This window comes from Urocitellus parryii, chromosome 1, assembly GCF_045843805.1.
Source record: "Urocitellus parryii isolate mUroPar1 chromosome 1, mUroPar1.hap1, whole genome shotgun sequence".
Lineage (NCBI taxonomy): Eukaryota > Metazoa > Chordata > Mammalia > Rodentia > Sciuridae > Urocitellus > Urocitellus parryii.
The window spans coordinates 134073469-134135339 of record NC_135531.1 but is presented as its reverse complement, the minus strand read 5'-3'; the positions used below and the strand labels follow the sequence as shown (position 1 = coordinate 134135339).

The following is a 61871-nucleotide window of genomic DNA, read 5'->3' as shown; positions in this document are numbered from 1 at the left end:
ATTTTGAGACAGGGTCTCACTAAGCTGTTGAACTTGGGATCCTCCTGCCTCAGCCTCCCAAGCTCCCCAACATCACAGATCACCGGTATGTGCCACTGCACCCAGCAAAAATATGTTTTTAAGTAATAAAAATTTGAGAGAAAGGCTTGTGAAAATGGGTTCTGTGAGAGAAATCAATTCAATTTCATTTTTTTTCTCTAAAAATGTACACAAAGTGGTGTAAGAGACACAGCAGCTGCCATTTGTCTATTTTATTTAGGTAACTTTCAAGAGGAGTTAGGTAGTAGAAATTTTATCATTCACTGTCATTTCACAAGGGAGAAATGGATACTCAGTAATGTTAGATCAAAGCTAGAAGATGCTGAAGGCAGGATTTACAGCCTGTGGTCTCTGAAACTAAAAGTTGCTCCAAGATGGTAAATGATCCCCTGAGAACAAAGAATATATGACAGTGTGGAGAGAAAAGGATGGCAGATGCTGTGGTTTGAACATGTTCTCCAAAGTTCATGTGTTGAGAACTTAATTCTTAGTGCAACCATGTTGAGAGATGAGACCTTTAAGAGAAGACTAGGTCATGCAGAGAGCGGCCCTCACTAATGAGTTAATGTTGTTATCATTGCAGTGAGTTCATTATTTAGAGAGTAGCTTTATTATAAAGGTGAATTCAGCCATCTCTTCCTCTTTCTTGTGTGTTTTATTGCTATGTGATTCCTTCAGCCATGCTCTGACATGGCAAGAAGGCCATCTCTGCATGTGGTCCCCATACTTCCTAGTCCCTAGAACTGTCAGAAATACATTTCTTTGTGAACCGTGTAGTCTGTGGTATTCTGTTAAAGCCACATCAAATGAACTAAAACAGTGATCTTAAGTCACCTGGGAAGCTGAACCCCCTCTCTGATTCTTGGCTTCTCTCCATTAGTATCTGGGTCCCTTAAGCTTTACCATCAGAACAGAGAGATGCTGTTCATCTCATTTGATTCTTTTTCATTGTATTTGGTTTGGGAAAGGAAAGGGGTCACGCTGTGCTTAGTACATTAGGTAAATCATTAGGGACTGTGAAGCTCTTATGTTTTGAATAAAATGTGTCTCCCAAAAGCTCTTGTATTAAGGCAGGAATAGTTAGAGGTGAAATGATTAGACTGTGAGAGCTGTAACCTAACCAGTCATTCCTCATTGGAATGGACTAACTGGGTGGGGACTGTAGGCAGATGGGGCCTGGCTAGAGGAGGTGGGTCACTGGGGGTATACCCTGGAAGGCTTCATCTTCGCTGCTTGGCTTTTGCCCTTCTCATTCTGCTTCCTGTCCACCATGAGGTGAGCAACTTTTTTCACTGCTGCCCTTCTGCCATGTTGTTCCACCTCATCTTGGGCTTGAAGTCATGGAGTTGGCTGCCCGTGGACTGAACCTATGAAACTGGGAGCCCCAAACATACTTTTCCTCCTCTAAGTTGGTTTGTCAGTATTTTGGTTACACAAGGAAAATTTGACTAACCCAGAAGCCAATTGATGTGGTGAGAAGGGAATGGGAGACTGCTGCTGCCTGTTTGCCAGCACTGGGAAATTCTGCCTGACTTGAGACATTTGCTTTTGGAGAGATTTACTGTTAGAGAGAATCTCTGGGTATAGACCAGGAATTTTTAATACAACTTTCCACGTGAGGGAAGTGCCTTTTCTATCTGCTTTACTCAAAATGGTAGCCACCGGATATTGAAATTTGAACTGTTACTAGTGCAGGTAAAAAACTGAATTTTTAATTTAAAATTGCAAATATAAAAACCAAAAATGAAAAATGGCTACTATTATAGATAAGTGCATGTCTAGATGATGTTCCTTTTGAGAGTTCTGCCTGCATGATGCCAAGACATTTTCTTTTTTTTTTAACTGAAAGAGAATTTTCAAATAAGAAACAAAATAGTTATCACCTTTATTATTATTACTTCTATATGTTGAATACCTACTAATTACTGTGCCCTTTTATTATCACTATTTTAGTAAAGTACAGGTGACATAAATTCACCATTTTAGTAACTTTAAGTTTACAATTCAATGTCATTTAACACATTTACAATGTGGAAAAACCATTACCACTGTCTAGCTCTAAAACATTTTCATTATCTCAAAAGAAAATCTTGCACCCTTATGTAATCTCTCCCTGTTCCTCTGTTCCCACAAACCCTCATCTACCTATTCAGAAGATGGTACATAAATTGAATCAGATAACACGTGGCCTTTTGTGTCTGGTTTCTCTCACTTGACAAAATCTTTACAAGGTTCTGAGTCATAACATGTGTTAGCATTTTATTCCTTTTGATTGTTGAATAATATTCAATTGTATATAGCTATTCCACACTTTGTTTATCCATTCATCAAGTGATGGACATGTGGGTAGTTTACATCTTTTGTGAATAGTGCTGCTGTGGACATTTGTGTACAGGTTTTGTGTGGGCATGTGTTTTCACATGGGTATAGACCTAGGAGCAGAATTGTTGGGTGATTTGATAATTTTATATTAAAATTATTGAGGAACAACCATAATGTATGTGACAGAGACTGCTCCATTTTGTTTCCATTAGCAGGTATAAGAATTCTAATTTCTCCATATCTTCACCAACATCTGTTATTTTCTGATTTTTTTTTTAAATAATGGACAACCTATAATGGGTATGATGTGGTATCTCATTGTGGCTTTTATTTGCATTTCTTTTATGACTAATAATGTTGTAAATCTGTTCATATGGTTATTGGTTCTTAGTATATCTTCTTTGGAGAAATGTCCATTGAAGCTCTTTGCTTATTTTTAAATAAACTGTGTTTTTGTTGTATATTTCTTATATATTTCAGATGGCAGGCACTTAGAAGATATAAAACTTGCAAATATTTGCCATATTCTTTGGGTTGTCTTTTATTCTCAGTGTCTTTTAATACACAAAATATTTCAATTTTGATGAAGTCTGATTTATGATATACCTAGGAAATTCATCTAATTCTAGGTCATGCAAATCTCCAGCTATGTTTCCTTCTAAGATTTTTTAGTGTTAGCACTTACATTCAAGTTTTTTTTTCACTCAAAGTTAATTTTGATGCAGTAGGGATCCAGATTCATTCTTTAGTGTATTCAGTTGTTTCAGTAAATTAATTGAAGAGATTAAAACAATTGACTCTATATGTGTAGGTTTATTTCAGGGCTCTCAATAAATCTATATATTTAGCTTTATGCTCATACCACATTGCTTTGATTGCTATTTTTTAGAAAGTTTTAACTTGGAAAGTATGAATTCTCTAACTCTGTTCTTCTTTAGGATTGTTTTAGCTATTTGGGACCCCTTAAATTCCCTCTAAATTTTAGAGTTTGCTTTTTTATTTTTGCAAAAAGATCATTGGGATCTTGATAGTGATTAATTTGGTGTTGCCATCTTAACAATATTGAATCTTACATTTCATGAATATTGAATGTATTTCTTTAGTTCTTTAATGTCTTTCAGCAATGTTTTGTAGTTTTCAGAGAATAAGTCTTGAACCTCACTGATTAAACTTATTCCTAAGTATTTTGTTCTTTTTGATGCTATTGTATATGAAATTGCATTAATTTCCTATTCAGTTTGATTATTACTAGTATATAGAAATAAATTTTTTTTTGCATGTTGATCTTGTATCCTACAATATTGCTAAACTCACTTATGAGCTCTATTTGATTCTTATGGAATACTTAGGACTTTCTATATATAAAGTCATATCATCTACAAATATAGTTTTATTTCTTTTTTTTCCTAGTTTGGATGGCTTTTCAAATTTCTTTTTCTTGATTAACTGCTCTGGGTAGAACTTCTAGTACAATGTTGAGTAGAAGTGGCAAAAAATGAACACTTGTCATATTCAGGATCTTTGGGGAGAAGTTTGGAGTATGATGTTAGTTGTGTATTTTACATAAGAGTCCTCAACCATGTTAAGGAAGTTCCCTTCTGTTCCTAGTTGTTTCAGTTCCTTTATCATGGAAGTCTGTTGGAGTTTGTGAAATGCTTTTTCTTCATTGAGATAAACATGTTTTTCTCCATTTGCTCTGTTACATTGTATAGATTTTCATATGTGGAAAATCAATCAATGATTTGGATTTCTGGGGTAAATTCCCTCGATCACAGTTTATAATCCTTCTAATATGCTGCTAGCTCCATGTTAACTAGGGTGAGAATTGGCTAGCCATAGGTGCAAGAGGCTTCAAATTCCTCTGGCATTTTGTTTTTGACTTCACTATAACTTCCTTAAATACTTTTCCACAAGGAGGGTCTGTGTCTTGTGGCTCTTTCTATGTAATCTAGTGTTATATGGACTATTTGTATGGGTGCAAGTTGTGGAGTGCATTCTACACCTTCCAATTAAGTCTGAGTGTCAGTGTGCCTATGTGTAGTGGCTGGGACTTGCTCAGGTGTCCCTCTGGTGGTACAGATTTTTGCCTCCTTGCCTTTCTTTCTTGGTTGCAACATCCCCAAATCTGACCTTGGAGCCCAACTTCTGTTGACTGTTTTCTTTCAGGTAATACAGGAAGGTTAGAGGGAGCAAAATGGAAGAAATGTCCTTCCCCCAGTTAGCCTAAGAATCTGGCAAACTCTCCCCCTGCTGGACTTTAGGTCTCTTCCCCACCCCCCTGCCCTATGGTGAAGACTGGGTGTATTTCACAATAGTTACTCACCCCCTGTAGATCTGATATTTCCATGTGAATCTAGTTGGGTTCCTGGAACCAACTGGAATTCAATCTAGTTTGCAATGGAAGTATGGTGGAATCCCATAAGACTGTGGGCCCCAGCAGGTTCTCACACTTTCAATCTGTTACATACTCAACATCTGGCAATTCATCAAAATTACCATTTAAGTTTTCCCACCAGTTTAAGGCTCCAGTAGTTTCTGCTCCAAACAAATGGATTTCAGCTATTTCTGGGTATGCCTGTATCACCAGATTACCGTGTTGTGACCTCAGTTCTCAGAAACATAGAAGTGACTGGGGACACACGGATGCCAGTGATGGGAACATGAGGATAAGGGAATAATTCTATAAAATGGGCCCACTGTGCTGACCCCCACATGCTTTCTTTACCAAGAAGCAGTTTACCTGAAGCTCTACCTGGCTTAAGTGGACAGGATATGTCACATTCCTCAGCAAACTATCTGTTATCTGCAGGAGAAATGCAGGCCTGAAATAATGTCACAATTTACCTGCAGCCCTTCCTGGCTTTAAGAATTTATGGTTAAATATCCAAGTTAGAACTGTCAGCATGGGCCAAGGTGACCTAGAGTTGTCATGGCAGTGGGGACTTGAAAGTCTGATGTCAATCTGTTGTCAGTCAAAAGTCAAGAGGTGGACTTTGGCGGGACTCTCTGGAAACTTCTGTGGAATCACAAATAAAACTGAAGTACAGGAGAGGCACACAGTCCCCCTTTCCCTTGAGGATGTCCCCTTTCCTAGTCCTAATAAACTCATTGCCTGTTACTCTGAGCAACATGTCTAAAATCTTTCTGATTTGATCACAAGAGTCAGTGCTTCAAAGGGGGAATGTCTTCATGTGGCTTCAGTTTTTTAGAAGGTCCCATTCCTGTAACAGAAAGAAACTGTCATTGATTTTCAGTTTGACCAATTTTTTCTGTTATAAGGAGGAGCAATGACTTCCAAGATGTTTACATATCAGGGCTGAAACTCTAAGTCCCAATAAGTTTGGAATCAAGGAATTCTGAATGGCAACATAATAACAAAAATCCTTTTAACTGCTCAGTTTAAATGCTGAAGTAAGGAAACAATTCCAGATGATTAGTCCAGTGTTAATAGGAGGCTAACAGGTGTCTGTGTAGCATTATGCAGAAATGCAGAATACAGGAAGGACAGCCAACACCTTTCACAGAATCTTTTATACTTTGCTTTAATTTTGAATAAAAATTGTTTGCACTTTTATGCATCTACCTAAATTTGTCCTCAACCAAAGTGGTACAATTTTACTTCACTCAACTCAATTAAATGAGTTTTGAAAAAAATTTTGTATTGTTTCTGAGGTCTCATCTGGAAGGAATAAAATAGCCTCCCAAGCAAGATTTTTCAGGAGTAAAGCATCACTCAGAGGGATTTTTCCCCTTATGGGACTATTTGTAAAAAAGATGAGGCATTTTAAATCCTTAATAATCTCAATAATAGTAAGAAGAGCTATTACATTTTATTATTGCAGATTTTTTTTTCCTGGCACTTGAAAATTTGTTTGCAGTTTCAAAATCAGAGAATACCTTTGTTATGTTCAGCTGGTCATTTGTCCTGGAAAGATTGAGGAGATGAAATATAGTGTGAAAGGTCATTTCAACTTCTGCTGTGATTATTTTATTTTCATCTAAATTTTTTAAATCAGGAAATTTGTTACATTATCCATTTCTAAGGACAAATTGAGGAAATCATATACCTCTTAGCTTAGCTATTAGTGTATGCTGGAGTATACATCTGACTAGTCATTGTTTTTGATTCTAAATAACCAACTGCATATTGAAGAGATTCAAAGGATTTTCCCTTCATTTAACAGAAACCCAATGTTTTTAAAATTAATAAAAAATTTGCACTTGAATTTGGGATCCAAATATATACAAATAAAAATAGATAATAGGGTAGATGTCAAGTTAAGTGTTCTTACCAAAAAATATAAAATAGATTATAGCAATCATTGCAAGAATTTTAAATACTGAATTTAATAGTCTCATTCATGAGGCTAACAGTAAATTAACAGTAAGTAGAACTGTTGAAATGGTTGAGACTTGCAAACACAACCATAAATTAAACTTGATATGCAGAAAAGGGGAACTTCACGTGTTCCTGCAAGGGAGAGTTGCACTTGCAAGAACAGTCTCCCTGAAGAAAGCCAAAGCTGATCTTATCCAAGGTTCCTGAAGTTCAGTGTCCAGGATTGGTGGATTTTTAGAAGCAGGAGCGTTTATGAATAGATAGATTTTTTCAACTGTGTTAATGTGGTCACTAGAATAGGCTATTGACTAGTGTCCTTTCACGAACATGGTTTCTGAAGTGAGGTCCTTGCTGATTGTTGACCAGAAGCATGAAACTGATGATGGTCTTTCAGAAGCTAGAGGTTGGCATTAACTTCCTTACTTTCAGAAGGAGGTCCACTGGAATGAGGCTGGCCCTGGTTTTGGAGCGTGTGTGCTGTTTGGACATCTAATTATAAATAATTATTTGTTTACAACTTGGAACTTTGGCCAAAACTTATCCTTTCTTTAAGATGGAAAACAAGTACTTTCAATTCTCAGTTCTCTTTCACCATCGAGGATTGCTCAGATCACTTTGTAGAGGTGATTTTGGCTTGTGTTGCTACTTGGGTGATTTAAATGACAATCACAGAGGCAGAAAAATAGCTCTAACTGCTGATTTTTTACTAATGGGAAGACAATTTTTGAATACATTGCGGGTGTCCTGACAGTACAGGATTCAAGACGTAATCATTAAATATAGGACATCTGTCTGGCAGCCTTATCTGTGGGCCAGATTAGCTTTCTTGTCACTCAACACCCTCTCCTATTTGCCTGGGAAAACCCTGTTTATTCTAATAAATGATTATTTGTCTCCTATTCTTCATCCTTGCAGCACTTCCTTGAATTTGTATTCTCATTCATTTATCACTTGAATCACAATAGTCTAAATTTCTAGGCATCAGTCTATCTAGCTTTCTTTAACTTCCTCCTAAATTGATCCTCTCTACATTGTTACTGAACAAATTCCCTTGCTTGATATTAATATAATTTTATTTATTTATTTTAGGTACCAGGATTGAACCCAGAGGGGCTTTACCACTGAGCCACATCTTCATCTCTTTTTAAAAATTTGAGACATGGTCTTGCTAAGTTGCTTAGAGCCTTTCTAAATTATTGAGGCTGGCTTTGAACTTGTGATCCTCCTGTCTCAGCCTCCAGAGTCACTGGGATTCCAGGCATGCCCCACACATTTGGCTGAATATTAATTATAGGATAAAACACAAGTTCCTTACCATGACAAATGAGGCCTTTTGTTATGTGGCCTCTGCCTTCTCCTCAGGCTTTAACATCTTTTATTCTTCTGCTCACTAGCTCTACACGCAAGTTTCCTAATGTGCCATATTACTCACCTGTACTCTTGCACATGTAGTTTACTTATTTGAAATGCTTATCTCACTTTCGCAAGAGTTTTTTATCATTCCAAAATTTGGCTCAGGCCTTTATTGCCTCTACAAAGCTTTCTTTGATATCTCCAGGCCCCCTACATCTCTTTTTTCATCTGGTGCAAAATTTTACAACATTCTTGCACTGCAACATATTGTCATATTAAACTGTTTTGTCTGTTAAAACAAGCAGTTATATACTGAGAGATATTTCCATATTCCTTTGATAGTCCCTCACCTCCTTTCTCTTCCCCTACTCCATGGCTTCTTGAAAGAAGGTCTGTGTCTTTCTTTTTAAAATTTGCAATGTGTAGTATAGTACACATCTCGAAGCAGGGATAAAAAAACAATACTGGGTTGCGGGATAGAGCTCAGTAGTATATAACGCTTGCCTAGCATGCAGGAGGCCCTAGGTTTAATCACTAGCATTTGGAGGGAAAAACACCAAGTTTATAAAGTAATTAATGTCAGTCTATTTGGGCTGCTATAACAAAATATCCAACACTGGGTAACTTTGAACAATAGAAACTTCTCACAGTTGAGGCTGGGAATTCCAGGATTAAGGTGCTAGTGGGTTGTCTGGTGAGGGTCATCTGGTTCAAAGATGGCATCCTCTGATTAAAGGGCTGAGCAAGTTACACCAGGGTTGTATTTTTTTGGTACTGTTGATTGAACCCAGGAGTACTTAACCACTAAGCTATGTACTCAACCTTTTTTCAAAAAACTTTGTTTTGAGACAGGTCTTTCTAAGTTGCTTAGGGCCTGGCTAAGTTGCTGAAGCTGGCTTTGAAGTGGTGATCCTCCGGCCTTCAGCCTCCCAAACTGCTGAGATTTCAGATGAGGGCCACCTCACCAGGTCTGGGACTATCTTATTAGGGCACAAATCCCATTCACAAGGACTCCACTATCATGATTTAATCACTTCCCCAAAGGCCCTACTTCTTAATATAACCTCAGAGGTTAGAATTTCAACATAAGAATATTTTGAGAAACAGCATTCACACCACAGAAACATTTTTCAAGATTTTGAGTTGCTTAGAGCCTTGCTAAATTACTGAGGCTGACTAAATTTTATTTTTTTTTAGTGAAAAAAACCTCATAGTAGCTTTAAAATTGAAATAGTTTCCTATTTTGTATTTAATACCCCTAGGTGACAGCTCACAAGATATTAATGGTATACTTTCATAATAAATGATTTCAAAACAATAATTTTTCTTCTTAAAACAAAAATTAGGTGGAAATTTTCAATTCACAGTAATTACTAAATTACAGACCAGATTTTTCTTTCTCTTCTTTAATAAAATCTTTAAAAAAAATTTTTTTTAGTTATACATGGACACAGTATCTTTATTTTGTTTATTTATTTTTATATGGTGCTGAGGATCAAACCAGGGTCTCTCATGTGCGAGGCGAGTGCTCTACCACTATGCCACAATCCCAGCCCCTGAAATCCTTTTTTATTTTAAATGAAATCCACGCGCAAATTTTGACATTAAGACAAGAAAAGGATAAACCCCAGAGACTGAGAGGTAGTTTACAGTTTATTTTAATCTTTTATTTTGGTCCTTTTCATTAAAAACGTATAATTTCTTTGATTCATTCACTCATATGCTACTAAAATGTTATAAAAAATATCACCAGTGTAGAGTTTGGTGCTTTTATGAGAAAACCAGAGAAATCCCTACCCACTTGATGTTTATGATGATCACATGTGATAGCTAGACTACACTGCTGTAGGAAAGAGGAAAATCAAACACCTTTTATTTTACAAATGCCCAAAGTTAGTGTCTCCACTTATGAATTCTCAGGTTATTTTAAAAAGTGACAGGCATGAATGCTTTCCTTTTAGCTATTACATAATCAAGATTTGTCCATGGGATTTGATAGCTAATGGGCACTAAATGATTATAGGCTTTTTCAATATTTATTACATCACTCTTGAAGTATGTGTTCTCTGATGAGCTTTGGTTTAAGGCTTTTCACATGCAAATGTACTTTCTAGGGTTCTTCTTCCATATGGATTTTATAGTGATTAGTAAGGGATGACCTGTGGTTGAAAAGTTTCCCACATGTGTTGCACTCATAGGGTTTCTCCCCTGTATGAATTCTCTGGTGTGCAATACGTGAGGAGCTTTGTCTAAAAGTTTTCCCACATGTGTTACATTTAAAGGGTTTCTCTCCTGTATGAATCCTTCGATGTTGAATAAGGGCTGAACTTTGGCCAAATGACATCCCACATTCCCCACATCGATAGGGTTTCTCTCCAGTATGGATTCTCTGATGATTACTAAGGGATGAGTTACACCTGAATGTTTTCCCACACTCATTGCATTTGTAGGGTCTTTCTCCAGTGTGCATTCTCTGATGCTGAATGAGAGCTGAACTTTGCCTGAAGGCTTTCCCACACACTTTACATTTACATGGTTTCTCTCCAGTGTGAATTCTCTCATGAATGATAAGAGTTGAATGGGAACTTAAGGCCTTGCCACATTCATTACAATTATAAAACTTCTCACCAGTATGAATTATTCGATGTCTATTGAGTCGTGAAATAGAAGTGAAGCCTTTTCCACATTCATTACATCGATAGGGCTTTTCACCAGTGTGAATTCGTTCATGTTGAATAAGTGATGCACTCTGACTAAAGGCTCTCCCACATTCACCACATTTGAAAGGTTTCTCTCCGGTGTGAATTCTCTGATGATAACGAAGGGATGAACTAGATTTAAAGGTGTTGCCACATTCGTTACACAAATAGGACTTCTTTCTGGGATGAACTCTTTGACCAGGAAGGGATGTGTTGCAACCAGATGCTTTCCTACCTGGATTATATTTATAAGGGTTTTCTCCAGCATGGATTTTCTGATGTATAAAAAGCCCTGACCTTCGGCTGAAGGACTTACCACATTCCTTACATCTATAGGATTTCTCCACAGTGTGGGTTCTTAGATGCTTATACAGGGATGTACTGAGAGTGAAGGCTTTCCCACATTCTTTACATATGTAAGGTTTCTCTCCAGAATGAGTTATTTGATGTTGAATAAGAGCTGAACTTTGGCTAAAGGCTTTGGAACATTCTTTACATTTAAATAATTTCTCTCCACTATGATTTTTCTCATGTTTACGAAGGGATGAAGTATTAATGAAGGTTTTCTCACACATACTACATTGATAGCGTTTATCTGCTGTCATTTTTGGCTGATTAGGTAAATTTGAATTATGTTTCAAAGTGTTTCCTTTTTTTTCACATTTTGGTGGTGGTTTCTCTCTGGGAACTATCTGTTGCCTAACAACTACTGACATTGGGTTGAAGTTCTGGCTAAATTCAACATTTTTATGGCTTCTTTCTACAATTAAGGTTTTTTTGTGGGTGACTGAAACTATCTGAAAAATTTCCTTTTTATCCTGTTTTTTCTCTAATTTGCCTTCATATATGCATGATTTTTCTGATTTCAAGTCCAAGGGTCCAAGTCCATTCCTTCTGGATCGGTTCATTATCAATCTCTGAAATGAAGAGTCCTGTGTTTGAGTTGACTTTGTGGTCTTATGATGGCTCTTCCACGCTGGAGGGGGGAAAAAAAAAGAAATTGAAGGTGACTCATGTAATATCACAGAAGTTAGCTCTTTGGATCAAATGTGGAACCAATATATATTGATGTTATTAAAGAAGGTCCTGGTATCTGGCAAAAAAAATATAGGAAGAGAAAAAAATAGGAGAGTTAGGCAGTATAGGAAAAAAAATCAATGGAGTAGAAGTACAAGGTGTGAAAGAAATGAATAAAATGAACCCATTTAAAGAGAGTGAGACAGAAGATATCAAAAGGGGAACATGAGTTAGGAAGTGCAGTCTAGGATCAGAATCCAAAGCGCATGAAGAACTCCTAAAGTATCATCTCAACATTCCTTTTCTTTGTGTAAGTATTCCTGATCTGTAAAGTTTTCTTTCTTTTGTTTTATGCCCAAATTCCTTTGTATCCTTCAGATTGAGTTCAAAAGCTAACTATATGAGTCCTTGCTTGACTCTGAACTTTCATATTCTGTTCCCCTTATCCTAGCACTTACCAGAGTGCTTATACACATACATACCCACATATATATATATATATACATATATACACACACACAAATACATACACATACACTATATACACATGGTATGTATATACATACATATTGTATTTTGTATCTTTCTATATTTCTCTCCTTATAGATCACTTTACTTTTCTAAGTGTTCTTCATAAGCAGATCAGCACATCCTATCTTCCTATAGATCCTCTTGATAGCAACCCAATTCTACACAAAACTTGTTTTATTAATCTTTCTTAATTATTTACATATTCCTAGTTTCTAGAATGTTAGATATTTGTACATGCTAATTTATCATATTATACATTCACATACACATATTTTAAGCCCCTTGTAGAAACTTCTTTTCAGGACAGCACATGGGTGGTCAGGGAGGTTTTAGGGCCAGTTCGCACAGCATTACTGAGTTAATTTACAGAGGGGCCACAAGGTAGGCGTGAAGCCAAGGGTTGTGAGCTGGAAAGGCAGCTTGTGCATCAAGCCAGAAAAGCTATGCAGGGAGGGTTGAAAAGAGTCCAAGATCAACAGCAGGCAAGAATATAAAAATGTAAAGCAGGGATAACATGAAAAATGGCAAAGACCAGAATTTAATAAATATTTCAATTGGCAAGAATACAATTCAGTAAATATTAAATTTTGTCAGAAAAATGGTTGTGCTTGTAGTTTGTCATTTTTCCCTGGGCTAGACATTGTTTGAAGGGATTCTTGCTGCTTCTTCTCTTTTTTTGGAAGTGGAGGTACCAGGGATTGAACTCAGGGGCACTTGACCACTGAGCCCCAGCCCCATTTTTTGTATTTATTTAGAGAAAGGGTCTCACTGAGTTGCTCAGCACCTTGCTTTTGCTGAGGCTGGCTTTGAACTTGTGATCCTCCTGCCTCAGCCTCCCAAGCCGCTGGGATTACAGGCATGTGCTACCATACCTGGCTGATTCTTGCTTCTTACTATGTTTGAGATTCCTATTTGACATTTGCTTTCTCACATTCACACATTTTTTTTCTGCTTAGTGAACATTATATATTTTACTTTTCTCTTTCTCAGTTTTCTTCATGAATAACTCTTCTTTTCTTCCCTCTTTAAAATAGTATTCCTAAAGGTATTGAATTCTTCTCATATAGCACATCCCCCTTGACTGGTTTTATATTCACCCACACCCATACTTTTGGTGCTTATTATAAGGGAAAGAGAATTTTTAAATTCTCTGCTTAATGTTTTCCTAGTTCCTATCGACCTAAGATATACTAAATTAAACAATCAGATTTTAATTCCTTATCTGGGCCTAAAGTATTGGGAACACTTTCCCGTGTGTTTATTGGCATCGTTTATAGGTTTGTACATGTGCTGGGAAGAAAGCAGTAAGATTTTGCACTCTAGATTCTAGCTCATAAGGTAACAGCAAAAACTCTGCCTTATGACTTAGTAGGCACTGAAGGGAGACAATGAAATAGTCAGTTGTATAGATTATTCTGGAGAGGTGGGAAAAGGTCAGAGCTGAAGATCTGAAGATATGCATGCAGGAGATATCAGCATACAGATTTTATTTAAAGACAAAGAATGGAGAGAATTTACTTGATTATTGCAACATTCAGGAGTTAAGAAAAAAATCAGGACAGTATGATGTTCCAGAAGCCAAAGAGAATAAAAAGTACTCCAGGAAGGAGTGAATGATCAATTGCGGCAAATTCCTTCAGGACTAAAAACCCTGATTGTGGGCAAGATGGAGGTCGTGTAGAGCTTAGTACAGTGCTTTTAAGAAATAGTAAGGAACAAGGTCCTACTGGAGTATACAGAGGAAACAATGGCAAGTGAGAAAGCAAAAACATCAAATGGAAATTTTTTTTTTTTACCATAAGATTTATTTTTATTTTTTTAGTCATACATGACAGCAGAATGTACATACATGGAATGTACATACATCAATCATATTGTCTATTCTATTCTGCTGCCCTTCCTATCCTCCCTACTCCTCCCCTTCTCTTCCATCCTTTTTTTCTATCCAATCTAAAGTGACACACTTTTTTTCCTTTTTCTCATCACAACATCATATATATATTCTGTATAACAATGAGGTTCTCCTTCCATCTTCTGTGCAACTCCCCTTCTCCCTCTTTTTCCCTCCCACCTCTCTTCCCTATTTAGTGGTAGTCTTCTTCTCATGCTCTTCTTCCCTATCCCATTTTGAGTCACCCCCCCCTTATATCAGAGAAGACATTCGGCATTTGTTTTTTAGGGATTGGATAACTTCACTTAGCATAATCTGCTCTAATGCCACCCATTTGCCTACAAATGCCATTCTCTTTTAATTTTTTAGTGCTGAGTAATATTCCATTGTGTATAAATGCCAATTTTTTAAAATCCATTAATCTATTGAAGGGCATCTAGGTTGGTTCCACATTCTAGCTATTGTGTATTGTGCTTCTATAAACATTGATGTGGCTGTGTCCCTGTAGTTTGCTCTTTTTAGGTCTTTTGGGTATAGTCCGAGAAGGGGAATAGCTGGGTCAAATATTGGTTCCATCCCCAGCTTGGAAAATGTTTTTGAAAGTTTGGTTTAGAGGAGAAAAAGGAAAATGAGACATGGACATTTTTATTTGTAATGAAAGTAATTATTGCTACAAGGGTCCATATCAATTGTGGTAAACTCATCCTAGCACTAAAGTGCCAATGCCTTAGTCTCATATTTTCCACTGAAACAGATATGAGTCTTCGTTGAGGACATCCTAACTTCCTCATGATCCGCTCAGAATTTGCTACAGCTCTACAAGTATGTCTCCTAAGGTGCAGTTCAACTTCTGTTCCAAGAATCAAGCACAGGCCTGAGCTACCTCATGAATAAGGTTAAAACTTAGGCCAGAAGTTTTGAGCTCAGAATGATCTTGCTAATGACCACCGCCATGATGAGTTCCTGTCACTAGGTCTAGATTATCCTCCCAGGGCTCTTCCTATACTGAGAGTGTCTCTTCAATCTTCTCTCCATCCCCACACCTCCTATGTGAAGGACAACCCTGAATTTTCTCTTTCTAGCCTGCCACTGACACTGAACTGTTTCTTAAATGTAGTTAAACATGTTAATAGTTTTGAGAAAGTTCAGGTAAATTTCAGGTAGCCACAGGATATTTTTGCTTAGTATATACTCCCTTTCCTCAGGGTATGGGCATCTTTCTGCCTTGCTGCCACCCAAAGCACACTTCTGTCTGTAAGTCCCTAATAAATTGCACTTGGTGCAATCCTGTGTCAGTCTGGCTTGTTTTTTCATCTTTCAGCACCTTCCATCTTGGCAGCTGGTTCTTGAACATTGGGTTTTACCAAAACAATTCCTTTTCAAAGCTTTTTTTCCCTACGTTTCCCCGTTCAAAATGACATCATAACCGTTTCAATGATTTTTTTCTATAAATTTTGGTTTCATCTTCTTTCCCCTGCATTTCAAGTCTAGGCAATCACCAAGTTCTATGAAATCCATTAGGTGAAAGGCCTCCAACAGCCATCACTGATCCACCCAAGATCAGAATTTCCTTACTCTACAATGACTATTGCTTCTGACCTTCAGTTTGTTCCTTTGACCCCAGTATCTCACCCTTCTAGTATTATTTCCCACTGGATTTACCTTCTTAATACAGAAAGCTCCTCTTGCTATTTCAAAGAGTATTCATTGCTCCTTACTTTATTCATTTATCAAATAGTTAAAAGATACCTAGTATGTGTTAGGCTATAACGTAGGTACTGGTAATCTACAGTATACTACAGATCCTGTAGTGAAAAGAAACCGTTCATTTCTTCAAAGAGTATGTAGTTTGGCATAGAAATGAAAAAATGAATAGACAATTACAACACAATGTGATCATTTCTACAACAAACACACAAGGTAGAAATGGATGCAAACATGAGCTTAGACCACCATCAAAACTATCCTTAGATGGTGGTGGGTGCAGGTAGGCAAGGGATGCAGATACTGTTTAGAGTTTTCTGATATCTAAGATGAGACTTTAAAGGACCATTCATAGGATAGATGGGGGGGGGTGAAGTCATCATTAGTCTTTGAACTGAAGTCAACCTTCCAGATTTATTTCCTGAAGTGTCCTTCCCCACCTTATTCTTCAGCTAGATTCATAAAATGATCCAAGTCATTTCTATAAAAATGTTGCTTGTATTTGCAGTCTCACAAAGTTTTTAGAGTTAGAGAATGAGGGAGCTATATGCAGGGAATTATATATATGACCATGATAGAGGGTAGAGTGGCACATTTGTAAACATCCTCCAGATGTTTATGTTTCTGGAAAAGAGAAACATTCTAGAAATTGTACGGTTGGTAACTAATTTAAAAAATTTTTAATTGTGGAAATTTTGCAGCAATATAAAAGAGGAAATTGTACAATGAATCTTCAAACAAGTTTCAACCACCACTAATACTGTTCCATCTATATATTATAATGGGTTGATTTGTCACATCCCCCAAATATGTTACAGTCCTAATTTCTAGTACTTGAGAAGGTAACCTTGTTTGGAAATAGGGTCTCTACAGATTTGATCAAATTAAGATGAGGACATTATAGTGGTCCTGAATCCAATATGACTACTGTCCTTGGAAACTGGCAAAATCTGGCCATTTTCCAGAAATTCATGGCAGAAAAAGGAGGATGCAATGTGAAGGTAGAGGAGTTAGGACTGATGCAGTCAGGAGCCAAGGATTATCAAGGACTGCTGGCAACACTATGAGCTACGAAGAGGCAAGGAGGGAAAAACCCAGTTTCAGAAGGAGTAGAGTTCTGCCAGTACCTTGACTTTGGGCCTCTAGAACTGTGAGACAATACATTTCTGTTGTTTTAAGCCAGTTGGTCTGTGGTAATTTCTACAGCCATAGCACAATAATATAAACCCTTATCTCTCTTCCAATAAATTATGCTACAGGAGATCTCAGACATCAACTGTTTCATGCATAAGTGTGTCAAAGTTACACTTATCGCTGTCACTGAAATGCACACTATTGTTTGTAATTATTTTTGTCCTTAGGATATAAACTACAAATAAATGAAATTGCTGTGATATAAAGGAATTTGAAATAATTATCTATGTTGCTAAACTAACCAACCTGAAACACAATTAGGGTCATTTGTTTCATTTTGCTCTCAACATCTGGGGGACACTGTTTCATTTTTAAATTTTACTTTATAATTTTTTAAAATGTCTTTGTATTTCCAAAGTCAAATTAAGAAAAGATATCTTAAAAACAATTCTAGATTCTATTCCTGCTCCCTTCATCCTCTTATTTCCTTTACCTTATAAAACCATTTTTATTGATCTGCTTTTATCCTTTTTTTCCTGTTTCTATCTTTTTAAAAAAATTGTAAGTACATATATAACATACCTACTTTTTAAATTTTTTTGTACTTCCTTGGCCCCTTCTTAGATGACAGTGGAATTTACAGAGATCATCTTTATTTCTTTATACAGCTGCAGAGAATTTCACTATGCGTACACACCAAAGTTTATTCAACTGCATTACTTTGATGAACCTTTGGGCTAACTCTAATTTTAATACATCAAAACTTTACATTGGCACTTGATAAAGGTATAGCTTTAAATAATTTCCCACATTGCTAATAACATTTATAAAATCCTAATCTCAAATGGACCTGCTGGCTATCATTACCCAAAACTGCATGTAATCAAGTCCAGATGTTTTCCCAGTGGAGAAGAGAGCTGGCGTAGAGCCAGCCCAGAATGGCTCTCTGTGTATCGAACAAGAAAGAGTTTTAATATGCACCAAGTGAAAGGGGCAGAATAAGGTGTATTATATACTATTTTTATCTAAATATATTCCTATATGTAGTGTATTCTACATTTATCCATTGCTTCCTCTCACTCACCCTTCATCATATCCACTCTGGCTTTCTGCTCCTACCACCTAATACCACTAAGACATCCATGTGGCTAGGACAAGACACTTTCTTCAATTCTCACCTAACTTACTTCCAGCAATACCTGACAACAATCCCTTGCTTTCCTTGGGACACTCTCCTCCTAAGCTATGGTGACCCCATACTTTGCTTCATGTTGTGGCTCATTTTTCTTGAGCTACAATCTTCTTTGTACCATCAGTTTTCTCTACCTGCTCTTTTAATTCATAGAGTTCCTTAGGGCTTACTTCCTGGCCACCAAACTTTTCTGATTTTTTTCCACTGGCTAGCTTCAATTACAAACTTATAATCTAGGCAAGAAGTCTCTACTCGCCACACACACTTCCAGATTATCTACTCAAAACAACAACTCAGATGCCTTAATGACACCTCAAAGTTAATATGCCTAGAACCAGATTCATGATCACTTCATCCAACCTGTTTAATCCTGATTCTATAAATGGCACTATTCTCAATCAAATCCTCAAGAGGCAGCCTCTTGTTCTCATCATCTCATCAACTACCAAGACTTTTTTATTCTACCATATAATATATTCCAAATCCATCCACTTCTTATTTCTACTGCTACCATTCTATTATGCATCTTGCCTTTGATGGTACCAAACTCTCCAATTTACTCCTTCAGTACATCTATACTTGACCTCACTATGGATTCATTCTTCTCTACCTGACTACTTGAAATGCTTCTGCCCCTACGACCTAACAACACTAAGACTTCAATGTGGCTCACCATAGCCTCTTTCTTCCTCTTACTGAGCCTTCTCCCTAGGCTATCTTAACCTCACTCAATGTTTTAATTATCCTCTATGGACCAGGTTCTTGCAAATTTACATTTCATACTCAGTCCTGACATCTCCAGTTGGATAACTGGGCCAACTAAAGACAATTCAATTTAATTAATTCCAAACCAAATTCATACCATCTCCCATACTCGATCTCCTTCCAGTGAATGATATTTTGTTCTTTCCAGAACGAGCCACCAACTAAGCAAGTATCTCTAACAATTCCATCTCCTTTATTTTCCTTATCAATTCCATCTCTAAGTCCTATTTTTACTTTCCAGATATCTTTGGAATTGGCTTGCTTCTTTCTATGTCCATCAGAACTAACCTAGCCTTAGTCATTTCTGCATTTACTATAAAGCTGGAAGTCTACTCTGGCCAGCCACTATTTTAGACAATAGTGAAGTGGGAATGAATGAAAGAGGCAATTCTTCATAAGGGAGCTAACAATGCAAAGAAAGAGACAGATATAAATATGTACTATTATGCAGTGATAAGCATGCTGAGGGGAAGAAACCTGTGGAATATGAGGAAATGAGTCATGCATGCATGCGGTCATCAGGAAAAAGAATGGGTATTAATCAGGAAAAGCAAGTGCAAAAAAAGAGATGAGAGCCAGGGTGATTAGAGTCCTTGCATAAAGGGCAGAGAAGAAGTAGATGAAAGTCAAGAGGCTAGACCATTATAGGTCTCTAAAGGCCACAATGAAGATTCTTGATTGTATTCCATGGGATGGAATCCTCTAAAGGCTTTGAGCATGCAGCAATATGACATAATTTACTTTTTAAAAAGATCCCTTTGATAGCTACAAAGGAAAGAGAAGTTGATGGCAGCAGGGGGAGGTAGAGGGCCCATGTATGGGTCTTTGTTGGAGGGCAGGGGGACAGCAACAGCACTAATTCATACATATTAAACAGGGCTGCAGAGTATTGTGACTTCACTGATACTGTATAAGAAGTCACTTTTTAAAACCATTGCATGCCACTTTGGTAGGGCTGCTGCTAATCTGTATAGCAGCTTGGGCAAATCAGGAAAAGATGCCTTTCCTTCAGGCAGATGCTGCCCAGGCAAACCTCACTAGAGCATAGCAGGTAACACTCAAGGTGACCACCCTGCATTTCAGTCCATCTTAGATGGCTTCTTGCTTTGAGAGGACAAAAGAATTGGAAACAATGGGAAGAAAATATTATCCTTCACTGCATAGAATCTGATATTTTTACATTTGGGTGGGAATCAAACTTATGAGCTGTACAAACAAGTTTAACTCCATTATTCTTAGTACAACTATTCTAGAAAAGCACAACCTCAAATGATTATGCTTTTGGTTCATATTCTAAGCAAGAGACCCAAATCAGAAATGCAGACCCTTTGAGCCATATCTTTTAACTTAGAAAGCCAGGGATGACACAGGTTGTTTTTCTCATAAGTTTTTTTTTTTTTGAGGGGGGGGCTTTGTTCCTATTTATTAACAGTTCCGAATTGAAAAATAACTTTGTAAAAGTGCATTCTGAGGCTATTGGAGGTTCTAGGGAATCCTGCTCTCAGAGCATGAGCTTTTATGTAACTAGCTTTTCAAGGGTTAGGATTTTGGTTCTGGCTGAAAGTTAATTATAATAGTAGGTACTTCCAAGAACATCCAGGTCCTTCAATTGTGTTCTTGGGGAGTGAGCTTCTTTTGGGAAGGGCTGTTTAGAGGACACCATAATCCAGGGACATGGGTGCCTCACCAGAGTTGTAACACATTCACACCACACATCAGCTCCCCTAGGACTACCACCTCATGTCTACCTTTCACCAAAAAGAGGAAGTCCACCCCATGGGGTAGAGGGTAACAGCACAGAAAATAGTTTTGATGTCCTTCATTGTACTTAGTGATCACTCACAGCTTTCCTTCAAGGCTGTCTTCTGAAGCCGAGAAGGGGTGAGTTGAGAGGCGAGTGCCTCTCTGAACAGCCCTGAATCTTGGTACTCAGTCTAATCCCACTCACACTTACCTCTCTCATGAAGGAGACTCACTCCTCCTTCAGAAGCTCCCAAGGCAGGTGATTTTTCCTAATCACAGGTTATGATTCTTTCTCCTCTTTCTCTGATCTTTCCCATCAGAGTCAGGCCTCATATAATAGCCAGATTGATGCCTCCTAACTCCAGAGTTTCCCTGCTATCTGAGCTCTCTGTTTATGTTGGGGTGGTTTCTGGCAGTTTCCAAAGAATTCATTTATTTCTCCAAAATGAGGGTTAAAAGATAGACAACTAGGGTTTCCATTTCAAAAATTGTCACCTTAATTGAGAAGTCCCCAGCATGGGCACTGTTGTACCAAGGTAGTCTGTCCTGTGCTCTTTCTTCCCTGGGCTGGGACATGGGAGGCTGTCTCTGACCGTTTGACTTGACGTAGCCTCCTAAGTGTCTCCTCTCTATGTTCTCAGGCTCCCTAAGTCAGTTGGAAGCTGCTTCTGTGGAGGGTGAACCTGTGCAACTCCAGGAAACTCACAACTCTTCAGCCCTTCCCAGGCTCTCCAATTCTCAGACCAAATCCTGTTACAGGGCCCGGGCTCAGCAGGATCTGTTTCCACTGCTGTCTTCTGCAGTTTCTTCTACTCTTCTTGCTTGAACTGACCTTTCTCCAGACCTTCCCTGGGACCACTTTCTATGCCTCCACAAGCTCAAATCCCCAGCCTTTCTTGGTTGACAGCCACCTCTTCTGTTTCTTTCTTCTGATAATTTAACCTCAGATTTGGTCACAAAGTCCTTTCTCTCTTAACCATCTCTCAAATGTCGGTTTCCTAGGATTCTGTTTTCTGCTCTGTTCCTTTACCTGGTCAATTCAAGGTGGCAATTACCCCTTTGAACTGAGGATTCCCTGACCTCTATTTGGAGTGCCAACCAGTCTGTCTCCCTTACATAACTGCCCATCTGTAACCTCTACCCATGTATGTTACTCACATCTCAAATGAAAACCATTCCACACTGAATTCCTCAGACTTCCTTATCAAGCTGGCTCTTCCTCCACCCCCTGATCCTCACTAGCAGGTGCCTCTAGTCCAGGCCCACTGGCTTCCTGCCTGAATTCCCATGAATTCTGTGAGGCTTCCAACTCTAGTTTTGCCTCACTTCAATAATGCCTCCTAAGTGACCATTCTTATTAACTTGCAGTCAAGATACCTTTGTGAACATATTCTTTTTGTGAAAATTAAAACATTACATGAAAACAAAGTCCTTTTTTATTAGATTCATTCCAAGAGCAACTGCTGTTACCAGTTAAGGTGTGTCCTTGTAACTCTGTGTGTTTTCCAAACCTTCCTCTCAGTGCTTATTTGCATATTTCACAAACACCTAATATTCTTTAAATATAAATAGTAACATATGGTGATATTTTGTAACTTGCTTTATTCCTTGATGTGCCTTGCAGCTCCATCCACATTAGGGTGTTCTTTCTTTCTAAACTGTGGCAACGTTTGCAGGGTAAGCACACATCATTGTTTATTTAGCCATTCCTTTATCAAGGAACATTTGTTTCTGATTCAGACCAATTTTTCTAAAATATCAGGGATAAAAAAGTTCTTCTGCTTAAATTCCTCAAATATTTCTGGCTATCCATGGAATAGTTCAAATCTCTTAGAGCTGTACCAAAAGCACTTACAATGTGGCCCTTAGACAGCCTCCCATCTCATTTTCTTCCTTGTCTCTTTCAAACCTGCAGATTCAGCTAGAATGAATTATTTATAATCCCTTAAATTACACTGTTTGTTGAATGAATACATAAAATGCAGCCCTTTTCAGAAATAACAGGAAAGAATAAAAAGAGCTCTAGAGAGATTCATTATGGGCAAAGAAGCAGAAGCTCATTTCTAGGGGCCTGGGCTTTCCCTTCCCCATCAATTTCTTGAGGCCTGAGAACCCAAAAGGAAGTTTCCCAATTAACACACTCCAAGCTGCACCTTCCTCTGAACCAGACTGATACCTGCAGCGATTCCTCTCTGAGCTTATTTGCATATTTCACAAACACGTAATATTCTTTAAACATAAATAGTAACATATGGTAATATTTTGTGCCACCCACTCACCAAGAGAGGTGCCTCCAGGGTTTTCTTTCTCTACCTTCCAGGGATCTTCTCCCTCCTGCAACAGGGAGATCACCTTTGGTTTGATAAATGGGAGTCCTCCTAATAGAAAATAATTAAAATTTAAAAAAACTCAGAAAAACACAAAACGAAGATCAATCTGTTACAGAGATTACATGTGGCCCACAAAGCCTATACTACCTGGTGTTTTATAAAGTTTGCTGACCCCTAGAAAAAACAAATGGGAAAGGCAAGTGGAAGGTCCAGAGGTTGGATGAAGCCTTCTGCCAAGAGTTGCACACACCACAGAACAATCACAGTGGGAAAATGATACCTGAACTATGAAGAAACTTCTAATGTGTAATTACATAGAAGGAAGGTGATGGTTACCAAGACCACCTCTTCCATTCCTAAACACAGGGCAATTCTACACCTGTAAGAGGAACATGTTCTCAATATTTATTTACAAAGATATGATTTGTATAATCATAAGGCAAACCTCAGCTAAACTTTTTTGATGACCAACAGCTTTTATTCAGGGAAGCAGGTGCTGAAATCTAATTTCTGAACTGTGTCCAGAGGGGATTTCCTTACCCAGTGAGGCCAGGTTACTATAGTTCTCCAGCATCACCTCCCGATACAAGCTTCTCTGGGAAGGATCCAGCTTTTTCCACTCATCCCGAGTAAAGAGCACAGCCACATCCTCGAAAGTCACTGATACCTGTAAGAACAAGCCACTCCAGCTCTCCCAGGACCAGCCCTCACACAGCATATAGATGGAGAAAATGGAGGACAGGCTACCATGAAATCCTGTTTATACTATTTAAGGTTCTCAAGGTGCCAGGTCTTTTATTTAATGAATATTCATCCAGTGACAAAAACACACCCAACAGAAAGAATTATGAATGTAGCTGCTATATCTTGGGATCTTGAGCGACCCCCCAAAGGCCCAGGTGTTAAAGACTTGGTTCCCAGCCCAAGATGCTTTTGGGAGGTGGTGGAAACTTTAAAGAGTTGTGGCCTAGTGAAAGGAAGTTAGGCCAATAGGGTGAGCTCTTGTAGGGGATTTGGGACTTTGGCCCCTTCTTATTTCTCTCTCTCCATGTTCCAACAGTCATGATGTGAGCAGCTTCCTCTGCTATGCACTTCTGGTCATGAAGTAATGTTCTACCACAGGCCCAAAATGACAGGCTTAAGTAACCATGGGCTGAACCTCTGAAACCATGAGCCTAAATAAACATTTTCTCCTTACAAGCTTAATACCTTGGTATTTTGTAATATCAATGGAAAGCTGACTATCACACCAGCCTTGTGTTAACCACTACAAAAGATATGTAAACAGATTAAGGCCATTAGTGGGAAGGTTAATTAGAACGATCTGACAGATTTGATAATAAAGCCCGGGAATGTTTATATTCTTAACTTACCAATGATTGTATTTGTACTATAATGAACAGTACACAAAATTGCACATACAAGAAAACTTATCATGGTGTTTGCAGTAGAAAAAAATGGAAAAAACCTAAATATTCATTGATGAAGACTAGGTTAAATAACTTAAGACAGGCAATGTCTGCTTATTTGAATTGAAGATAGTAATTACAAAAATTAAAATAGCTGTCAGTTATTAAATGCTTTCTATGGGCAAAGTACTGCTCTTAAAGCTTTATGTTAATCTTTTATGTATAATCTATTTAATCTTCACCACAATTTAAGAAGGTAATACCATTGTCCCCATTCTACCAAAAAAAAAAAAAGTACGAAAAGGATAAGAAATATATCCTTTAAAAGTCACACAGCTGGTCAGTGATAGAAATGGAATTCCAAACCCAGTGGTTGTCCTAGACTCCATTCCTAGTCAATCTGTACATCTGCTTCTCAATGCTACCTCATAGGGTTAGGAAATATATAAATGAGATAATCTATATAAGAAGCTGAATTTCTTTGAAGAAGCCACATCTATATTTTGAATTTTATTTTTATTGGTGCATTATAATTATACATAATAATCAAACTTATTGTGACATAGTTGTACATGCATATAACATAAATCAGTCAGTTTTATTCCCCAGTGCCATCTATATTAAAGATCAAGCAGACTGACCTCAGCTGAGAATATCCTGATTATGGAGAGATGGCAAGTTGCAGGTTGAGAGTCAAAATTAGCTTGGGCTACATTATGGCCTTAGAAAAAGAGTCATTTACTTAAACTTTTGTATCTCACCTAACATTCTCCTATTAGGTAAACCTCTTAGAATGTATTAACGGCTTAACAGACCTCTAGTCTCCACCAACCCTAAAGCTAAGAAGGCTGCAACAGTCAATACCTATAGGAAAAACTTTCCCTTTCTGCTACAGCTCACCTACCTACTGGCCTCACCAACATATTTCTTAAAAATATTGATTCATACAGTTTCCCTTAAACTGTATGGAAATGGAAGGAGACCCTCATTGTTACACAAAATTACATATAAGAGTTTGTGAGGGGAAAGGGGAAAAAAAAAACAAGGAAGAGAATTGAATAACAGCAGATGGGGTAGAGAGGGAAGATGGGAGTGAAGGGGAGTGAGGATAGTAGGGGATAGGAAAGGTAGCAGAATACAACAGTCACTAATATGGCATTATGTAAAAATGTGGATGTGTAACCAATGTGATCTGCAACTTTTATTTGGGGTAAAAATGGGAGTTCATAACCCACTTGAATCAAATGTATGAATGATGATATGTCATGAGCTTTGTAATGTTTTGAACAACCAATTAAAAAAAAAGAAAAAAAATATTGATTCATGATTTTTGTTCTTTGGCTATAAGTTCAGGTAATCTCTTCCACAGCAGAACAAGTCATTCAGGCAACTTGAATCCATGTTTCTGTGCCACTCATACTTGGTTCAGAGTAAGTTATCTTATTTTCTTTAAAGTCAAGTTATTGTTTTATGTTATCATTTACAATGGAGATGGATAGTGATGATGGTTCCTTAACAATGTGAATGTATACACTTAAAATGTCACTGAATTATACACTCAAAAATGATTAAAATTATACAGTATGTACATTTTAGAATAAAAAATTTAAGGTAAAATACATATACATATGCACATAGATAAATGGACATATAAAATGATTTTTATGGATACACACCAAAGGGCTATCAATGGTTATCTCTAGATGTAGAAGCAAATGACTCTTTACTTTCTTTTTTAAAATGTGATATCATGAAATATACACTTGGTCTTCATTCCATTTCTTGGCATGGAGCTCCTAAAATCCACAGAATCTTCAAAAGTGATGAATGACAAGTGATTTTTTGTATGCTAAGAACTGGCAAAAGCTAGGAGCTGACAGTGAAGTTGGCCAATGATTTAATATATAGTGCCTGTGTTAATGGAGCCTCCAGAAAAACTCGAAAAGAAAGGATTTGGAGAGTTCTTTGAGGGTGGCATACCATACCTCATTTGATGCACCTCTTTATTTGTATCCTTTCTGATAAATAAATAAATAAAATAAAGGTATTGTTTCCATTTACAACTAAAAATATAAAAAAATAAATAAATTGAATTAAAGGACACCTAGCAGGGTCTGCTTCTGTAGCATTACTTGCTCTGTGGGTGAGGAATCTCCCTGTCCTGCCACTCCTAGCAATGTTGCGAGAGTATAGTGGGAAAAACTGACTTTTATTATTCATATGTTTTTTTTTTAAATTCTCTGAAATTTATACCATGAGAATGCAATATATGACAAGAAAAACAATTTATTGGTATATGGAAGGAATATAAGAAATGATCTTTGCCCTCTAAGAATTTACAATCCATATTGTACACAAAGAAAATGCATTAAATGATTTGAACAATGAAAGACAGCTGTTTAGAGGTTGTGGGTATAGTTCATCGGTAGGGTGTCTGACATACAAGAGTCCTGGGTTAGATCTCTAATTCTGCAATACAACAAAACTGGCAGGACAGGTAAGACCATATGCCATCTTCTACTTCAATCTTCATTTCAGAGACAAGGAAAATCAAGTTTAACCAAGAACTGAGATCCCATGCTTTTACCAGTGGCAGCAGCAAGACCATAACTTAAGTATTCCAGTTGTGAATCCAGCACTCACTCTGGTCTTAAAGTTCCTGTCACTGAGTTTTACGTACCACATCACCCCGTACTAACCCATGGGCAGCAGGTGAGGATAGGGAGATGCAGTAAAGGGATTCACCTATACACAGGGATGAAGAAAGTTTTGGGCAGAAGAACAATTTGGCCCTGTCAGAATAGAACGGGAAAGGCTTAAAGAAAACAGAGCAGCTGAAACATACAATGGTGGGTCCTGGCCATAGCCTCAGAAAATGAAACTCCACCATGTTTGCGAGTCCCTGGAACAGGTAGCTGGGTCTGTCCATACTCTGAATGACATACCAGAGAAATGGCTGGTCCAAGCATGGATTGAAGGTCAGATGAACCTGAGAATGAACTTGGGTTACTTGACTTCTTTGAGCCTCAGTTTTTTCTTATGTCTATAAAATGGGGATGTTTTAGTCAGCTTTCAGTTATTATAGCAAACACCTAAGGTGGTTTATTATGGTTCACAGTTTTGGAAGTTTCAGTCCATGATTAGTCCTGTTGTTTTTGGGCCTGTGGTGAACATGAAGGAGAGGAAGCCCATTCATCCTATAGCTGGGAAGAAAAAGAAAGAAAGAGGAGGAGGCCAGGGTCCCAGTATTCCCTTCAAGGGCTTCAATTCAGGTCACACTTCCAGTGACCTAACTTCCTCCTACTAGATCCTACTTCCTAAAAGTTCCTCTGCCTCCTAGTAGTACCACAGGTTAAGGGCCACGTCTTAAACATATGGGCATTTAGGGACCATATTATATAGGAGATAATTGATCCAAATTATATAGGGGATAACTGCCATGCTGTTGTGAGAATGAGAAATAACAAATGCAAAACCCTCAGAACATTCCCCAGCATGTTGGACACTCAAGAAATACCAACTGTTAATTAGTGTTAGATGAAGATAAGTAGAGAAGGACTAGTATTTTCTGGGTCCTAGAAACATTGTATAATTAAAAAAAATTTATGATGCTGGGGATAAAACCCAGGGCCTTATAAAAAAGCTAGACAATCACTCCACCTCCAGTTTTTACTAATTTCTATCCATGAAATTAATATTATTATTAATATAGTATCATTCAGCTACCACAATAAGCATACACTGAGCAATTATTATGTGCCCAGCCTTGATCCAAACACTTTTTATGTACTAACACATGTCATCCTCTCATCTATCCAAGGAAGTAGGCATAGCTGTTATTTTGATTTTATAGGTGAGGCACTAAGAGGTGGAGTTATTTGCCCAAGGCCCATAAACAGTAACAAAGGAATTGAGTTAAAATGTGGCTGTCTGTCTTGAGGACTCCACTTCCCATCCAAAGCATGTGCTGGTTCTCTATCACCAACATCTCACAAGATCCTCATGGAAACCTCCTGCAGCTTCCTGAGGAGTATATTCTTTGCCTTCAGAGAAAGAGACCTTGTCACTGTGTGCCCTGCAACATAGCTATTTTTTGTTCACAGGTTATGTCACCTGCATGGGGTACCTCCTTTAGTTTCCTGGGAGGAGAGAAGGTCAAGATCAGTTGACCTGAGAGTAAAAACTGGTAACAGGCAAAACACTTGCTCAGAGGTGGGGGGGGGAGCATTTTGCCAAGGGAAGGAAGGAAGACAAGAATGAGTGAAGAAGGGAGGGCCAGAAAGGAATTTTATCAGGTTTGCATGTTTGTTCTGTCCCTAGTGCAGCATCTAATCCTATCAAATTAGTAATCACACAATGGACTGAGATTAATGAATAAAAACGTGTTTAACAAGAGAAAAGTGTACACTAGACATGTGTGAGTATGGGCAGTATTCCTTACAGAATCCACCACCTGTGAGGGTGGACCAGCTACCCCAAGATCAAAGGACTTGTGCTCCAAATTCTGGTGAAAGTTATATTGTAAGCGGGAGGGTGAAAATCCACCCACTAAGAACAGAGATGGCAATGAGCTCACCTGGGACCTTGCTTCCCTTTGCTCAGGAGCCATGTCCTTTTTTGGGCTCTTCTCCCCAGGGTGGGTGCAGTTTCCAGAAGGCAGATCTAAGAGAAGACAAAGGAACCACAAGAAAGCCCCCTCTGCTTTCCACCCCTCAGAATCAGGAGCTCTGAAGTTCTTTGTGACCCCCCAGGTGCCCAAAGAGGAAAGTCAGGAACTGGGAGTGGACAAAATCAGAGAAAAGGGCTGGGGCCATCCTGGATCAGGGCCCCACTCTTTGTGACTCTGTAGCTTTCCAGAAGCAAGACTCAGAAAGACATGGGGCTTCATCAGCAGCAGGGACTCACTGAGCCTCACCAAGTGCCAGGCACCAACAGGCTTACACTGTTCAATTCCACATAGTCAGCAGGCATTGCTAGCACTCCATTTCACAGATCAGAAAAGTGAGGACAGAGTGCACCAGTTCACACAGCCAGTGAGAATGGCACCAGGATTCAGGTTCCTGGGCATCCGCTCTAACCTCACAGTGCACCTTGCAATTTTTCCTCCAAAATTTCTACCCAAATTCCTCTGTCTCCTGTCAATGAATCAATTCCCAGATTTTAGAGAAAGCTGTTTCAGAAAAGGAAAACAGTGGTTTTCCTACGGAGGGAAGGGGGTCAAGCGCAGAAACCAAAAACTTGGGTACCAGTCTTAATTGTGCCATAGGGGCACCCTGCACCCGTCTCTTCGGTGAGACAGATCACGAGGTCTGCCACCGCACAGTGCTGAAGCCATAGGGACGAAGCTCATTTTCTCACGCGTTCCAAAGAGGCCGGCAGGAAACCAAACGCTGGCAGGGCAAGGCAGAGCAGGGCAGGGAACGCGCAGTGGACAGACCTGGGTTAGCAGGAGGTGGGCCTGCCGCAAATGCGGGCCAAGAGCACCACCTGACACGCCTGAGGCGACGTCGCGGGACGGCTAGCGGGGACAGGCGCTGGCGCGTTGCCGGAACCACAAAGGCTTCTCCGCGCACCTCGTGGGCCTGTACCCCACGCCTGGGCGCCGCATCCTCCCGAGGCCCGGGTCTGCCTCCCGCCGCCCTCTGCCGCTCACCTCCCCAGGCTCGGGGCTTCTGGGGCGATGCCTCGCCGGGCGGTGCTCCTCAGGCAGGAAGGTCCGGAACCGCCCCGCCCGCCAGCAGCCTGGCGTCAGGACCCTGCCCGCGGGCTACCTCAGCCCCTGGCGTCACGCATCCACCAGCAAACTCCGTGGCCGCAAAGGTCCAGGCGTCTAGGGCTGGTGGAACAGGGTTGGCCGCTAACGCCTCTGGGAAATGAAGTCCACTCGACACTCGAGAGTTCTGGGATGTGTAGTTCTCCGCATTTTTTGAGGCGAGGCGCTGGCTGAACCTATCTGGTTCCCAGACCTCAGTTGAGTGCTCCCTCTAGTGTGCTGGGGTTCGCTGACTCCCTCCAAGAGCGAGGTCCAATCTTGGATTCCAAGAAGTGAATACTTCATGGAGGGCAGCATCTCCTATTCTTCATGTGTGTGAATGATGGTGTGGCCATCAGACACTGGCCAAGAACCAACCCATTGCAGTTATTCATCGAAAGGATACGGAACGCCTGCTAGGAGTCAAGTCTTATTGTGAGCCATTTGAAATAACTGTGGGTGAACAAACTGAACATCATTGGTTTGGAGTAACTTTTAGCCGGTAGGGAGCAAACAGTGTCTGTTTTCTGATGCTACAACCAAATTCTTAATGCTGGATACTTTATAAAGCAAAGATAATTATTTAATTCATGGATTTGGAAGCTGGAGGACCAAGATTTTATTGGCACTATCTGTTTTACCTTTGGTAAAGAGCACCTTGACTTCATCATAGCATGGTAGAGAAATGGGAAGGAAAACAGTCATAAGCAGAGAGAGGAGCACATGGGTGGCTTTGCTTTATAATAATCCACTCTTAGGAGAATAAACTCACTCCTCAAGAGCATTAATTGCTTCTGAAAGCAGCACCTCCAATTATCTCACACTAGACCCAAATTCTTAGAGATTTCATCAAATCAACACCACCACTGTTGACTAAACTCTAGCACATAAACCACAGGAGGACAAACCACATCCAAACTCTGGTACCCCACATGGACTGGCCAGATATGCTGAAGTGACCACCTCTCTTCCAGAAATATGATTCTGTAGAACTTGTGTCTTTTTTTGCTCTAAACACACAAATTAGAACTCTTCACAGGAAACCTGCTTTGGAAGTGCCCTGGACCCCATAAAGGCTTTGCTCCATGGGTATTTTATCATAGCAAGAGGAAACAGAATAAGACAGTTAACAAACATACCTAGGCATTAGATGAGAGGTTGGACCTTAAATCTAAGATCAGATAGATATGACTTTTGGGCCATGCTCCTCCTGACCAAGCATTCAGAAATATCTTCTGGTCCAACAGCCATCATCCCGCCTAATGTCACACCATTATATTGTGTTACTCATTTAAAAAATACATATAAGGAATAAAGCATGTCAGCTAGTCTGTATTAGACATTGCCTTTCAATGACAGTAGTTTTTTTAAGAAGTGCACACAACTCTTCCAGCAGCTGTTTTCTCTGATGTTTCAGGTGACAGCTCAGATACAAGGAAGAAAGACTCACACTGACTTTGAAGCCCTAAGCCCCTACCATATCCAATGTCTCTTAACATGGCCTAAGAATACAGTGGTTCAATTTCTAGTGTCCTTGCCTGGCACTCACCAGTCCAGGTACAATTTACCAAGCAGGAGTCATTTTTATCATAAACAATGTAATGCAGCTGATGAATCTTTTTTAGCAAGTTACCAAGACAATCAGAACCATAAAGAAATTTTCTTCTTGGTAGGTTACCACGGGAATGGAACTAGTAAACTAATCCAAGATCAAATTCTTTTACAAAGAAGAAGAAAGGATTTTGTTAACTCATTATTATCCACTCCCTTGATCATTGATTAACTTATTTCTTAAACTTTTATTTGGAGATAATTGTTGATGCACATGCAGTAGTAAGAAATAATCAGAGAAATTTTCTGTATACTTTACCAGGTTCACCAATGGCAACATCTTAAAAAATTATAGTACAAAACAACATATTAATAAGTTTTTTTTAATATAGAAAAGAAGAAAATTTATCCTGTACTTAGGATTTGTGTTGTAAAATGAGCTCTTAACCCTTCCATTTATTCCTTTAAGAATTAGGTAATTTCCCAGTGTGCTGGCACATTCCAGTAATCCCAGTGTTTTGGGAGGCTGAGGCAAAAACGATAGTGAGTTCAAAGCCAGCCTCAGAAACTTAGCAAGGCCTGAGTAACTTAGAGAGACCCTGTCTCTAAATAAAATATTTTTAAAAGGGCTGGGGATGTGGGTCAGTGGTTAAGCACTCATGGGTTCAATCTCTGGTACCAAAAAAAATTAGGTAATTTTTTCAGTCTAAATAATTCATAAGAGACAGGCACAGTTGTGCACACATGTAGTCCCAGCTGCTTGGAAGGCAGAAGCAGGAGGAATCCCTTGAGCCTAGAAGTTCAAGGTCAGCTCAGGTAACACAGGAAGACTCGTATTTATAATTAATAAATTAAAAATAATACTTTTATAGTATCCATAATATCTTATAGGCAATTTTCTATTAAATACAGTATCACAGTTTTAATACTATAGTGTTAATTGACAGAAATAACATATAAAACCAAAGTATAGTACCTCTTCATATTTTTACAAGTATCTCTTTTAGGCATCTCAAACTTAGCATGTTTAAAATTAGATTTTTAGCAAGTGTCTCTTTTGGGCATTTCAAATTTAGCATATTTAAACTTGGATATTTTGCCTTCTGTCCTAAGTCAGTTTTGATCACATTTAAATAAAAAAATAACACCTGCATTTTATTTCTTAGAGAAGTTTTAAGTCCACAGTAAAATTGAACAGGAATTAGAGACAGTCCCCAGATCCACCTGTACCCACCCCCAACATGCATACATACTCTCCCCAATTAACATCCTGCATCAGAGGGATGCATTTATTACAAATGAATAACCTACATTGACATGTCAATATCATCCAAAGTCCTGTTTAAATTAAGGTTAATTTTTGGTGTTGTTTCTTTCTTTCTTTCTTTCTTTCTTTCTTTCTTTCTTTCTTTCTTTCTTTCTTTCTTTCTTTCTTCCTTTCTTCCTTCCTTCCTTCCTTCCTTCCTTCCTTCCTTCCTTCCTTCCTTCCTTTCTTTTTTCCTTCCTTCCTCTCTTCCTTCCTTTCTCCCTTTCACCCTTTCTCCATTTTTCCCTTTCTTTATGCATTTTGGGTTAAAACTAGGGCTCTGACCATCCTGAACACATACTTTACCACTGAGCTATTTCCCTAGTCCCCATTATTATTATTATTATTAGAGGGAGCTGTCTCAATTAATGAAAATTCCTCCTTACAGAAAAAATTAAAATTTTCCTTAATATCTCTCTCTTTTATTATACTCCACATTGATCCATTAGTAAGGTTAGGACTTTTCCAAATCTCAAAGCCTGACCTGTCATAAAAGAATAGTTATGGTCCTTTCTCTTAATCTGCAACACCAGTGTTTTTTCTCTAGATGGCAGCACAGATCATTGGTCAAATTCTAGGATTCAGTTCACAAGGAGCCCACTTGCTTGGGGTGAATTAGTACCACTAGTCATGTATAACAACAAAACACATTCATTAACAGTGCTTGTTAAATTGCTAATGCAGATGACTTGAATAGGCATGTTAGGGTGCTTCTTACCTATGATGCTCAGGAAAGAAATTTGTCAGGGAAAAGCTATGGGGGAGGAAACAATAATCAAATATGCCCAAAGAGTTCTCTAGGGATCCAAATTTGAGCCAATATACCCTTCCATCATATTTTTCTGCCCATTTTTATTGAGTTGCTTATTAAAAATTATATTTATGAGTTATTTAAAAATCCTTTTTCAGGTGTATGGCTTGGATCTGAAATATCCCAAAGGCCCATGTGCTGAAGATTTAGTCCTCAGACTGTTAGCACTATTGGGAAGTAGTGGAACACTTAGGGTTAGTGGGAGGAAGTTAGGTCATTGGTGTCTTGCCCTTGAAGCAGACACTGTGAAGCCAATCTCTTCCTCTTTCTTTCTCTTTGCTTCCTGGATATTAGGAGGTGAGCAGTTTAGTTCCACTACATGCTCCCTGCTATGATTTTTGCCTAATCACAAGCCCAAAACCAATATTGGAACCAACCATGGACTGAAACCTCTGAAACTGTGAGCCAAAACAAATCTTTCCTTATAGGTTGATTTTCTCAGGTATTTTGTCACAGTAATTGAAGGCTAAGTAAGATCTCCCCTCACACACTTATACACACAACAGCTATGCACTCCTGGTCTGTTTCTAGCCTTCTCATTTCTTAATGATATTTTTTTTTCTCTCACAAATCTTTGTAGCAGATTTATTCATAATTGCCAAATCTTGAATGGCTAAATAAACTGTGGCACATCCATAAAATGGAGTATTATTATTTCTTTAAAAAAAAACTTTTTTAGTTGTCAGAGGACCTTTAATTAATTAATTAATTTATTTGTAGTGCTGAGGATCGAAACCAGGGCCTCACACATGCTAGGCAAGTGCTCTACCACTGAGCCCCAGCCCCAGTATTATTATTTCATAACTTGAACACAAATCTACTTGGTAGCTTTATTTATAATAGCCACTAATTGGAAACAACTCAAACATCCATTAACAACAGAATGGATTTTGAATATGTGGCCTATAATGCAATACTACTCAGCAATATAAAAAAACTATTGACATATGCAACAAATGAGATGGATTAGCCTTCAGAGCTACAGTTAGTTAAAAAAAGCCAAAGCCTCATTCTCAAAAAATTACACACCAGGAGGCCGGGAGTGTAGTGGTAGAGTGCTTGCCTACCTTGGGTGAGGCAATGGGTTTGAGCCTGAGAACCACATAATAAATAAATGAATAAAATAAAGTTATAAAAATATACATTTTAAAAAAATAAATGTCAGGGTTTTATTTATGGAATCTTACAAAATGCTTGCTGTGGTTTGTGCATGTAGAAGAGTTAGAAAGGACCCGTAGGATTATAGACAAAAAGAATGCTTTTGTTGTGTTGGATACATTCAGTAACTTGATTATAATTGTTTCACAGCTATATGTGCATGCTTTAACAACATACATTTTATATTTTACATATGTGCAGTGGATTGCATGTTAATCATACCTCAATAAAGCCATAAACAACAATGTGTTTCTTCATAAAAATCCCTATCAACCGTTCTTCTTTTTAAAAAAATATTTATTTTTTTTAGTTTTAGGTGGACACAATATCTTTATTTTACTTTTATGTGATGCTGAGGATTGAACCCAGTGCCTCATGCATGCTAGGCGAGCACTCTACTACTGAGCCACAACTCCGGAACCCCCATCAACCTTTCTTTATGGAAATTAGATCTGCCAATTATTTTGGCTGTCCCATACCCATTTCTCAGTTTAGGAGAGTAATATCTGCTTCAATGTCAGCAAAAACCAGAGAACAATGTTGGTACCCATTTCAGTCAGTAAGAGTGCTAATAAGAGCAGAGAAACCCGTCCTTCTGTTAGTTCTGTGGGCTTCATCTGTGCTGCGATGACCATAGAGTCAATAGCTTGGTAGTGGGTGCAGAAATCTGCCAAGGTCCAGCCCCGCAGGGGGAGTGAGGGTCCAGGGGTTCCTGAAGAAGGAGTGGCGATGGTGAAAGAAGAGTCTGGATGACAGGTTGTAAGTTACAGCAGCCTCCAGAAGAAATCTCTGCTGCCCCTGGAAGAACCTTTATTTGCCTCAGGGTCCCCTCTGAGGCAAATAAAAAGTGTGCCCAAAGTTTTCCATTCTCACCATAAGTTTCTATGTAAGGCAAAGGAGGGTCTATTGGTTGGGGGAATGTATTTTTATACCTTTTTTTTACAGGTGTTTTTTTCAGGTAGTTAATGGACAGCTTCAAAGCCTGAAACTTTTTTGATTTACATAATTTTCAAGAGTTACAATCTTTTCTGACATATATTGATTACCTAAGATATTGAGTACATTGTTCAAAATATTTTTCTGTAACCTTAGTCAATCATTTTCACCCCAATCACTAGGTGCTAGGCGACACAACTAGACTACATGACTACTGACCTATTATTCACTTCTAATTTTAAAGCATACCTATAATTATTTCATTAACCTTTAACTTTAAAACATACTTATGATTATTGGTATGCTTTCTTACTTCTAAACTAAAATCCCAGTAAAACAGTAAAAGTAGTGAAAGTCTATTATTTAAAAGCCTACTACTCTGAAGTGACTCTAAAATATATCTATGTTAATTTTACATTATTCTATTTTAATTTCCAAAGTAATTTCCTTTTTTTATGACCTATTCAATTGTTTTCTAAAGAACTACCTTGATCCTTGGTCAAAGCACACCAATTCTTGTCTTTGTAATCTTTAACTAAAGGGCAGGCTTTACACCTCAACCCATTTATCATTTATATTAACTATGTGTTTTCCATTCTCATCATAAGTTTCCGTGTAAGGCAAAGGAGGGTCTATTAGTTGGGGGTATGTATTTTCATTAGTCTCTTGTCCTCGAGGGGGATACCATAAGCTACATACAGTGGTCCTTGTACTGTTGGCACAGCAATTGTTTTTCTGTAGCTAGGCTGTTGTACAGGTTGTGGCTTTAGGATGGGGTTGGGGAGGGGCTAGTGTAAATTGTTAACTATGGGATAAATATTTCTTGTTGTTCAGGCTTGAGGAATAACACCATTGTTTGTATCTGAGAGATATTGAAACACACCTCATGGATGTCTCCATTGTATCTTTAGTCTCATTTTGGGAATTTTCCTGCAATCTCAGGCAATACATACTTTTATTATTGATTGCCGTAGGTCCTGTTATCCATATCATGAGTATCATAAACAAAACACTTAACATTCCTAATGGTTCCGGTTTCCACATGGTACGGCCCTGCCACAGCATCCTCCATGCTGTGACCCTGTCAGACAGTGGGTGTAGGAATGCCTTCACCAGAAATCCACAAACCTTTATTTACTCTGATGGTAACTGTGGCCACAGGAAATATAAATATCTAAAGACTCTGAGAATTTTCATACATCCTCATTCCACCCAGCCATGATCACACGGGTATTTGTATAACCAGTTAGAAAGTACAAATTTCATTTCATTTGCCAGTTACTCTGCTCCAATATTTCAGTGTTTCTGTACCAATTATGATACCTGCCTTTCCATATATAGGCCTTTCTCTTTGCCTCTGGGATCCTGGATCTAAAATACTGGCTCCTGTATGGTCCAGGAGATGGTATTCCCTCAACAGTGCTGGGGAATGTGATATTCAGGGGAACTGACTCATGTTACTTCTAAAAACTTGGGAAATTTTCATACCAATTATGCCTTCCTCAGAATGAACACTGGGACCACAAGAAATTCTTGCATTCAGGGCAAAGAATTAGGCACATAAAACTCTTTGGTCTCTCCTAGCAGGCCTATGGCAACAGGTACATTAAGTAAGCTAGATTAAGGACAGTTCACTGCATTCTGTGGTCCCCTCTGCGGCAAATAAAAGGTGTACCCACAAAAGTTATTCCTGCCAGGTGTGGTGGTGCTTACCTGTAATCCCAGTGGCTTGTGAGGCCCGAGGTAACTTAGCAAGACCCTGTCTCAAAATAAAGAATAAAGAGTTTGTGAATGTGGCTCAGTGATTGAGTGCCCCTGGGTTCAATCTCTGGTACAAAACAAATAAACAAACAAACAAAAGGTGTTCCTCCCTTTAAATTGGTAGAAACAAATTTTTTTTCTCAGTTCATTCCATAAAATAAACAGATAAACAGAGCAAAGAGTAAAGAATGACATAAAGTGCCTTTATCACTGAATAAAACAGCAGAATGGTACAGATAGTTGCAACATTGGGTGACTTGGCAGTAGGAAAAATAAGTCCTGGCTATCATGTTCACAGCCAACATTGTTGATGAAGGGATAACTTGTCTCAAAATCTTCAGCAGATTCTGGCTCAAATCCTAATGTGAGGAGAAAAATGAGGACCCTCAATGGTCCAGAACTCTCATGATTTGCTGTAGGGAATTGGAGAGCAAGCAGAGTCTTCCTGGAGCTGAATTGTATGATTGACATCCAGACCTGCTAGCAATAAGATGGCTTCTGCCACAGGCACTGGCAGTGCAGTTAACTCTGGAGTTATGAACAGGTTAGAAACTCCAGTCCACCTCAGGAAAACATCAAGCGTATGTGTGCTTATTGTAAGTCTTCGCAGAGTGGATGTAAGGTAGACAAGATTCACGTGCAGGCTGATCGTTCCCTCACAAAGGGTACTTAATGGAGCTTTTATCTGACATGAACAATATTAATTGAAGAAGGAAATAGCAAATTTTCTGAATTCATAAGACCATTCTCTAGTGTGATTTTTTTTTGCTGCTGAACATATTTAAGAGATGCAGCTAAAGGGTCACCAAAACTGTCACACTAAGGCCTTTCCCCAGTGTGAACTTTCCCGGTGCCACACAAGATGGGAGCTTCTGCTATAGACTCTCCCACATTCACTGCAGACCTAAGGCCTTTCTCCAGTGTGAACTCTGGTGTACAATGAGTTTGGAGCTTTGTCTAAAGAATTTCCCAAATTCTTCACACTTAAAGTCCTTTCACTGGTGTAGATTTTTCTGATTCTTCACAACTGTATCCTTGAAACTGAAGGATTTTTCACATTTTCTGCCTACATAAGACCTTGCTTCTATGGACTCTTTGCTATTTAATGAGGCTGGATTTATAGCTAAAAAATTTCCCACATTTCATGCATTCATAATGCCTTGTCCCAGTATGAATTCTCCAGTGTTCAGTAAGATGGGAACTTTGACTAAAGAATTTCCTACATTCACTAACTTGTAAAGCCTTTCTCTGGTGTGAACTCTCTGGGGCTAAACAAGACTAAGGACTTCCTATGAATACTGCAAATATAATGTTGTTTTTCATTGTGAAATTTATGGTGTGTTTTTAGGTGGGACAAGTGAACAAATGCTTTTCCACACTCCTTACCCATGAGATGTTTCTCCACTGTGAATTTTTCTGTGATTAAAAAAAGTTGACTTTTCCTTGAACACATATGCACCTGGTAGGCACCTCAAGGGTCTCACCTCAGTATGAGTTAACTGTCAAGAAAAGTGAAGGTGTTCAGGAAGCTTTTCACAAGTCTCCCCACTTGAGAACCATCTGTCCAGCATGGTCTCCTTGGTGTTTCCTGATGCTGGAGCTTCATGGGAGAGATTTCAGGCCTTTTGTAGGGGTTCAATGGCCTGGTGCTGGAAGAGGCCAAAGCTGTCTGGCAAGTTGATCCCTTCTTCCCTGAATGAAAAGAGTGTCCTGGATGTGTGGACTGTACAGCTCTTCACAAATGAGGTCCCTACATCATCCCCTCTGAAAAGATTCTCTCTACATGTGGCTTCTATTGCTGGCAAAATTTTGCTCTTAATAGATTTCTCTTCTAGGTTGCCCACATGTGTGAAGTTTCTCCACAGGGCATGATACCTGGTGTTCAGCTAGGTGCAATATCTTAGGCCACACATTTCACATGGGTGGGCTTTCTGGATGAAGACACCTGACTCAGGAGATCTCATGCAAAAAATGTCTCCTCATTATCTGCATTATACCAACAACCAAGCATGGTCATCAGTGCAAAGTTCTCTAGCATTACATTACGATTCAGGAATCTCTGCACCTCTGCAAGAAGTCCCCACTCCTCCCAGGAGAAGTACACATATGCATCCTCCAAGGTCACATAGCCTTCTTTATCCACAATTCTGGGTCAAACACCATCAATGATATTACACTAGGCTCCTCCCTCTTGTCCACAGTTCTTAACCTAAGCCATGCCCATCTGAGCATACAAGACATAGCCTCTGGTGGAACCCCTTTGTGACAAGGCGGAAAATGCTGTAGGCCCAGTAGAACCCCAGCCTCTGTCCCTCAGGTAGCTCTGGCTGCTGTAGCCTGTTGCATTTCTTTTTTTAAAATTTTTTTAAATTTTTTTTATTGATTATTCAAAACATTGCAAAGATTGCAGAATCACATCGTTACACATCCACATTTTTACATAATGCCATAATAGTAACTGTTGTATTCTGCTACCTTTCCTATCCTCTACTATCCCCCTCCCCTCCCCTCCCATCTTCACTCTCTACCCCATCTACTGTAATTCATTTCTCTCCTTATTTTTTCCCATTCCCCTCACAAACTCTTATATGTAATTTTGTATAACAATGAGGGTCTCCTTCCATTTTCATGCAATTTCCCTTTTTCTCTCCCTTTCCCTCCCACCTCATGACTCTATTTAATGTTAATCTTTTCCTCCTGCTCTTCCTCCCTGCTCTGTTCTTGGTTGCTCTCATTATATCAAAGAAGACCTTTGGCATTTGTTTTTTAGGGATTGGCTAGCTTCACTTAGCATAATGTGCTCTAATGCCATCCATTTCCCTGCAAATTCCATGATTTTGTCATTTTTTAGTGCTGTGTAGTACTCCATTGTGTACAAATGCCACATTTTTTGTATCCATTCATCTATTGAGGGGCATTGGGGTTGGTTCCACAGTCTAGCTATTGTGAATTGTGCTGCTATGAACATCAATGTGGCAGTATCCCTGTAGTACGCTCTTTTAAGGTCTTCAGGGTATAGTCCGAGAAGGGCAATAGCTGGGTCAAATGGTGGTTCCATTCCCAGCTTTCCCAGGAATCTCCATACTGCTTTCCATATTGGCCGCACCAATTGGCAGTCCCACCAGCAATGTACAAGAGTACCCTTTTCCCCACATCCTCGCCAGCACTTGTTGTTGTTTGACTTCATAATGGCTGCCAATCTTACTGGAGTGAGATGGTATCTTAGGCTGGTTTTGATTTGCATTTCTCTGACTGCTAGAGATGGTGAGCATTTTTTCATGTACTTGTTGATTGATTGTATGTCCTCCTCTGAGAAGTGTCTGTTCAGGTCTTTGGCCCATTTGTTGATTGGGTTATTTGTTTTCTTATTGTTTAATTTTTTGAGTTCTTTGTATACTCTGGATATTAAGCCCGTTGCATTTCAACCTGCCAGGGGCAGACCAGGGCAAGGGCCTCCTTGGCATGGTCCCCATCCTTGCACTATGGACCCTGTCACCCATCACTGTGCCCCGCTGGGCCCCAAAGAAGTGCTGGGAAGAGACCCAGCCTTTAATGAGATCTGATGAGAAAAATAATTTAATTTTGAAGAAGTCCAAATCAGCACAATTTTTACTTTTATAATGAGTGCTTATGTGTCATGTGTCCTACATAGGAAATATTTTTGTTCATCAAATTGTGAAGATTTTTAAATTTCTGCCCACCTCCCCAAAGCTTTATAGCTTTGCCTTTTATCTTAGGTCTGTGATCTGTTTTGAGGTAATGTTTCTGTATGATACGAGGTAGAGTTTTTTCCTCCATGTGAAAATCCAGTGATCCAGGACCATTTGTTGCATAACCTTTCTTTATCTCAGCCTGGAAGTCTTTGTCAAAAATCAATGGTCTATCAGGGTGGGGCGAGGTGGCACACACCTATAATCCCAGCAGCTGAGGAGGCTGAGGTAGGAGGGTCACGAGTTCAAAGCTATCCTTAGCAAATGTGAGGTGCTAAGCAACTTAGTGAGACCCTGTCTCTAAATAATATACAAAATAGGGCTGGGGATGTGGCTCAGAGTGCTCCTGAGTTCTTTCTCTGGATAAAAAAAAAAAAGAAAGAAAGAAAAGAAAAGTCAACAATCTTTCATGCTTAGCATGTACGAGGCTCTGGGTTCAATCCCAGCACCTTCCAAATCAAATGAGTACTCTGGAGGTCTCTTCCTGGTTAGAATAGTATAACTGAAAGTGAATTTATCCTGAAGTGATGGCTATCAGCACTGACGGACATGGGTCCCAAAGAAAAGAAAAACAAATGAGGCGAATCCTATATCTACCTCAGCTTGCTGACTTTGAAGAGTTTCCAGCCTCTGGCTCAGGGAATGGGAGCCCTGTGGACCCTATGACTGGAGAAGATAGAGCTGAGGTACCAGGGAGGGATACCAAGAATTTTGAGGTTTATAGTAGGATGTAGGCGAGAAGAGAGATCTATTCAGAAAGCTCAAGAGATCTGAAGAAATCCCACTCAAGCATTTATTCAGTTTATACATGCATTTGGAGATTCAGCCTTAAGCTCAGGAAAGACCCAAGGAAGAGAATAGCTGTCTGGCATGGATAGAGGGTGAGGAACGATGACTGTGCCCATCATCTAGACTAGAAATTGACATGATACATGGAGCACTGATAAGTGCACAGAGGGTCTTCCTTCAGAAGTGAGAAATGATCCCAGTCCAACTTAATAAATCTTTTTTTTTAAGAGAGAGCGTGCACACGCACGAGAGAGAGAGAGAGAGAGAGAGAGAGAGAGAGAGAGAGAGAATTTTTTTAATATTGATTTTTTAGTTTCGGTGGACACCACATCTTTTTATTTTATTTTTATGTGGTGCTGAGGATTGAACCCAGAACCCTGCACATGCCAGGCGAGCATGCTGCCGCTTGAGCCACATCCCCAGCCCAACAACTTAATAAATCTTAAGAGCAAGACCTAGAAGATGGGAAGTTTGTTAAGATTTGGGTCTAGAATGTCCCCTCAAAGACTCATGTGTTGAAAGCATGGTTCTCAATACCACAAAGTTCAGAGCTGGGGGTTTTAGACAATGATTGGATCATGAGGGCTCTAACCCATTTGGTGGATTAATCCATTGATAGCTAAATGGACTATTGGGCAGCAGAGACCTAATTGGAGGAAGTAGGTCACTGGGGACCATGCTAGAAACTTAAAAAAAACACCAGAGCAACAAAATATCATTATATATTATGTAACATGTGTAATATATAACATGTTATATATAATAGTAATAAAAAAGAATAGTTTACATGGGCTCATCAATGGCTTTGACAGAGCTGAGGAGACAAAACAGTGAATTTGAAGACAGAAAAGTAGAAATGACTTAAACACAAAAAGCAGGAAAAATATCTAGGACAAAGCATCTAAGAGCTTCGAGACAATATCAACTATGCAAGATGTATAATTGGAATGATGAAAGAAAAGAAAGGAGCAGAGGAAATAGTTGAAGAAGTGGTGACTGAGACATGTCCAAAATTACACACCTGATCCAAGAAGCCCAGAGAAAACTGAGCAAGAAAAATACCAACAAATCCACACTTAGGAAAGGATAGTCAAACTAGTGACAACCATACAAAGACAAAACATTAATTGCAACGAGAGGGGAGAAAAAGACATATTATGAGCAACATGGTGTCATAGTTAAAGCTTCATCCCAGGGTTTCATAAACTGACTTCCAGACCACTCACGTTTAATAGAATCAAGCCTTTATTGAAGCACACCGGTGGTGGCTGACCAGAACATAAAGCTGTTTCCCTGATCAACCCCAAACAATTGCAAGGGAGCTCCTAATAAGCCTGAAAATTGCAAAAGGGATGTTCAGGGGGGTCTAGAAAATGCAAGCAAGCCAGGTTACAGAAGTGAGACAGTGCAGCCAAGCGGAGGGAAGCCTAACCAATCACAGTTAGCCCAGTAACCCCAGTTACAGAAACATAGCCCCGTTACCCTAGTTACAGAAACAATACCCCATTAGGTAGTTCCCTGTTCTTAAAGGTTTCTATAGCAAAAGGAAAAGGACATCTTGCCTCAGTCATGACTCTTCTACTTGGCATGGTTGTTTTACAGGATGAAGTCATAAAACAAAATGGAGTCACATTTGCTCCAATTAACACAGTGGTCGAACAGGAAGCCACAGACCTTGTTATGTCCCTCAGAGAGATACCCATTTGACAATCTAGGGTTCAAAGCCTTTATGAGACTCTAGAAACAAGAAGTTACAGTGCTGCAAGGAAGCACAGAGCCAAGAACAGCCACATGGAAACAAGTAAGAAAAACCATTGCATTTCACCAGCAATAGACCTCCTGTCAGGCCAGCACAGCTCAGAACAACTGGGAAAAAGAAAAGTAAAAACAAAAAATAAACTAAAACCAAAAAAGACACCCAACTGGAGGCTGCTCCCTTGGGAGGGAAAGAGATGAGTAGAACATACATTCAACATTTTGAAGAGGCTGCCTAGGTAGGGCATAGCTGGAGGAAGTAGGTCATTGCAGGAATGGACTTTGATTATATCTTGTCCCTGACTTCTATTCCTCTCTACTTCCTGGCTGTTATGTGGTGAACAGCTTTTATGTGCCACATTGTTCCAATTTGATATTATGCCCCAATGCACACACAGAACAAGAGAATCAGATTACCATGCGTTTTGACATCTGAACATATGAGCCATAATTTAATTAAATTTTACCTCTTTTTGTTGTTATACAGGATATATATATATATATATATATATAAAAAATATATATATATATATTATATATGTGTATACAAATATATTAGGAAAACCTATAATGGCTACATAGAAGTTCTAGGAATTGTTTTCTTCCAAATATTTGTCTCTTCTTTCTATAAAATTAGTGTTTTTGAAATCTCAAATAAATTATCTAATTTATGAGGTAATAAAATTTGTCATAAGTGCCATACAGAACATCAAACATAATACATCTTCAAAGTTAAAAACATAAATACATATACTGAGAAATCATTTATACTGTGTACTCTTTCAAGCCTTTTTCTGTGTGTGGTTATCCTCATAAATACTATCATCTTAACAGTTATACTCTCTTTTTTCAAGACAAGGCAGCCAACTCAGAAATACAAAGGTGGTCAATGACAGTGAGGGATTTAAGCCACAAGGTTGATGAATGTAAGTCTGAACATTTTGTTTTTACCTGCTTATATTCTCAATTTATCTCTCTAATCAATCAAGGACTCACTATATCACTGAATTTATGTCTAATTCTTTCTGTTTCAGCATAAAGCCTCATGATAATAATATGCTACTATTTTCTGTAATTTACTATCTTGGTTTATTAATATGGAAGCAATTATCATATGAAAACTATTTTATATCAGTTAATTTATATTGGCTAACAAACAACAATATCTAAATCAGGTTAATTAAGTAAAAAATCTTTTTTGAAGTTTTATCTAAGATATTTTCAGAGGATCAAATTATAGTAATAGTAATCAGAAATTTCAAAAAAGGGAAATCGAGGCAAGACCACCTTCAGAAACTCATTGACCTTATTTAAAATTGCAAAATAAAAACATCACTTTCCCTATCTCCCTTTCTCTTCTATTTTAAGTTTTCAAGCTATCATAGATGTTTGCATCTAGCTCAATCCTGAAAGCCAGGTACTGAAGTATGGTTCTCAATTTTCTGATCTCAGCTACTTGCCCACAGATGGTGTGCAAAGGTGCAGAATATTACTTGTAAAAGAAATAAACTACTGTACAAATGACATAAAAGCAACTGCTGGCAACAGAGGAGGTAAGGGTATAATAGTTTTGCTTCTCATTTTGAGTTCTACTTTACTCTCCTCAAGTTTATATCACCTTTACTGTGGGCTGGAAACCAGGCCTATCATCTTCACCCTGCATCCAGATATTGTGCTTTTCTTTACACAAGTTATTTGATTGTGGTCAATTTCAAAGACACATTTTAATGTTTGTTATGTTGCAGTCTCCATGCTAAGTGAGCAAAAACCTGAATATTTAAGAAGTATTATTGCTGATAGTTCACAGTTATATACTAATAGAGAGGGTGTCATACAGGGAAACATAATACATAATGCAAATTTATACTTTCATATAACTTTGAAAATTGTCACTATTCCAACTCTTCTCTCTCACATCCATTTAGTACACTGATCTTTCTTCTATTTTGATCATGATGTACTTTCTTTTTTAATGTGTTTTCATGCAGTTTGCCAATATTTTATTAAGAAATTTTGCATATATGTTCATCAAGGAAATTTATCTGGAGTTTTCTTCCCTTGATGTATCTTTTTCTGGTTTTGGTATTAGGGTGGTTTTAGCTTTACAGAATAAATTTGGTAGTGATCCTTCCTTTTCTATTTCATGGAATAATTTGAAGAGAATTGGAATTAGTTTTTTTTTTTTTTAAAGATCTGTTAGAACTCAGCTGAGAATCTATCTAGGTTTGGAATTTTTTTGTTGCAAGGCTTTTAATAGGTGCTTCACTTTTATTATTGGATGTTAATCTGTGTATATTTCCTATATTCTAATGGTTCAATTTATGTAGGTCATATATCTCTAGGAATTTGTCAGTATCATCCAGCTTTTCTAGCTTATTAGAGTATCAATTTTATAGTTTCTTATGAACCACGGACTTCAGTAGTGTCTACAGTAATAGTTTCTTTTTATGTTAATTTTAGTCTTCTCTTTATTTTGGTTAGATTGGCTAAGGCGTTAATCAACATGGTGTTTCTTTACAAGGAACAAACTGTTCAATTTATCTTTTATATTGTTTTTTAGTCTCAATTTCATTGGTTTGAGTTCTGATTTTAATTATTTATTGTCTTTTATTGATTTTACTGTTGGTTTGTTCTTTTTCTATGGTCTTGAGTTGTAATGTGAAGTTATATATTTGGCATATTTCTATTTTTTTAATATTTGAGCTTGATGCTATAAATTTTCCTCATTGCACTTATTATATTCCAGAGATGTAAAATTTTGTATCACTAGTCTATTTTGTTTTTAAGAATGGTTTTATTTCTTCCCTGTTTTCTTTTGTTATCCATTTGTCATTCAAAAATAGATTAGTGAGAGATGGTGGGGCGCAGAGAAGCAGCCAGCAACACAGAGAGAAACAGTGCTGCGGATTCTGTGGAGTCCTGCTGGCTGTGCCCTCACTGAGCTCCGGGCTGAGTTCAGGGTTTGAGACGGGGAAGGAAGCGGTCCAGTTGTGTCCCCCACACCAGACAGTCCACCATGGAAGCCAGAGGCCACCATCTTGGAGAGCTGATGTCACCATCGCCAGTTTCCGACAGATCGCAGCAATTGAACAGGTGTGTGTTATTCAGCCCATCTCCCATACAGCGGGGAATTCACATAAAATTTCTCCCCGGCTTTCTTGGGGAGGGATTATCAGAGTGAGAGGGAATAGAGACATGGGGAAAGGTAAAGGAACCTGACCTCCAACTCCCCCTCCCATCAGTGGCAAAAATGAAACCTGTCTTGCCAGCTCTGGGGGAGTGGCAAGGGGAAGGAATCAACACAATAAGGTGCCGGTTCCCAATAGCCACACTCCACACCCAGCAAACTGCAGGCCCAGAGTATAGTTTGAACTGCTGAGAGGCATCACACTGGGGAAGGCCTGGCTAGCAGGAGAAGCCAGGGGACTAGAGGCCAGGAATAAACCTAAGCTAACAGATTTTTAAGAGATACTGGGGGGGGGGGGAGAGTGGCCTCACACTGACTGTATCCTACAGACAGAGGGCAAAATCTTGGCCTGGAAGGCACAGCACCACCTACTGGAAGCAAAGAAAATAGAAGCCTAACAGTGCCCTTCTTTTTTCTTTTCTCATTTTTAAAATTCTTTAATTTTTTAATTTTAAATTTTTTCATTATTTTTTCAATTGTAATTTTTATTTCAATTGTAATTTTTATTTTACTGCATTTTATTATTTTTTTAATCATTTCTTTTCTTTTATATTCTTTTCTCTTTCTTTCTTCTTTCCCTCTCTCTTTCTTGGTTCAAGTCCTTACCTTTTCCCCATCTTTCCTCTTAAACATGAACACCCAGATTACATATAACTTACTAAATGCAAATAGATGAATACTACGAATAGGTCTATAGTCCACCTAAGCCCTTAACTACCCCCAAGAACTCCTGTCTATTCTCTTGTTAATATCCGCCTGCATTTGAGCAACCCCTCCAAAGAAGCTAACATATACTAACCTCCATACCATCAAATCGCCCGACCTTAACATAAAATCCTAAGTCCAAACCTCAATTCTCTATATGCCATTAAATTCTGAAGGCCTTTAATGAAACTAATGAATTTACCTTAAATCACAATTAAATCCAACATCTCTAAACATTGTCTCCTAACACAAAGGAGAGATAGTGGAACTATAAAAACCAAAACAAATTTAAAGGAGAAAAAAGAAACACAGCAGTCAAACAGAGTTGGAAAGTAACTTGAGCACTATGAAAAAACAAGGGAAAAAAGGATTATACACAATGCAGGACAACTTAAATACACAGGAGAACCTAGAGGCATCAGAAAAATGGACAGAGAAAGAACTCAAGGCATACCTAACTCAGATGGAACGGAATCTTAGAGAAGACATTAGACAGCAAGTCCAAACAATGAAAGTATATTTTGAAAACGAATTAAATAAGCAAATTCAAAGGGCAAAGAACGAGCTCTACCAGGAGATAGAGATTTTTTAAAAAATCAAATAGTAATCCTAGAAATGCAGAAAACCATAAACCAAATTAAAAACTCAAACAAGAATATTACCAATAGATTAGATCAAGTAGAAGCCAGAACATCAGATAATGAAGACAAAGTTTATCAACTTGAAAAGAATATAGTCAACATAGAAAGGATGCTTAAAATTCATGAGCAATCTATCCAAGACATATGGGATGTCATAAAAAAACAAAACTTGAGAGTCATTGGGATAAAAGAAGGCATAGAGGTTCAAACCAAAGGAATGAACAATCTATTGAATGAAATAATCCTAGAAAACTTCCCAGATATGAAAGATGGAATGGATTGCCAAATCCTGGAAGCCTACAGGACCCCAAACATTCAAAACCATAATAGACCCACTCCAAGACACATAATTATGAAGATATCCAACCTATAGAACAAGGAGAGAATATTAAAAGCTACAAGAGAAAGGAGGCAGATTATATTCAGGGGTAAACTAATTAGGTTAATGGCTGATTTTTCATCACGGATGTTAAAGTGAGAAGATCCTGCAACAATGTATTTCAATCGCTAAAAAAATGGATTCCAACCAAGAATACTGTATACAGGAAAATTAAGCTTCAGATTTGATAATGAAATTAAAATATTTCACGATAAACAAAGGTTAAAAGAATTCGCAGCCAGGAAACCAGCACTGCAAGGCATTTTGAGCAAAACACTACAAGAAGAGGAGTTGAAAAACAGCACCCAAAACTAACAGTGGGAGGAAACTCAGTAAAGGGAAGGAAAAAAAATAACCAAAAAGGAAAAACTAGCCATATTAAAATAAATAAATAAACAAGCATGACGGAAGTACAAACCATATATCAATAGTAACCTTAAAAGTTAATGGCTTAAATTCACCAATCAAGAGACAGGCTAGTAACCTGGATTAAAAAAACAAATCCAACAATATGCTGCCTTCAGGAGACTAATATGATAGGAAAAGACATACACAGGCTGAAGGTGAAAGGTTGGGAAAAATCATACCACTCACATGGTCCTCGGAAGCAAGCAGGAGTGGCCATACTTATATCGAATAAAATCAACTTCAAACTTAAGTTAATCAAAAGGGATAAAGAAGGACACGATATATTGTTAAAAGGAACCATCCACCAACAAGACATAACAATTATCAATATGTATGCACCAAACAATGGTGCTGCAACATTCATAAAACAAACTCTCCTCAAGTTCAAGAGTCAAATAGACCACAACACAATAATTATGGGTGACTTCAACACACCGCTCTCTCCATTGGACAGATCCTCCAGACAAAAGCTTAATAAAGAAACTATAGAACTCAATAACACAATCAATAACCTAGACTTAACCGACATATATAGAATATATCAACCATCAACAAGTGGATACACGTTCTTCTCAGCAACACATGGATCCTTCTCAAAGATAGACCATATATTATGCCATAAGGCAACTCTTAGTAAATATAAAGGTGTGGAGATAATACCATGCATTTTATCTGATCATAATGGAATGAAACTGGAAATCAATGATAAAATAAGGAAGGAAAAATCCTGCATCACCTGGAAAATTAACAATATGTTACTGAATGATCAATGGGTTACAGAAGACATAAAGGAGGAAATCAAAAAATTCTTGGATGAGCTGGGGCTATGGCTCAAGCGGTAGCGCGCTCGCCTGGCATGCGTGTGGCCTGGGTTCAATCCTCAGCACCACATACAAACAAGAATGTTGTGTCTGTGAAAAACTAAAAAATTCTTGGAGATAAATGAAAATACAGACACAACATATCGGAGTCTATGGGACACAATGAAAGCAGTTTTAAGAGGGAAATTCATTTTCCTGGAGTTCATTCCTCAAAAAAAGAAAAAACCAACAAATATATAAACTCACACTTCATCTCAAAACCCTAGAAAAGGAAGAGCAAAACAACAGCAAATGTAGTAGAAGGCAAGAAATAATTAAAATAAGAGTGGAAATCAATGAAATTGATACAAAAATAAACCATTGAAAAAATTGATAAACCTAAAAGTTGGTTCTTTGAAAAAATAAATAAGATCGACAGACCCTTAGCCATGCTAATGAAGAGAAGAAGAGAGACAGCTCAAATTACTAACATATGGGATGAAAAAGGCAATATCACAATGGACACTACAGAAATACAGAAGATAATTAGAAATTATTTTGAAACCCTATATTCCAATAAAATAGAAGATAGCGAAGATATCGATAAATTTCTTAAGTCATATGATTTGCCCAGATTGAGTCAGGAAGATACACACAATTAAAACAGACCAATAACAAAGGAGGAAATAGAAGAAGCCATCAAAAGACTACCAACCAACAAAAGCCCTGCACTGGATGGATATACAGCAGAGTTTTACAAAACCTTCAAGAAGAATTAATACCAATACTTTTCAAGTTATTCCAAGAAATAGAAAAATAAGGAGCTCTTCCAAATTCATTCTATGAGGCCAATATCGCCCTGATCCCGAAACCAGACAAAGACATTTCAATGAAAGAAAACTACAGACCTATATCTCTGATGAACTTAGATGCAAAAATCCTCAATAAAATCCTGCTGAATCGAATACAAAAGCATATCAAAGAAATTGTGCACCATGATCAAGTAGTATTCATCCTTGGGATGCAAGCCTGGTTCAATCTATGGAAATCAGTAAATGTTATTCACCACATCAATAGACTTAACCATAAGAACCACATGATCATCTCGATAGATGCAGAAAAAGCATTCGACAAAGTACAGCATCACTTTTATGTTCAAAACACTAGAAAAACTAGGGATAACAGGAACTTACCTCAATATTGTAAAAGCTATCTATGCTAAGCCTCAGGCTAGCATCATTCTAAATGGAGAATAATTGAAGGAATTCCCTCTAAAATCTGGAACAAGACAGGGATGCCCTCTCTCACCACATCTATTCAACATATTTCTCAAAACACTGGCCAGAGCAATTAGACAAAATAAATTAAAGGCATAAAGACAGGAAAAGAGGACCTTAAATTGGCACTATTTGTGGATGACATGATCCTATACTCAGAAGACCCAAAAGGGTCTACAAAGAAACTTCTAGAGCTAATAAATGAATTTCAGCAAAGTGGCAGGATATAAAATCAACATGCAAAAATCAAAGGCATTCCTGTATATCAGTGACAAATCTTCTGAAATGGAAATGAAGATAACCACCCTATTCACAATATCCTCAAAAAAAAAAAAAAAAAAAAACTTGGGAATCAACCTAACAAAAGAGGTGAAAGATTTATACAATGAAAACTACAGAACCCTAAAGAGAGAAATAAAAGAAGATCTTAGAAGATGGAAAAATATACCCTGTTCATGGATAGGCAGAACTAACATCAACAAAATGGCAATATTACAAAAAGTACTCTATAGGTTTAATGCAATGCCAATCAAAATTCCAACAACATTTCTTATAGAAATAGATACAGCAATCATGAAATTCATCTGAAAAAATAAAAGACTCAGAATAGCAAAAGCCATTCTAAGCAGGAAGAGTGAAACAGGTGGTATAGTGATTCCAGACTTCAAACTATACTACAGAGCAATAGTAACAAAAACAGCATGGTACTGGTACCAAAACAGGCGGGTGGACCAATGGTACAGAATAGAGGACACAGAGACCAATTCACAAAATTACAACTACCTTATATTTGACAAAGGTGCTAAAAGCATGCAATGGAGAAAGGATAGCATCTTTAACAAATAGTGCTGGGAAAACCAGAGATTCATATGCAACAAAATGAAACTAAATCCCTTTCTCTCGCCATGCACAAAGGTTAACTCAAAATGCATCAAGGAGCTAGGGATCAAACCGGAAACTGTGTCAGATAGAAGAAAAAGTTGGCTCTAATCTACATCTCGTGGGGTCGGGCTCTAAATTCCTTAATAGGACATTTATAGCACAAGAGTTAAAATCAAGAATCAACAAATGGGACATACTCAAACTAAAAGGTTTTTTTCTCAGCAAGAGAAACCATAAGGGAGGTAAATAGGGAGTCTACATCCTGGGAACAAATTTTTACTCCTCACACTTCAGATAGAGCCCTAATATCCAAAGTATACAAAGAACTCAAAAAATTAAACAATAAGAAAACAAGTAACCCAATCAACAAATGGGCCAAGGATCTGAACAGACACTTCTCAGAGAAGAATATACAATTAATCAACAAATACATGAAAAAATTCTCACCATCTCTAGCAGTAAGCGAAATGCAAATTAAAACCACTCTAAGATACTATCTCACTCAAGTAAGAATGGCAGCCGTTATGAAGTCAAACAATAACACGTGCTGGTGAGGATGTGGGGAAAAGGGTACACTTATACATTGCTAGTGGGACTGCAAATTGGTGCAGCCAATCTAGAAAGCAGTATGGAGATTCCATGGAAAACTGGGAATAGAACCACCATTCAACCCAGCTATTCCCCTTCTCGGACTATTCCCAAAAGACCTAAACAGAGTGTACTATAGAGATACAGCTACATCAATGTTCATAGAAGCATGATTAATAATAGCTAGACTGTGGAAAACACAGCCTAGATGCCCTTCAATAGATGAATGAATAAAAAAAATGTGGCATTTGTACACAATGGAATATTACTCAGCACTAAAAATAACAAAATCATGGCATTTTGCAGGGAAATGGATGGCATTAGAGCACATTATGCTAAGTGAAGCTAGCCTATCCCTTAAAAACAAATGCCGAATGTCTTCTTTGATATAAGGAGAGCAACTCAAAAGAGAGCAGGGAGGAAGAACATGAGAAGAAGATTGCCATTAACAGGGACAAGAGGTGAGAGGGAATGGGAGAGAGAAGGGGAATTGTATGGTAATGTAAGGAGATCTGCATTGGTATACAAAATTACATATAAGAGGATGTGAAGGGAAAGGGGAAAAAATAAGGAGAGAAATGAATTACAGTAGATGGGGTAGAGAGAGAAGAAGGGAGGGGAGGGAAGGGGGATAATAGGGGATAGGAAAGGAAGCAGAATACAACTGACACTAGTATGGCAGTATGTATAAACATGGATGAATAACCAATGTGATTCTGCAATATGTATATGTAAAAATGGGAGTTCATAACCCACTTGAATCAAATTAATGAAATATGATATGTCAAGAGCTTTGTAATGTTTTGAACCATAATTAAAAAAAAAACTCAAGCAGGTGCCTGGACTAACTTCCTTTAAAAAAATGCCCAAAGTGCAAGAAATAAAATCAAGAATCAATAAATGGGCTATCAGTAAATCATAAAGCTTCTTCACAACAAAGGAAATAATTAAAAATGAGAAGTGAGTCAACAGAATGAAAAAAAAAAACTCTTCATTGGATAACAACAAATAATCAATCAATAAATGAGCAAAAGAACTAAACAGAAACTTGTCAAAAGAAGAAACTTAATTGACCAAAAAATATATGAAAAAAAGTTTGAATGTCTTTTGAAGGCAGGGAAATGCAAGTAAAAACTACATTAAGAATTCTTCTCACTCCAGTCAGGAGGATATTGAATACATATATTAACAAATTATGGTGAGGTTTGGGAAAATGGTACACTTGTACATTTTTTTTTTGGTAAGACTGCATACTAGTATAACCACTCTGAAGAGCAGGAAGGAAATTCCTCAGAAAAACTAAGGATGGAACTACCAAATGACCCAGCTACTCTATTCCTCAGTATTTTTCCAAATGATCTTAAATTGGCATACTAATAATGATAGAGGTATTTCAGTGTTTATAGCAGCAAAATTCAAAATAATAAACTATGGAATTAACCAGGTGCCTGTAAATAGATAAATGGGTTAATATAGACATATATGCATATAGATATAGATAGATAGAGATAATAGATATAGATATAAGTAGACATATTAGAGAGATAGATTAGATATATTTGATAGATTAGATAGATCGATAGATAGATGGATAGATAGAGTTCTTCTCAGCCAGAACACAGAAAGAAATTATGGCATTTACTGGTAAATTTGTGGAAATGGAGAATATTATGCTAAGTGAAGTAAGCCAAACTCAGAATCATAAAGGTCAGATGTTTTCTTTCATATGCAGAAGCTAAAAGAAAATAAAGAAAAAATGGCAGGATTGATAGAACATAAAGATAATGCAAAGATTAGTAATGTAGAAGGAGATCTATAGAATGAGAGGATGAGTAAGCAGAGGCAATGAAAAATGATTTTAAGAAAATTATGTCATGTATTATCTAAATATACCACAGGGAATTTTATATTAATGCAAAAAGGACCAGTGAAATATGAATAGGTGAGTGATAGGAAGTCTAGTGGAGTAGAGGAAGGAGAATGGGGAAGAGAGGGAAGGTAGGAGGGAAAAGAGGTGAATCATAAACTGAAATCAAATTCCATTTATGCATGAGTTTGTTGCAATGAACCCAACAAATATGTATAGCTAGAAAGCTCTAATAAAAATAAAAATATATTTTAATTGTTATATATTAATTGTGGTTACTTTGTTTATATGTTTAGTGCACAGTATGCTCATTCTCTTGGTTTGTGTTTGCTAAAATTTTTTATAAACTAGACATTTATAAAACCCTGATATTTTTCAGTATTAATAATATCTCCATTTAATTGTAATTGCCAAAATGTGAGAGAAAATACGATGCTTTTCTGTAAGTGACTGAATAAACAAACTGTGTGTGTAGTACTTGCAGAAAAAAAAAAGAGTCAGATGTTAAAAAAAATCAGTTAGTGCTGGGGTTGTGGCTCAGTGGTAGAGTGCTTATGTAGCATATGTGAGGCACTGGGTTTGATCCTCAACACCACATAAAAAAAGTAAAAAAAATAAAGTAAAAAATGTTTCTATTAAAAGAGTCAATTGTTTTAATCCTAGGATATAATACTGAACATGCTCTCATGTAAAATAAAAATAATATGCATTGCTGCAATAAGAAATATATTCTTTTGAAAAATATTAGTGGCACAGTGCTACAAAAGAATATGATTTTTAAAACATGATTAAAGTTCTTTTGTATGGACCAAGAATAAATACTTTATGTTATTTTGGAAATAAAGATAAGCTATATAAAAATTGTTTTTCATTGAATTAATGCATAAAAATATTTAAAATTTTGTTTTTTTGAAAATAACTATAATTTAGGTCCACCAAAATAAGACAAACAATTGGTTAGTCTTAATATATAAAGACTTTCTTATGTTTGTTTGTTTTAGAAACACCTTTCATTCTCAAAATGCTCCTGTTTTGTGGTAATTGTATTGTTGTCAGAGTAATAATTGTTTTAGATTTACTCTATTAGTTCTTTTTATTCACCATCAACTCTTGAGGAATATTTGGAATTCAAATAATTGGATGTCTAACACACGTTTGGTGTTGGAGGTTCAGAAAATTTTAGGGCTGAGAAAAATTAAAAATAATGTTACCAGAATTTCATATTTTATTGTTGAGGGTGTGCCACAGTCTGGCTGGGCACAAAATCACGAGCCACTCACAGCTTTGTAGATTCAAACAGCAATTCTTTATTCCCGAACTCACACCGGCCCTCTACAAACAAAAATTTTTCCGTTCTGGGAAAAATTCATGTTCTGGGCAAAATCCACGTACTCCACTAGGCTCTAATCAGCAGGATACGCCCTATTCCTGGCAGGGTACACCTTAAACCTGGAACCACCCTAAACCCAAGGAGCAGGATACACCCTAAAACCTGATCCGCCCTAAACCCGGATCCGCCCTGGTCCTTGAGCAAGGTCACCTTACTCAAGTATACATGCAATATCACTGCAAATGTCCAAGGCAAGTCCATTTCCACGAGTCCTTCCTCTAAGCAACATGGGGTATGCTGGCAAGGAAATTGTCATACCTACTTGGCTAATGGCTCTCAGCATCTCCCCCCTTCTGATTAATTAAACAACAAGAAATGTGGCTTAAGGACCGTGCCTGGTAGGTTGTCCAATTCAACATATGGTTCTTACCTGTCATGGGAAAAACTGACCTCTAGGCATCAGCCTCCTGTCTTAGGTTGATATCACTGCAATTGGATCATACCCGTCACTGACTACTGGTCCAGCATACAGCCATACTTGTGGATAGGCCTATGCACCAGTGGGGGGGGTGAGGTTCTTGCCTCACCTCTGTTGGCCCCCAAATTTAGCCTTGGTGCCAGTGGGGGGTGAGGTTCTTTGTCTCACCTCTGTTGGCACCCAAATTTTAGACCATCACTAGCAGAAGGGAGGAGGATACAGAAATGCCACGACATCAAGCTAGTTGCTGGCTCCTTTGGAAAAATTGCATCACTGGTGACACCATCAGCAAAAATATGCCAGCACTACCACAAATCGCTGCACCAAACGATAGTTCACAATGCATACAACTGATATATAGTCCAGGCAAGTTCTGCAAGCAGTTCAAAGTGGAGGAGTCTATCAATATGTCCATTTCCTCCCAAAGTAAATCGAGTCCTTGATTGAGCAGTTGAGTTATATTCATTGATGCATCAGTTTATACAGTTTACTGTGATAGCTATCATAGAAGCTGTAGTTTGATTTTATCTTAGTCTTCACCGGCACTCGGATGGAAATGGGAATTCTGGCAATGATGCTAAAGAGACATTATCCTGAACAGAATTAATAAATATAATGAAAAGGAAAGGTGAAAGTAAACAAACAGATCTGTTAACCACCTTTAAAAACAATCCTTAACAGCTGTTTACCTAATTTAAATTAAACCATTTAAATCACGTGAATAAAAAAAATAATAATTCGGATCCATTTTTTCATGAGCGCTTCTCATATATGAAATATGGACATATGCACATATAGACATACAACACAAAACACAAACGTGCACACAAACGTACAACACATAAGACAATAGTAAAGGCTTGTAGCTTTACCTAGGTGAAATCTCCATTGCAATGTTTAAAAACTCCACAGTCAAAAAATAAAACTGATCAGAAAAACATTAAACTAGGTTTGTATGAGCTCAAAACTAAAATAGAGCTTTATGATGTGGGAAAAATGCAATAATAAAATAGATATTGAAAAAAGCATCCTGGTTAATCACTGTTGCAGATTTAAGAATAGCCAAGCTGGAGCTCTGGATATCAGCTGTTATGGATTTGAGTCAAATCATCTTGTTTTTAGGAAAAACTACAGGATGCTTAGACCAAAAAGACAACAAAGGATTAGATGGTAAATGATTATCAAATGAAACATTAGATTTACACATGATTATTGCCCAAGTATTTAACTCATTAGCTAACTCATCAATTTGATCCATAGTATATGGAGTAATAATTTTATTGGGGGAAATTCCAAACACTCCCTTTGCTGCTCTTATTCCTTTGAATATTAATTGTCCTACAGCCTCAGGATACCTAGTAAGAATAGTGTTAGGAGAATAAGATAAATGTATCCACAACAATGGACCTTCTTGCCAAAATACTCCTGTAGGAATATTTTTTGTTGGTAGTACAATAAATAATAAAGGCAAACTTATATCAATTCTATCCAAATGCATATTTTGCATATATGTTTCAATAATTTTTAATGCCTTTCTAGCTTTAGGAGTTAACATATGGGGTGAATTTGGACCTGATGGACCTTTTAGGATATCAAATAAAGGTCCCAACTCTCCTGTTGGTATGCCTAGATAAGGCCTTATCCAATTTATGTCTCCCAATAACTTTTGAAAGTCGTTAAGTGATTTGAGTTGATCTACTCGTATTTGAATTTTTGGTGGATAGACCATGGTTGAGGATAATAGAACTCCTAAATAATTAATTGGAAAATTTAATTGTACTTTATCTATTCCTATCTCTAGATTATAATTTTTTAATAAGTTTGTAAGTGTGGCATAATATTCCAGCAATATGTTTTTATCTTTATGTGCTAATAATACATCATCCATATAGTGAAATATTTTTAGTTCAGGATTTTGATTTCTAAGTGGCTGGATTGCTTTGTTAACATAGATTTGACACATAGTTGGGCTGTTCTTTATTCCCGAACTCACACTGGCCCTCTACAAACACATTCTGGGGAAAATTCATGTTCTGGGCAAAATCCACGTACTCCACCAGGCTCTAATCAGCAGGATACTCCCTATTCCCAGCTGGGTACACCTTAAACCTGGAACCGCCCTAAACCCAAGGAGCAGGATACACCCTAAAACCTGATCCGCCCTAAACCCGGTTCCACCCTGGTCCTTGAGCAAGGTCACCTTACTCAAGCATACATGCAATGTCACTGCAAATGTCCAAGGCAAGTCCATTTCCACAAGTCCTTCCTCTAAGCAACATGGGGTACGCTGGCAAGGAAATTGTCATACCTACTTGGCTAATGGCTCTCAGTAAGGGTGTTTATTCTAAATGCCTAAAACCTGAGAGCTAAATGTTTAATCCAAAAATATATGGTTCATCATCAGTACAGAGGGATTGGAATTCAGGACCCCATGAGTCAGCTCAGCCTTCTTTTCAGCACACCCATTGTGGCATGCGTCAGCTGCTAGCAAAACTCAGGTAGTCCCATAAATTATGGCCAGTTCCAGCTAAAATGATTTATGGTTTCTCTTATGCTCTCTTGTTGATTTTAATTTATAGATTTATGAGGTCACATTATGTTTCTACCCATTTATTTCTTCTTATGAATTTTCTCATGTATTGACCAATAAAGCATAATTGAGCAAAAATAATCAGTGCATAGTTTGAGTTAAATTTATAAAATTATCACTTGCATCAAGTAAAGGTTATCATTACCAAAGTACCTTCACTCATGTTCCATTCTAATTAGTATCTCCTCCATCCTGAAGTAACAACTATTCTGACATCAGTTGATAGATTTATTTTTATGACTTGGCAGCTTTTATGAATAGAGTCATACTGTCTGTATTCTTTTAGTCTGGTTTCATTTCCTTGTCAAATGTAGCTGTAAATTCTTTTCAGTGCTATAGTGTATCTGAATATATCACAAGGTCTTTATCCATTTTACTGTTGATGGACAGCTAACTTATTTCCAGATTATGACTGTTATAAGTAGTGCTACCATGCACACTTGTGCTAAGGGGAAAAAATGTAAAAGCTAAGGGTAGCTACTTCTGCTTTGAAACTTCAATATGAGCACAGGAAAAAATATTTCCTAAAAAGATTCTCCTGCCTCTATGTGAATCTGCTGAATGATGCCACCCAGAATGGGATACTTTCTGCTTTTCAACAGTATACTGTGCTGAGACATTTTACATAACTATGTGGGCACAGATCACAACATTATCCTATGAAGAAAATGTTTCTCCCAAGTTCTGAACATAAACCTCAATGAACTTAACACATTTCTACTATGTTAGTGCATCATTTCACCACTAGAGGGCAAAAATGATTTGGTCAGATCTGAAGTCAAATGATTAATAATGGTGAGGCAGAAAGAAGAAGCCAGAGAGTAAAATGGAAGAGCATATGGAGCAAAGTCAACATCCATAAACTTCAACTTTCCTGGGTTCAACTTTTTTCCTCTTTCTTTTTCTCTCACTTCCTAAACTTGGGAGAAGTAAGATTACCTTTCTTCCCACCTTAGGCCAAATTAGGTGTGTGAACACACACCACAGGAATGAAATAATTCAGACTACAGGGGTGGTTCTAGAAGATCTAAGAAACAGCTATCTTCTCAAGTCTACAAGTGAATTATGACCACTCAAAAGGCACAGCTGGAATGTAGCCTTTAAACCACCTCTTTATTTTTTAAATTAATTTTATTTTTTTAAAATACATGACAGCAGAATGTTTTACAATTCTTATTACACATATAGAGCAAAATTTTACATATCTTTGTATAAAGTATGTTTATGCCAATTCATGTCTTTATACATGTACTTGTTTTTTTTGCATTACAATTCTTATTCCACATATATACCACAATTTTTCATATCTCTGTATTATAAAGTAGGTTGATACCGAATTCGTATCTTCATACATGTACTTTGGATAATGATGTCCATCACATTCCACCATCCTTGCTAATCCCCTGCTCCTCCTTTACTCTCCCTTCCCTCTTCCCTATCTAGAATTCATCTATTTGTCCCATGTTCCCCCTCCTTATCCCATTATGAGTCAGCCTCCTTATATCAGAGAAAATATTTTTATTTGGGTTTGGCTAACTTCACTTAGCATTATCTTCTCCAACTGCCAGCCATTTACCTGCAAATGCTATGATTTTATTCTCTTTTATTGCTGAGTAAAATTCCATTGTGTATATATGCCACATTTTTTTTTTATCCATTCATCCACTGAAGGGCATCTGGGTTGGCTCCACAGTTTAGCTAATGTGAATTGTGCTGCTGTAAACATTGATGTGGCCATGTCCTTGTAGTGTGATGTCTTTTGGGTATCAATTGAGGAGAGGGATAGCTGGGTCAAATGGTGTTTGTATTCCCAGATTTCCAAGGAACCTCCAAACTGCTTTCCATATTGGCTGCACCAATTTGCAATTCCATCCACAATGTATGAGTGTATCTTTTCCCCCACATCCTTGCCAACACTTTTTAAAAAATATTTTTCATAATAGCTACCATTCTGACTGGAGTGAGATGATATCTTAGAGTAAACCACCTCTTTAAAAGTCTTCTGTACAATTTGACAGAATTACATTCTGGGATAATAGTCCTGTGTTTCTACTTTGCTAGCAAAGCAATACACCTCCCCCACTTTTCTCCAGAATACTTGTCCTTTGATATGAATTGTCATCAGAAATAAAGTCTGAGCTTTGGGTAACACCATGGTGTTTACTGAAATGAAGTCACTGATGGGCAAGGCTATGGGATGTCATAACTCTTTTTTGTCTTCTCCTCTTTTTTCTGTCTATGCACTTTCTCCTCTCATAAACTTAACGAAGTTAATAAAATGGAGATTTTTTTTCTTTCGGGGAGAAGAAAATTGTGAAACCAAGTTGCATTTATACTGTTTATAATAAATCTCTATTAGAGAAGAATATTTGGCTGACAGTCATGTTCTCCTGCCTAAGTATGACCAAGTCCATTAAGAATTCAAAATAAAAACTAAAAAGCAAAGAAGAGCTTAGTAGGAGCAACCTGTTTTTCACATATCATTCTGCCAAATGACAAATTGGAAAGGAGACTCTAGATGATATCCTGTGTTCCTTATGTCCTTTTGCTGCTTTTAAGAACTAAGAAGCAAGTTCATGGTTAGCTAACTTCAGGGTTAGCCAAGACTCCCTCATGCTTTGATTTAATCGTCCTTGCATAATTTTAAATACACATCATATCTACAGCACAGCAATTAATGGGTAGCCTAAGTTCTTACCATTTCAAACTAATTTATATATATGAAAAGTTTAAATAAACTAA

At 37.9% G+C, this 61871-nt stretch overlaps 1 protein-coding gene across 2 annotated transcripts; it reads right to left on the bottom strand.

Annotated features, from left to right (window-relative positions):
• Positions 1 to 9703: 9703 nt before the first annotated feature.
• On the bottom strand, positions 9704 to 30302 carry Znf354a (zinc finger protein 354A). 2 transcript variants are annotated; one of them, XM_077801559.1, is made up of 5 exons: positions 30122 to 30302; positions 29045 to 29130; positions 23600 to 23726; positions 23009 to 23107; positions 9704 to 11728 (listed from the first exon to the last, which is right to left on the bottom strand). In XM_077801559.1, exons 2-5 carry the CDS (start codon positions 29075 to 29077, stop codon positions 10164 to 10166), a joined length of 1824 nt encoding a protein of 607 aa, XP_077657685.1. In that variant the 5' UTR covers positions 29078 to 29130; positions 30122 to 30302; the 3' UTR covers positions 9704 to 10163. The 2 variants fall into 2 exon arrangements, with proteins under 2 accessions (XP_077657685.1, XP_077657687.1); XM_077801561.1 differs by lacking the exons at positions 23009 to 23107; positions 23600 to 23726; positions 30122 to 30302 and having other exon boundaries at positions 29045 to 29114.
• Between the last annotated feature and the right edge of the window lie 31569 nt (positions 30303 to 61871).

Bases quoted from the DNA above. Each gene is read 5' to 3' on its own strand.
- Znf354a (XM_077801559.1), bottom strand. From the start codon at position 29,077: ATGGCTCCTGAGCAAAGGGAAGCAAGGTCCCAG. The intron at 23,108-23,599 runs GTAAGGAAATCC...ATTTTCTATTAG, and splicing joins TAGTAACCTGGCCTCACTGG to GAGGACTCCCATTTATCAAA. The intron at 11,729-23,008 runs GTGAGTGGGTGG...TCCCCCCTCCAG, and splicing joins CCCTGGAGGCACCTCTCTTG to CGTGGAAGAGCCATCATAAG.